Below are 72089 nucleotides of genomic sequence, written 5' to 3' on the forward strand. Positions count from 1 at the left end.
TTAGCTGGTCAATTTAATTAATATAATTGATCCCATTATCTTAGAAACAAATCCAAGGATTGCTTTCTGCATCTGATAATTTTGCATGACTTATAATGGCATGAGGCAATTAATGAACTAGTAAGTGTTGGGAAAGTGTTAGTACTACTAGTATGGTTTGACTCTGTCACAACCCAAATCTCACCTTGAATTATAATAATCCCCACATGTCATGGGAGGCACCTGGTAGGAGGTAATTGAATCATGGGGGCACGTTTTCTCATGCTGTTCTTGTGATAGTGAACAAGTCTCACAAGATCTGATAGTTTTATAAAGGGGAGTTCCCCCACACAAGCTCTCTTGCCTGTCACCACATAAGATGTGACTTTGCTCCTCATTCACCTTCTGCCATGATTGTGAGGCTTCCCTAACCATGTGGAACTGTGAGTAAATTAAACCTCTTTCCTTTATAAACTACCCAGTCTCAGCTATGTCTTTGTAAGCAGCGTGAGAACAGACTAATACAACTACCTCCCTTTTATAGGCAGTAGTGTTGTTTGCTATTTCCTTAGTGCAAATAGAGCTTCTCAAAAAACATTTGCCTTCTTATCAGATGGAATTTGACTAAATTTTTTTAAAGAATTAACAGGGACAAAGGACTTTATGAATGTGACCTGTCTTGTTCTTTAATATCTTTCAAAAGATCTCAAAAGATGCCCCTTGCCATTGTCATTGTTCTGGAAGTAAAAGTGGCAACTGGCTGGCACCAAGCACAGAGTAAGTCATTAGTTCTAAATGCTGAGTAATGGAGCATGACATTTTTCATCAAGAACATCAAAGAGAAATGGTCTTTAAAATATCCACAGCATCAAGTACTGTACATGGACAATTACCACGTGATAGTTAAGTAAAGTGGGTACGCATAGGTTGTTATCACTGCAGTTCTCTCAGAATCCAGAGAGAATGACACTCCCTTTTTACTTAGGAGCAGTTTTATATGTGAAGCTTAACTCATCAAACAACAGTGCAACATAGTCTTAGTGAACTGCTTCAGTTAAATGCACTGTTAAAAACCACAGTCGTGAAATTAGAGAAGTGATAAGAACTTTAGAAATCAACCTTTTTATCTCATATTTCATGTGAGAAACCTGAAGCCCAGATTGATTGTCTTGTACAAGATCATGTAGAAAGTTATTAGTAAGTCTGTTTGCCTTTGTCTTAGGCCCATACACTTAATGATTACATTGCCAATTCATTGAAAGATTAATATGGTTAATTAAACAGTCTAAATTAACTAAATGACATATGTCAATATTACAGGGCTAGTTGAACTTGCACATTTAACCTCTTTCCTCACCACCTTTCCAACTCCCTGAAATCCATAGCAAAATATTTATACCACATTGGAAACTGAGGAGGAGTGCTGGTTACATGCCAGAAATTTTATGGAATCTTTGCAAGATATAGGATAAGTGAGATCAGAATGAGAGGTAGGCTAGGACATCAAGGGCAAAGTTAAAATCTGATAAATATCTGGCAGAATCTAGCACCAATGTCAAGTTCAGAAGGAAGGTGTCGGGCACAAGGGCAGTAGATGAGAAGTAAACATTAGTCTTTTCAGTTCTTCTTAGAGTAGTATTTATGTGCTAGTACACATAATGTCATCCAGGGTACTCATTTTTAGCTTGTGCTTACTGTGGAATAAAGGATTCTATGTGTGTATATTTGGTGGGCAGCAGAGGGTCAGCCACTGCCATCCGAAGTCTTACAGAAATAAAGCAGCACTCCAGCTAGCCTAGTTTGTAACAACCAGCATGAATATAACTTCAGCACAGCGCAAATACTTTCCCTGACCAAGTCTTATCTTTTCTGGATCGCAAAAACAATGGACTTGTATTATGTGTATTATGTATTATGTACTTGTATTATGTGTAGCTAGAATCTGTTTTAGAATAATTATAAAATAATAATTATTATTAGGTTGGTGCAAAAGTAATTGTAGTTTTGCCATTACTTTCAGTGGCAAAACCACAATTACTTTTTCACAAACCTAATAAAATAAATCTCAAGAAAAGTCTGTATTCCAAGAAAAAGAACATAAATTACACAGGTTGGAGCAAGTGTTAAAGCAGCCATGGTTAATGGAAATAGAAGATTTGCAGTTCAGACCATCAGTTTTCATAAAGAATAAGGTTTGCAGCCCATCTCAAGTGTCTATTTTGTTTTGGGGTCAGAAACTTACAGCATGTTATTGATATGACTCAAATCTTTAACACAAAAGAGAAAATTAAATGCAAAGTATTAAAAAAGAGAACTTCAGACTATAAAGCCTAGAACATTAAGTATTCTTTCTTTTTTACTCATTTGATATAAAACTTATGTTGCCTCTCTTAACAAAATATTGTTAAGTGTCTTCTCATCCAATTACCTCCTTTTACTTGATTCTTTATTCATAATCAAACGTCTCATTATTATAGTAAAGCTCTGCCTGTAGTGAGGAAAATATCCTATGGACATCCATGCAAGTGTTTCATTTTACATATTATTTAAAGCAGTTAATTGATCGATCCTCTGATTTTATGGGCTGGTGTGGAGGAGGAGGAGGCATGGGCATTAATAGAGCGAAGGAACGATGATATTAATGTTTGATGAAGAGAACTTAAGGCCAAACAATAAAGTTGATATGAGGTGTTCCATGGATAATTGTATTGTTTGTAAACACTTAACCATATAATAACATAACATTGCAATATGTAAAATAAAATGAAATTTTTAGGAAATTATTTTAACATACATTCTTAAGTCATTTGCAAACAATTTAAACCAAAGGAAATCATGGATATAGCATATTTAAATAATATAATCAGTAACATACATCTTACGTGAAATCTTATAAAAGATGTACAAATATTCTTTTGTAATGGAGCTTTTCTACAAATTGACATACTAAAACATACAGAAAAAAATCAGTCATGAAATTTTAGTGCCAATGTTGCCAGGCCACATTGGAATAAATTGAGAGATAACCAAAAATAGAAAAATAAAAATAAAAAATATTTTAGCTCCAAAATATTTGAGTAAAATATTTTGTAAAATTTCAACACATCAAGTAAGAAATAAGAGCTGCAATGGCATATTACTCTAAAAATAAAAACAGTCAAAGAATTATTTTTTCCAAAACTTGTAAATAGCCAAATTTTATTCAGAACAATATAACTTTAAATGTCTCTATTATTTGATGAAATACATAAAAATTTATTTCTCTTAGCTGCACAAGACCCAGAATGCTCTACCAAGAGTACATTTAAATATTGAAACAACAGATTCTAGGCTATTTAAACTCCACCAGGATATAAAAACAAGTAAATAAATAAAAATATTAAAAATAGCTTAAAATTCCTTTTGAGAAGTTCATGTTAACAAAAAGAAACATTAAAAATAAATTATTGAAAAACAAAATGAAAAACTGTAACTATTAAAAATTCAATTTACTAAATTTAAAAAGGAGTATAAAATAGGGTCAGGCAGAGATTACTCAAGAACTTAAAGAATAATTCAATATTAAGTCACTATATTTTTCATCATATCAGTAAATCAGATGAAAAACGTTGACGTTATGAATAGAGGCCAAAATGGTGTTTGATTAAATATTAAATTCATTCTTGATGTAAAACAATATAAAAATAAACATTTAAAATGTGAACGTAAAAATAACAAAGAACATATAACTTGACCCAGCCAATATTATGCAATATTGGAAGAAAACAAAAGCTTTTCATAAACGTGCTGTTACTTCTCTAAGAAAAAAAAATGGAAGGAGGAGCATAAAAGAAGGAAGAGTGGTAATTTGATGGTGTCTTAGATTTGATGAAGTACTCTTCACAGCTGTTAAAATCTTGTCCATAAATAGATCATTTTCTCAGCTAATCACATGAAAATCAAATTTATAACCAATTACAAAAGGAGTACATGCAATCAGGGCCTATGCATACATCGTCTCTGAACTTTCGTCAGTGTTTAATACAAGACTAGATGAAAGAGGTAGAAATTACTGAAAGTAGAATTTCCCTCCGTACATTTTCTTCTTAACAAGAAAGAAGATCCCTTACCAAATTGTTTAGCTGAGAAAACAATCAGTATTTCCAAGAAATGTATATGTTTGTGTTAATTAAACTGATTTTTTCTTAATACATATTATGAAATGTAATAATCACTGATCTACCTATAAGAGTAAATTACAACATTCTATAGCCCCTGTCTAATTACAAATTGTCTTAAAACTTCGGAAGCCTTTGGAAATTAAAACCTTTGGAAATTCTCTTAAAACCTTTGGATTCAGAGAAATCTGACGAATTTTGACTCCAGCATAAAATATATTGTTTAACATGTGTGACAGCAACAAATTAAAATCAGATTATAAAAATAGGAAACTTAAAGGGGTCAAATCTCAATATGTTTCCTAAAACCAAATGTTTCTGCTTAAAGAAGAAAACTTTTACTTCTGAATTTAAAAAGAAAACATAAATCTTAAAATAGTTACAGTAGTCTCCCGAAATTTTATTGTATGATTATAGGCGTTCATTTTTGACTGCGCCTTTGAAAGTTTATTTTGATAATATATTTCAAACAGAAATGCTTTGTACTAGTGCTTTGTTGCAAGTACTAGTGACTATTTCAGACTCAAAGTTGTGTTGAAGTAATGAAAAAGATAATTATATTTTTGAACCCTTGATATTCTTGTTTACAGAATTGGCATCGCTATTGCCTTAGTCCGTTTAATACTGATACAAAAGAATACCTGAGGCTGGGTAATTTATAAGGAAAAAAGACCTATTTGGTTCACTCTTCTTATGGTGGGAAAGTTCAAGATCGGGCATCTGCATCTGGTGAGGGCCTTAGGCTGCTTCCACTCATGGCGAAAGGCATCAGCCAGTACAGAGATTACCTGACGAGAGAGGAGGCAAGAGGGCGAGGGGGAGGTGCCCTGTTCTTTCAACAACCAGCTCTTGCAGAAATTAAGAGTGGGAACTCATTCACACTGAGGGAGGGCATTGGTCTATTCACGAGAGATCTGCTCCTATAACCCAAACACTTCTCAATAGACCCCACCTCCAACACTGGGGATCCAAATGAAATATGAGGCAAAGGACAGATATCCAAACCATAGCAGCTAGTTATATCATCTAGAACATCCAGAAGATATCTGATAACTTATGAGTACCCTGGTTTCTAGTCTTTGAAGCCATGTATTGGGACATATTGTAATATGTGGTATCTTCTAGTTGCTGGGTTTTTTGTGATATGCAGAGCTTTTCAACTTTTTTCAGGATTAGAATAAATAATTGTGCATCAACTTTGTAACTTAACGTGGTGCCCTCCTGCTCTGACTGAAAGTCTCTCTTCCCGATTACATCATTGACAAAACTGAAAAAAGCCACAGAACACATTTGCTTTGGCATTTGTCGAGATTTCCTAATTTTTTTTTAAGAAAAGAAACCTTAAAGCAGAATAAAAAAGTCTTTGACTCATGGACTCTTGATAAATCAAGTATATGATCCAGTGTCTTTGCAGTGTGACTATAAAATAATATCAATTAAACTTAAGAAGAATTAACAATATCTGTAGTTAATTTAAAAATGTAATGTGGAGTAAAAGAAGCAAGTGACAAAATATTTTATTTAAATATGAAGCACAATATATTTTTATTAATATCTTTACTATGAAAATGTGCAGATTGAAAGAACAAGCACCAAGTTTGTAATATTAGGACAAAAGGGGGTCTAGATGTGGACAGAAATCTAGAAAAGGTTTTACATTTTGGAATACTCTAAAAAGGAATATACATCTATTTATGTATTTGTGTGAGTATGTATATGTTTGCATGTGTTCAGAGACAGTATATATAGTTATGTATAGTAATTACACAGTATGTTTCAGATAGATTGATAGGATTAAGAGTATAGGCTTTCAGCTTGATTTATTGAATTTGAAGCCTTTTCTTCTAGTTTTGGGGAAAATATTTGGGAGCAATATTCATTATCTCTTTAGGAAAGGATTAGAATTCTCTACCTCATGCATATCTATCTTCTCCTTTCAACTTGCTTTGATCAATGAACTGTGAGGGAAATTGACATGTGTCTCCTGAGCAAAATCTTGTGAAACCAGCATGTCCTTCACATTTCCCTCCCTTTCCACCTGTGTTTGTGGTCATAGAAACGGGTAGAGATGGACCCTCAGTCAGCCTGGATCCCTGAGTCATTATGATGCACAAAACTCCATTGCAATGCACATGTAGCATGCATGAGAAATGAGGCTTTTGTGTTTTAAGTCACTGAGGCTATTGTTTTATATACAATTGTAGCATAAGCTAGCTTATTCTGACAGATACAGATGCATTGCTGTTGTACTTTTATACATGTCTAAATTAGAAGAAGTTTAGAAGACTGGTGTGTTGTTCCTAAATGAATATAAACTCTCAAGAATTGTTTTCGAGCAATCAGTCCATATCAGATACTAAGCATGTAGGATACAAATACATGCATCTCAGTCTGTTCTCCATGTGTGAATAAAGTAGGGGGTGGAGAGAAAAGTAGTCATGTGAAAAAATAATTAAAAATACGTTTTTTGTTTTATAACAGGATGTTAAGTGCATTTTCTCCAGTGATGTCCGTTATTCTTTTGATACTCCACAGTAACGACAATGGGCATTAGTTGAAGAGGACAGACCATCTCATCTGACTTCCCAGTCAGGGTGGTCTCGGAGCTGATTCTGCAAACCTTAGCCTATAGCCACCTCCAAACAAGAGCATCTGCAAAGAGGAGGCCAGGATATTGAGAAAATGAAATTGGTGGGGTTTTCCTTGAAGAGAATTGTGGGCAAATTGTGCTCTTCCCCTTTCCTTGGACCTTGCTCCCTCATCACCTCAAGAAGAGTGAAAGTGCATCCAAAGAATGGCTTAATGAACAGAAGCGGAGGCCGCGGGGTGGCTCATGCCTGTAATCCCAGCACTGGGAGGCCGAGGTGGGTGGATCACAAGGTCAGGAGATCGAGACCATCCTGGCTAACACGGTGAAAACCCGGCTCTACTAAAAATACAAAAAGTAAAAAAATAAGCTGGGCGTGGTGGTGGGCGCCTGTATTCCCAGCTACTTGGGAGGCTGAGGCAGGAGAATGGCGTGAACCCGGGAGCCGGAGCTTGCAGTGAGCTGAGCTCCAGCCACTGCACTCCAGCCTGGGCGACAGAGCAAGACTTTGTCTCAAAAACAAAACAAAACAAAACCAGAAGCCCTGGAGTTGAGGAGTCAGGAACAGGGCGTGACTCTTGTTGACAGGAGTCCTCTCTGTGAAAGAAGCTGAAGTGTTTTGTGTGATGGAGCGCAGGCAGAACGACATGATAAGAAGAGTTCGTAATTCTATAGAGACAGAGGTAGCGGGATTTTTGTGTAGGAAGAGTTTAGTGCATGGGAGGTAGCAGAACTGTAGTCATCTTAAGAGACTTGGCCCCAGAGAGCTGGCTCAGGGTAAGGTGACTGAGAGACGCCTGGAAGGGGCACCACACCGCCGGGAAGAGTCCGCCCTGGAGAGCTCTGCTCCTGCAAAGGCTCAGTGCCCTGGGAGGCTGTCCAGTACACAGTCACCACTCAAGGATTAAAGGGGCAGAATTTCGGAATTTGTCACACAAGCTCCAGTCCAGAAACATCTGGCCTTTTCTTCAAATCCTCTTTCACTGCTGTGCCTGACCTGAAGGTCAGCTAGAAAGCAGGTAAGGCTGGAATAAAGGAAGAAAGAAGAAAAGTGCACGTGCTCCTCCCTACCCCTCTGCAAGCCTGGAGAACCTCACATCAAGCCTGGGAGTGGGACGGGGAGCTGGAAATGAAGTTTTAGACTAGGCTGCACTTTTTTCTTTTTTGCAAACATGCAATGCATAAGTCAATAATTCTAAATGTACAGCTGGATGACTTTTTTCTTATCTCTACCCATGTAAACCCTAGCCAGAACTTCTCAGGAAACAAACAATATCCTGACTTCTATCACTTTAGATGGCTAACTCTTCTTGAACGCTCCATAAACGGAATTATCCATTACGAAACCTTTTGTGTCTGGCTTCTTTCCCCTACATTATGTCTGTAGGTGTCACACTGAGGGTTGGGTGGTCAGTAGTGTGTTTTTACTTCTGTATAGATTCCCGTGGTGGGAATGTATCACCACTGGTTTATCCATTCCACTAGTGATGGAAGGGTTGTTTTCAGGCTTTGACTATTAGGGGTTAAACTACTATGAACATATTTGTACATGTGTTTCTCACAGGTAAAGTGCATAAGAGTGGACTTGCTGGGTCACAGAAGACCACATTAAACACTAGTAATATAGGGAAAGGCAGTCTCAAACTCACCCCCACTCAGCTACATAAGATTGGGCTTGGGCCTGAAACACTTCCTTATCAAGAGATAGAGTCCTCGCACCTTGAACTGGGCTTGTCACCTTGTGTGGGTCTATCTTTCCCTGCCTCCAACTCAATGTGTGCACTCCTTTGTTCTGATTAAGTGAGTATATCATTGGTTCTCCCCGGCTTTTTGTATTTCAGATCCCACAGTTGGGGGAGGGAATGGGAAGGGTGGGTGTTGGTGGGAGGTCTTCTACTGCAGCATAAAGTGGGATGCCTGCAGCCATACTGCCCTCCTTGGCTTTGGAGTGGATCTGCTGTCTATGGGGGACTGGCACATTTCAAGGGACTGGATCTCGTACACACTCTCTCTCTCATTTTGGTGTAAGTAAACACTGTATCATTTGAGCCTGCTAAGCAGCTTGTCTGCTCTCAGTGACCTCAAATCATGCACTGGTCTCTCCGCTGGGTGGCACTTCTTTGCCTGTTAACCTTGACCACATTTGATCACATTCATGTGACAGTCTATCCTGCAGCACAACCTGACCACCAGTGAACACTGAAACAAGTAGATCCTGCTAAACAAGTTTCCTAAGTGTATGTAAAATTTTATACTGTAGTCAGCAGTGTACGAGAGTTCTAGTTTCTCCATTTCCTCACTTATTAAATTTTACATTGAATAGTCTTTTAAGTTTGAGTCATTGTGTAGTGGTGTCTCATTGCATTTCCCCAATAAGTAATGATGTCGTATTGACTCTGTGTGTGTGTGTGTGTGTGTGTTTACCTGTGTGTGTGAAGTTCCTGTTCTAGTCTTTTGACCACTTTGACCATTTTTATTGAGTAGCTTCTTTTTATATATTCAGGATACAAATCCTTAGTTTTATATATAAATTTTCCCCAGTGTGTGGCTGAGCTTTTCACTCTCTAAATGCTGTGTTTTGATAAGCAGAAATTAATTTTATGAAAATTTAATTTATCAATCACAGTTAGTTATAGTTGTGTGCAGTTTGGAAAATCATTGCCTATCCCAACGTTACAAAAATAATGTCCTATGTTCTCTTTTAAGAGGCTACATTATTTTACATTTCTCACCAAGGTCTCAGATATAGTTGATGTGATTTTTGCAAATCACAAACTTGCTTTTTTATGGGGTAGGAGGAGGGGTAAAAATAAATTTTTCCTCATAGATATCCAGTTGATGAAGCAACTTTTATTGAAAAGGCCATTCTACACATTAAATTGTAGTAGGACTTTTGTCAAAAATCAGGAGACTATACATAGAAATGTCTATTTTCTGTTTTATTATTCTATGTGTCCATGCTTGTTCTAATACTTTACTGTTTGATTTACTTTAGCTTTTTAGTAAGTTTTGATATTTAATCATGTAAATCCTCAAACTTTGTTCTTTTTCAAAGTTATCTTGGTTATTAAATTCTTGGTATTTCCAAATATAGTTTTAAAACAGTGTCAGATAATCCTTTTTTTTACTTGAAGGTGAGATCCTCAGTACCTGAACACAATGGCAAATTCTATGATCTTCTGAAACTAACCTCTGGGTGTGGGAATTTGAAAGTTAGTGGATAAAGTGAGTAGCTATGTTTTCTGCTTTCATCTCACGAAATCTAGTTTATTTAATAATCAGATTGCAATAACATAATAAATTCTATAGTAAGATTGTATATAATTAGCTATATATTGGAAGAGGAAGAAAAAGTTGTAACAGTGATTGTTGATGAAGCTAACATCTTCCCTGCATTTTTTTTTTTTTTTTTTTTTTTTTGAGACGGAGTCTTGCGCTGTGGCCCAGGCTGGAGTGCAGTGACCGGATCTCGGCTCACTGCAAGCTCCGCCTCCCGGGTTCACGCCATTCTCCTGCCTCAGCCTCCCGAGTAGCTGGGACTACAGGCGCCTGCCACCTCGCCCGGCTAGGTTTTTTTTTGTATTTTTCAGTAGAGACGGGGTTTCACCGTGTTAGCCAGGATGGTCTCGATCTCCTGACCTCGTGATCCGCCCGTCTCGGCCTCCCAAAGTGCTGGGATTACAGGCTTGAGCCACCGCGCCCGGCCCTTCCCTGCATTTTGAAGTGTGAATAAACATTCAGCAGGAAGAAAAGGCAGAAAAAAATGTACTTATTTCATGGAATAAGATGTAAGAGATATGAAAGAAAAATACGCGTAATGTAATCAGTAATACTTTTAAAAATAAAAAGTAGGGAAGCCATTAATCTACCGTGGCTGTTACACTGATGTTCAAAATGAGAACTAAAGCCATATTCAACTGTAGCCTCCCATACTTTTATCGTACCATTCTTATATCTGTTCTTTCTTTCTCTTTCCTTTCTTTCTTTCTTTCTTCTTCTTTCTCTTTCTTTCTTTCTTTCTTTCTTTCTTTCTTTCTTTCTTTCTTTCTTTCTTTCTTTCTTTCTTTCTTTCTTTCTTTCTTTCTTTCCTTCCTTCCTTCCTTCTTTCTTTCTTTTCCTTTCTTCCCTCTTTCTTTCTTTCTTTCTTTCCTTCTTTCTTTTTTTTTTTTTTTTGACAGAGTCTCGCTCTGTCACCCAGGCTGGAGTGCAGTGGCACGATCTTGGCTCACTACAACCTCCACCTCCTGGGGCTAAGCAATTCTCCTGCCTCAGCCTCCTGAGTAGCTGGGATTACAGGCATGTGCCACCGTATCCAGCTGATTTTTGTATTTTTAGTAGAGGTGGGGTTTCACCATGCTGCCCAGGCTGGTCTCAAATTCCTGACCTCATGATCCCGCCGACTCGATCTTCCAAAGTTCTGGGATTACAGGCGTGGGCCACCGTGCCCAGCCTTAGAGCTGTACTTTCTAACAGAGCACCACAAGTAGCATTTCTAACAAATGCTGCAAATCTTAAAGACAATTGTGTTCAGCATAATCTAAGAATACAGAGCATAAAAGCCTATTTTAGAAAAAATAATAAAGGCATAATGTTAAAATTCAACACTTATTTTTAGAACCTACTGTGTGCCAGGCACTTTAAAAAATGTTTTTAATACAAGGATGAGCAAAATTGGCAAAATCTCTGCTCCTGTGGAGTGTCCATTCTAATGAAGAAAACAATAAGCAAGTTAAGAAGCAAATGCATAACATAGTGTTAGGTTGTGATAAGGGCTATGTGGAAAAAATAAAGTGTGATTGAATATGGAATGACACAATGTGTGTGTAGAGAGAGTATTGTTGGAGAGAAGGTTCAGAAGTGAAAGAAATGATGAAAGAACCACAGCAATATCTGGGGCAAGAGGGAATAGCCAAGCAGAAGCCTTAAGGCCGCAAGAGCTGGGAGGTTTAATAAACGGCAAGAAAAATAGTGCAAAAGTGATATAGAGTGGCAGAGGGAAAAGTAGTAAGTAACAGACACAAAAGATAAGCAGGGCCTAGATTCCCTGTGGCCTGGGAGATAATGGTAAAAACTTACGGATTTATTTCATGTGATGAAAATCTGTTATAGAATTTGAGCAGGAAATGATGTGATCTGATCTATGTTTTTGAAAGAATCATTCTGGCTCTTGTTTGGAAAATAGCCAGGGATTGAGGTGGTGAAAAAAATAGTAATGGAAGTAGAGGGAACAGTCAGAAGTGACTGCAGTAATTTAGAAGAGAGATAATGGAAGCATGGCCTGGGGTAGTAGCTACAAAAAAGGTGAGGACTCGATTTAGGATGTGTTGTGAAGAAAAAGTTGACAGGCTTTGCCAATGGAATGGACGTGGAGTGTGTTAGAAATAGGGAATCCAGGCTGATTTTTAAATTGAGGGCCTGCGTCACTGCATAGTTAGAGATGATATTTCCACTAAGATTGGAAGTGAGAGGAAGTATCATATTTGGGGCAGGGAGGAATCAAAGTTTCTGTTTGGAGTGGTTGAATTCAGAATGCTTCTCAGATATCCCAGGAGAGGTATTAATTTGGCAGTCAGGTATCTGAATCTGCACACAGAGGGGAGGTCAAAGCTGGATGTGTTAGTTTAGAAATAACCAGCATTTGGGTAAGATTTAAACCTATGACATAGGATAAAATTATCTAGAGATAGCATTTACTCAAAGAACTCTTAGTATTCAGGAACACAAGCCTATCCAGACTGGCTCGGGATAAATACAGTTTTATGTAGAAGACCAATAGGTGTCCATGTAGAACCAAAGAAAAGGCACAAATAAATAGAAGTCTATCATCTCTCTTGGTTATACAGAATACATGAGGCAGTAAAGGATAAAGGATTAAGCTTTCAACATGTGAATGTCTTGAATTCAGACGTCAAACAGAACTCAATTTGAATCTGTTTCCTACCAGCCAAATGAGTGTTTGGTGAAGATGACCGTGATGATGACGATGACTTACATTTCTTAATGTTTCCCCTATGTGTGTTGGACTTTTAAACTTGTTCCAGTACAGGTAGGGAAAGGAAATTCACATTAGTTTTTATGTTTTTTTAATATATATGTGACACACACACATATATACACTACACACACACACACACACACACGCACACACACATAGAGATGGGGTCTCTGTGTGCTGCCCAGGCTGGTCTCAAACTCCTGGGCTCAAGTAATCCTCCTGCCTAGGCCTCCCAAAGTGCTGGGATTACAGGCATGATCCACTGTGCCCTGCCCTAAATATATTTTTTATATAGCAGGAAATCAAAAAAGAACATGAAGATGACAAGTTTTAATCACAGAGGAAAGATTTTGTGAGATAGCATAATTTCATATTCAGGCAGCAAGTCTTTAGCTAATTCTTTAATTAAAGCCGTGACAAAACCATTTTGAAAAAAATGTTTTTGTGATACTTTACCTGTGAAGTGTTGAAAGATCTGCACTTGGTAAATTTAGCATTATTTAATTTTTCTTTTCCCTACAGTAATTACAAAATTCTGGAGGGAGGAAAAAATGTAATATTCTCCAGGAATGAGAAGGGAAGATAATACTCTGAGCTATACTAAACATGATCATTTTTGTACATGCACTTTCAGAAGAGGTCCCATGCTGTGGACTGAAGTTGAAATGAAATACAGTAATTGTCTCCAGCACTAAATACCCATAGGCATATTTCTACAAGAACATACATTAGTATATGCCTGCTACATACATAACAATATGTGTGTATATTTTAAGAGAATCTTAATGTGACCAACAAATAGCAATCAAATTGTTCAAAATTTCAAGCTCAAAATTGAAGAGAAAATTTTTTTACTAAAAAATTATATACACAGAGACAGTGATGCAATGTTGAGCACTAATGTAAATTAGGATGAAATATGAGAAGTAATCAGTGCCAACCATCTGCCTAGCTTCTTCTCACTTCTGCCCTTCCTTAGCAGGGGTGAGCTAAAGTTTTTACCTCCTGGGGAGATGGGAAATGACAGTGAGTGAGAGGCTAGTGGGAAAGTTGCAGGCACCCTCTTCTCTAAAAGCAGGAGGCTGTGGGTGAGTACTGCAATTTTTTTTTTTTTTTTTTTTTTTTTTTTTGAGACGGAGTCTCGCTCTGTCGCCCAAGCTGGAGTGCAATGGCGCTATCCTGGCTCACTGCAAGCTCCGCCTCCCGGGTTCACGCCATTCTCCTGCCTCAGCCTCCCGAGTAGCTGGAACTGGAGTAGCTGGAACTGCAGGCGCCTGCCACCGCGCCCGGCTCATTTTTTGTATTTTTAGTAGAGACAGGGTTTCACCATGGTCTCGATCTCCTGACCTTGTGATCCGCCCGCCTCGGCCTCCCAAAGTGCTGGGATTACAGGCGTGAGCCACCGCGCCCGGCCAAGTACTGCAATTTTTAAAAAAAAATTTTTTTTGAGGTTTCTCTCTGGAAAATGGCTATAAATTCTAACCCTACATTGACAGGGCTCCAGTGATTTGGTCATGGATGTCTACAGTGACTTCTTTATCCTAGTGGATGGCCTAATGCCTAAGTGTTGCCTAATGCCTAAGAGTTCAACCCATGACCAGGTGTCCCACTCACAGGAAATATGCTTATACCAGCAGCCCCCCTTGTGGCTCTTGTCTGACCTATGTCCAGTTTATTTCTACCAAGATATCCATTGTCTAGGAGAGCTTTACCTTGGAAAGAAGTTAGGTTCAGGTGTGTCAGTCAAGTGAGATGCAGAGGAGGCAATGCAACTAAAACCATATAATAGTAGAAGGAGTGTATTACTTACAGATTAAGAGAAAAGGGCAGCACTCCTTGTAGGGCCAATGGGTAGGGGGAGCCATTCTAGACGTACATGCTCAACCAGAACCGGAAAGTGGAGAGCAAAAGAGAGAGTGAGGGGCCTGTGTGCTAAAGCTTTTATTGAACTCCAAGGTATTACCTAAGTGGGTTTCCATGGGAGTTCTAATTTTAGAGTTCAAAGCAGCAAGCTGTTGCAAGTTCTATGTGGCCACACTGTTACCGAGAGGTTGTCGCTGCAGCATATTGGTGCAGTCTGTGGGGGATGGAGGAGTCAGTGGGGTAAGCCAATAGGTGATATCTAGCTATCCCATAGGGAAGGTGGTCAACAGGGGGCAATTGTATAAGGCAGATATCTGGATTGACCACATTAAGGAACTCGGATGAAATAGAGAACTGGAAACTGTGCCAAGGGTGACTAAGCCCTGTTTCTTGTATGAGAAAGTCCAACTTATATTCAAAATGAATGCCAAGGCAATATAACATTATAGGAATTCACCACCATGCATCCCCATGCTACTGAATTTTCAAGTCCAAACTCCCTATATCTAGTTGATAATATGGGTGCCAAGTAATCTGGAAATTCCTGGAATTTCTGCTGCTAATTGGAAGTCCCAGCCCATCTCATTCAAGGTAATTTGTCTTCGGGTCCAAAGTCAGCATTTTATGACACTTAGGTGCTCTCATCAAAGATGTGTGTATGAAAAGGCTTAGGGAGAAAATAGACACAGAACAGCCTGCCTTCGCCCTGTAGGGCTCTCAGGTGGGTCCAACCCACCCTAGGGCTTGGAGTGATTTCAGATACTCTGAATGCCTCTGGTTCCCAAACTGCCATGGCTTGCTGGTGGAGTAAAACAGACCTTGATACCCTTACTATGAATTATATATATGATTGGCTAACTGAAAGCAAAACCATAATGGAACATGACTGCAGACAGGTATACATTCTCCAGGGGGTCCGTGTTTCATTAGGGCAAACACATCTCACCAGGTGAATGGTCTCAATGGCTGGAGGCAGCATGAACCCTAGACTCTTGGATACTTGGATAATTCATTAGGAACAACAGCAGACAGAGTTGAAGCTAGTCTTTGAGAATATTCCTTACAAACCAGTACAGACCAAAATCTTTCAGGTATAAAATTCTCTTCTTTCTTACTGTAGTGTATCTTTGGCAACAGGGGTATACAGATTATGGAAAACTGAAGAATGTAAGTTACATTTTAGTAGCTCCATTCGCTTCCAGGAGTAAGGTGGAATATATATGCGTCCAGAGAGCTTTCTTAATTGGATATGAGCTTACTCTGATCTACTTTAGTACAGATTCCTTGTTTTAATAACAATAAATCTTGTTATTGTTATTGTTATTTAATAACAATATGCTGCAGCATATTCTCTAAATATAATTTACTCATAATAATTAATCAACATTACAGAAGAAAACTATAAATGTAAGGTGATAATATAACATAAAATAAATATTTATATGTCATGTATTACATAGTAAATAAAATAGATACTAAATCAGAAGTAATATAATACAATAAAAATAGGTATTATAGGCTAAAATATATATGTACACATAAACATTTAGTGTAAATGTGCATATAAAATGAGAAAAAGAAAATACATTAAAATGATAGTACTGTAGGTAGGTAGGGGGATTGTGGTGGTTTAATTTTTCACATATTCCAAAATCTTTAATTACTATTTTATAAGATACATAAATTGTAGAATAACTTTTCTTGTTTAGTAACAGCATAGAGGAGAGTAAAACTGGCAGAAATGGGTATGTTTGATCAATGTTGATCCTTCAAACTATAGTGATCCACCTCTGAGAACGAGGAGCTCACGTTTGAGCAAGCCAGGTTCCTACAGAGCGTGAGATTCAGCTTCTTCTGTCATGAAGCGGGGTCAGGTTCTGGGCCAGGAGAGCATTGGCCAGCTTTGGAAGCCATATCTCAGGTCACCTTCAAAAGCACACGTTTCCAAGTCTTTTCCAAACACTGCTTTTCTCACATTAGAATGAAATTTGCCCTCTGAGTTGAAATATTCTATAAAAAACACAAACCTCCTTAAGTTAAAATTTAAAGTTAGCTTCTCTGACAGCCAGGATGTGAAGAGACAGTGAAGAGATTCTGACTTTTGGCATTGTCAGCAGTTTTCCCTGACAGTGGAGCTCTGTCTTACTGCAACCTGCAACTCTCGCTTTCCTGCTGTGACTGAGCCAGTGGGATCGTTGGCCAGGAGAGGGCGGCCTCACCCAGTGAGACATAAATCCAGAAGCGCCCTATGAAAGCACTAGGAAGGTGAAATGCAATCATCACCTACACTTGCTCTGCTTTCTGCGGTTTCAGCATTCCACCTTAGAACGTCAGGCTTAACTTTGGAGGTGTTAAATTTCCATGTGTCAGTGAAACACGGCAAGTACTATTTCAGCAGCTTGGAGAGATCCCAAACACAAGTCAGAAAGTTACCTCCGTCAGAGGCTTGCCGCCTTACCCCTGCATGGGTATCAGAAAAAGCTTCCTTTCTGCAACACACATTCCAATCATCACACCGTGGCTAAAAGGCCAAATAGAGGAGAGACATTTGCCCAGATATAGCAAAGCTGATGTTGGTTTGCCTAGGCAATTTTATAAATGATGATTGTGTGCAGGTGTTGGCTAAATAGCCGTAGACTACATATTAAGATAACTTCTGAGGTCTGTTGGAGAGAACGGAAAAGTGGGTGTGTGTGGATGTCTGGCACAGCTTGGGGCTATGGCTATAAGAACCTGAGTCTAGAATTTGCCACAGAATATTCTGTGAGCAAAAAAGACACCTACTTCTCAGTTATAATTCTCATTAGGATTTTTGTAACTTTTTTTTAAGCTGTGAAATCCACAGCTGTGTAACTCTGAGAAAAATCAGTTAACCTGTCTGAACCTAGGTTTCCTCAAATATATTCAGTCTGCACTCCCAGGACCTCACTTTAAGAGAAACCTGAATCTCTTGAGCACAAGCATTTGGATGGGTGTTATTCCCTTCCTGCACACCTGCTGTGCTTCAAGTAGAGAACTGATGTAACCTTTTCCCTCATGTATCCCTGCTTTGAAATCTGTAAATTTCTATCTTGCTCTACCCCTTTCTGATTTATTTTTATTATTATTTTCAACTTCATCGATTCCTTCGAACTACTTTCCATCCACTAAATATTTCTAATGAGCCCTGTAAATTTTTCTTTACCACTTGGAAAAATGTAAAATATTTTTTTGTTCTCAACAAAGGATTGCCAACCCCATCTAGCATTAAAAGGAATAAGAAAAAGCATGACACATTAAAAACAATAAGCATTGATTTCTCTGGCTCTACCTACAGATCTATTTTTGTGAGGCCTTTTGTCCATCTTCACCGCCGCTTCTCTTGCATTTGTCCTTTAAAGTTTCAGCGGACTCTCACAAATAGGGTCTTACTCAGAGCCTCCTGCTGCTGCTGTTTGGCATTGCTGAGCCCGTGGGGCTGGTTCCTGTGGCTCCTCCTGGCCAGTTGTCCACTGCAGGTGCCACGGATCCAAGAATTACCTCTGCCGGGCACCTCCGTCCCACACAATGGCACCCTGCTTCCAGGACATGCTGAGTCCTATCTCAAGGCATTCTTGGTCTTCCCTCAGTATTCGAGAGTAATATTGTTTTATCTAAAACATTCCTGTGTTGATGCTCGTAACTGTCAGCACAAGTGGGCAGAAGTGTATTGCTTTGGGTAGTGAACTCTCTCCATGCTCTCCCCGGGCCCCTTCTTATCAACTTTACCAGCCATGGGCATGCATCCTGTAGCTTCTCTGTGCTTTGTTCCAAATGGCTTGCTCCTGTGACCTTCTTCAGAGGCTGACCTTGGGCCAGTCCAACCCTCCCAAAGAGAGAGCCTGGAATGCCTGGTACTGTAGATCTGTCTAGGGAAGCATATAGCCAATGACTACGCAAGATTCTGAAAGTCTGATTCCCTTTCCTCAAAATGGGGCAAATTCTGACATAATTTGTGGTCTAGAGCTCCCCAAAAGATCTGGCTAAGGCCAGGGAGTTGGCTAAAATTGTGCCTTTCTCTGTTCTTCATATTCTTTTCTCTTGCATTCTTCTCTTGGCCCTTAATAAATACCTTGTTCATGATCTGTGTCTCAGAGTGGGCTTCTGGAAGTCCAGCCTGAGGTATTTGGTCAGGAGGGCAGGGATGATTTTTGAAGGCAGATTCTGAGGATGGGATTCTAGAGTTAAGTCACCAGCTAAGTGGCAATAGATACCCCATCAGAGTGGTATCTGGAGCCCAGAGGGTCCCTGACACACTAGAGCATTGCAGTTGTTAAAACTTTCACCTGGAGCGAATTAAGATGATGTTACGGGTTGAATTAAGTAACCTCAAAAGATGTTGAATTTCACCCCCAGTACCTGGGAATGTGATATTACTGGGAAATAATATATTTGCAGATAATCAAGTTAAAATGATATCATTAGGGTGTGCCATAATTCAATATCACTATTGCCCTCACAAAAAAAGTGAAATTTGAACACGGAGACATACATGCTTAGAGGAAAGATGGTGTGAAGACACAGGGCATCCACAAGAACAATTTGAGGCCAACGGGGAGGTCATGGAACAGTTTCTTCCCTACAGTTCTCAGAACCAACCTTGCCGACACTTTGATTTTGGACTTCTAGTCTCCAAAACAGCAATGCAATAAATTCCTCATGTTCTATGCCACCCAGTTTACTGTATTTTGTTATAGAAGCTCTAGGAAACTAATACAGATGGGATTCTGACAGAAGGGGTATGCTAGATTGTGCAATTTTCTTTGGCTTTTGAAGGTACAAGGTAAACGGTCATTACAAAGGCTGTGGATGGGTTCCATGATAAATGGAAAGGAGAAAAGGGCAGACTCCAGTTGGTCAGCATAAGGCAAAGTGAGAAAGTCAGAAAGTCCCTTGGCAGCTCTCAAACAAACCACCCTTTCCTACAGCCAAGGAAGACCATGCTGAAGACCAGGCCAGGACCAACTATAAGAACAGTGAACCTTTGGTGTCTCATGCCTGTAATCCCGGCACTTTGGGAGGCCGAGGCGGACGGGTCACCTGAGGACAGGAGTTCAAGACCAGCCTGACCAACATGGAGAAACCCCATCTCTACTAAAAATACAAAATTAGCCAGGCGTGGTGGCACATGCCTGTAATCCCAGTTACTCAAGAGGCTGAGGTAGGAGAATCCCTTGAACCTGGGAGGCAGAGTTTGCAGTGAGCTGCGATCATGCCATTGCACTCCAGCCTGGACAACAAGAGTGAGACTCCATCTCAAAAACAAAAACAAAACAGTGGACCTTAAAGGAAGCCTAATTTACATCCTCAGCAATCCCATGCAACAGCCAGGACCTTGGTAAGGAAGAAATGGCATCTTGAGACTTGGAATCAGAAAATGTGAATAGATGCCATTGAGAAATGTGAACCCGCAGCAGTCCCTGCATTCTCTGGGCCTGCAGAATGGGCCCACACCTTCTTTCTAGAGGCAGAGCTCTCTTGCTTGAAGATGGTAAGCAAGTGTACAAATGTAAGCATAGAAGCCTAACAAGAGATTAATTTTATGTTTTATATCCTTTATTATGCCTTAAGTCCAATATGTTTATTCGACCTTGCAAGTCTGTCTTTGAGAGAAAAGAGGGATATGTTTAAGTCCTCACTCCGCAAGATTTGTAACCATAGGCAATCTACTTAATGGATTTGAGTCTCAATTTTCTTATCTGACAAAAAGTGGTTAATGACATCATAATGTAAGCAGTGTAAAACGACTTCTCAAAGATGGTGCTTGGTAATTCTAATCTATTAAATTTTTCCTAACTTCAAATGTCCCTGATTCTAATAATGGATAAGATGTCTACCACCTAGCAAAGACCCCTGCTGAAAGGTAGCCAGGCAGGGGATATGGAAGGAAGCTTTTCTTTTTATCTTTTTCTTTTTTATCCATTGAGAGGGAGATGAAGTCAACAGCTGTTGAAACAAACAAGCTCATTTAGTGAGTTGAATAATATCAAACTATCGCTCAAATGAAAAGAGCAGCTGGCTTTTTACCAAGGCATCATTGTCAAACACACCCTCACGTTTGGGATCATTAGAAATTTACATGGGGTGAATAGCCTTGGAAAACTATATTTACTTTTTTATAAATCATCAGAAAAATGCTAGCATACTCTCAGTGAGATAAGAGATGAAAAAAGAAACACACACACAGTAGCAGCAGTGGCAGCAGATGTGTATTTTTCATGTGAATGTGAAGAAAAGTGCTGGAAATAAATTTAAGCTTTCTTGAGACAAAGAAGTGGCAGGCATTCAAAGGAAGATAGATGCTTGAAGGAAAATGGAGAAGTGAAGCAGAGAAAAATGAGATCTATTTAAAAGCATAAATTAGTTCCAATGTTTTAGATAGAACTAATTATTCCTAGGCCTGCTAAGAAGTACGACCTCGGGATTTCAGACCTAAGGGTATCTAAGTATTTGCTTTCAAATTGTATTAAGTTTACCTTTGCCTGATTGTAAAAATTCAGTACAGAATGTACATAAGATGTAAATAACAAGAAAAATTCATAGTCTCACAGTCTAGTGAAAATTAAGTAACAGTTATAGCAGTGTAATAATTCCTTTTTGTATTTTCTGTACATTTTGATATAGTGGATATCAAATAGGAAATAAAGTTTTGAATCCTGCCTTTGTTATTTGATATATTTTTCAATGTCATACAAAACACTTCATAGACATTATTTCTTTTCTTTTTTTTTTTTTTTTTTTTGAGACAGAGTCTCGCTCTGTTGCCCAGGCTGCAGTGCAGTGGCTCGATCTTGGCTTACTGCAAGCTCCGCCTCCTGGGTTCACGCCATTCTCCTGCCTCAGCCTCCCAAGTAGCTGGGACTACAGGCGCCTGCCACCACGCCCGGCTAATTTTTTGTATTTTCAGTAGAGACAAGGTTTCACTGTGTTAGCCAGGATGGTCTTGATCTCCTGACCTCGTGATCCGCCTGCCTTGGCCTCCCAAAGTGCTGGGATTATAGGCCTGAGCCACTGCGCCCGGCTCATAGACATTATTTCTAATGACTGCACAATATTGCCTGGCATGATTGTTCATAGTCTCTAAATTCCCTAAAAGTGGAAATTTTATTTTAAGTGTACAGTATTATAACTATAAAGTTTTGCAGTAACAAAAATTTAGTTTACTTTTTTAGATTATAAAACTAATACGTGTTATGGAAAATATGGAGAAGAAAGAAAATTACAGTAAATCAAAAACAAATTTATCTCCATTTCTTTCCTACCTAGGTTAATCACTTGTAACACTTTATTTTATTTTTTCCAGGTTCCAGAAGTCTTTCTGCCATCTTTGGCTCTTTGCAGATCTCTTTCCTATGCTTCATTGCCTCAGTTCTCCTAGACAAAACTGCATCTGAAATTCAATAAATTTCTATAATTATATTTCAGGCTTTGCATAAAACCTGTAAAGGATATACTTCATGGCACTGCGTTCCAAATTTATACATAAAACAGATTTCTGCTATTGCATTCCAAATTCAGACATAAAACAGACTTCCAACTTCTTTCACCTGTTGGGCTGGTCCCATGTCACATACTCAATGTGCAGTACTCACTTCTTTGGGCCTCAGTAACCCGTGAGTAGAAATGGGATCATTGTAATAAATCTACTTGCATCAATTTATGTTCCTTGTTTTATAACAGCCATTTCTCCCCAACCTTACTTAAATATTTCTGAGAGTAACTAAAGAATATTGGATTGCTTTTGGTTTGAGATGAAATCTGTGCAGAGTCTGTGCCATGAAGGGCTCTGCCTATATTTTGGTTACAGAAGTTATCTTATTTTGGCAGGGTGCAGTGGCTTATGCTTGTGATTCCAGCACTTTGGGAGGTGGAGGTAGGAGAACTGCTTGAGCCTAAGAGTTTGAGACCAGCCTGGGTAACATAGCGAGATCCCATCTCTACTAAAAAAAATTTAATTTTAAAAATGTTAGTGTAAAGCTCTTTGTGCGTATATTGTCTTATGTCATGTTCTCCTCAAGCAGCCCCTGAGATGAGGAGTCATGTGGGAGTAATTTATTAAGAAGGTGATCTCAAAGGAAGATAGGGAAGGAGAAGGGAAAGAAGGATATGTAAGAGAGAGAAACCAATAAAGTGTGTGATTTTTTCAAAGTCCAGTTTCAGCCTCATTCAACTTGAGGCCAGGGAATCAGACTTTCAGACACTTGCACTAGTCAGTCACTGCCTAAGAACTGCACAGAGGGTTAAAACGCCCCATTCTTCCAGTTCTGTGCAGATATACTTAAAGACAGTCCCAGTTGTGGCCAGGTGTGGTGGCTCACTCCTGTAATCCCAGAACTTTGGGAGGCCGAGGCAGGTAGATCAAGAAGTCAGAAGTTCGAGACCAACCTGGCCAATATAGTGAAACCCCGTCTCTACTAAAAATACAAACATTAGCCAAGTTTGGTGGCAGTTGCCTGTAATCCCAGCTACTCAGGAGGATCGTTTGAACCCAGGAGGCGGAGGTTGCAGGGAGCTGAGATCTCACCACTGCACTCCAGCATGGGTGATGGAGCAAGACTCGGACTCAAAAAAAAAAAAAAGACAGTCTCAGTTGCAGGCCTTCAGAAGCAAAGCAGAAAGCAGCTGGAAGAGGCTTACAGAAAGAGCAAAAGGAATGCAGGGTATCTGTGTGGTGTCAACAGTGCTCACTATTACTGTGAATGAATATCTGAGTCCCCCCAAAATTCATATATTGAAGCCTAAGTCCCAAGTCGTTGATATTTGGAGGTGGGGCCTTGGGGAGGTGACTAGGTCATGAAAATGGAGCCCTCATAGTTGTGATTTCTGCCTTCATAAGAAAAGATGATCTCCCTCTCTCCACCATCTAAAGAAGAAGACAGCTGTCTGCAAATCAGGAGGTGGGTCTTCGCCAGTCACGAAGTCTGCTGACACCTGATCCTGGACTTCCTAGGCTCCAGAACTCCAGAAATCAATCTCTGTTGTTTAAATCACTCAGTCTATGGTATCTCATTATAGCAGCCCAAACTGACTAAGACAATTATACGTGTCAAAATCCTTTCTAATCTGTGGATCTCGGCTTTGTGACTTTGCATGTCTCACAGCCAGCAGAGGATTGTATTATTAATGGTAATCCATGATGAATTTAATACTAATACTACAAGAATTTTTCATAAAATCAATTTGTTTTTAATCATTTGACTATTGAACTAGTTGTGATTTGAAATCCAAGACAATTAAATCTTTGTAAAATTTGGGTCTTTTTGTAAGATGATTTTAACGACAGAGAAAATGTAAAATTTTAGAAAGTGTAAGACTGTAGTTAGCACTGAGATTAGTATGTAAGGTCTAATGTCATCTATGTGTAGGGCAATCATCAGTGTTACACTTCATTAGAAAGATTGCTTTTAAAAAACAACCAGCGCCTAGGCAGATGGATCACGTGAGGTCAGGAGTTCGAGATCAGCCTAACCAACATGGGGAAACCCTGTCTCTACTAAAAATACAAAAAACTAGCTGGGTGTGGTGGCAGACACCTGCAATCCCAGCTACATGGGAGGCTGAGGCAGGAAAATCCCTTGAACCTGGGAGGGTCAGAGGTTGCAGTGAGCTGAGATCACACAACTGCACTCCAGCCTGGGCGACAAGAGTAAAACTCTGTCAAAAACAAACAAACAAACAAACAAACAAACAAAAAATAAGCCAGCTTCACAATGGAAGCAGTTCTATAATTTGTTGGGATTTTGGAATGGCAGTGAGCTACATATCTTTTCTTTCATGTTCTAACATATAGAAGACAAACTAAGTCTTTGTATGTTGGCTAACTCAGCAGGACAGTCTGTGGGAGATTATATCGATCTTTAATACACAATGTACCCATATTGGATATTGATGCATAATTTGGGTCTAATTTCTTCTCTTATCTAAATACCTGTAAACATTTAGAATGAGTTAAATGTATAGGCTCAGAATGACTTTAATAGGCCCTTTTAAATTTATATTTATATACTTAAGTAAGTGCTGATGGCATTGTTGTTTATAATATTAGGTTTCTTTCTGACATCTCAGAATTTTCCTTAGGGCCTGAGACAGGCAGACTGGTTGGTTCCCTATCTTAAGAATGTCTGAAGGAAAAGGATAAAAACACTTCAACTCAAGCTCTAACTTATCTAACTCTCAGCCAATCAGCAATAAAAGACCCAGGAAGCTATTAACTACAAATTTCTATTTCAGGGGGCTGGAGACTTTCCCAGAGTCCCACATGCAGAGTCAGACTCAAACTCCAATCTGAAGTCACCTTTTCCTCCTTTTAACACTAAAGTTCATGCCCAGGGGTGGAGATTTAAAATGCTAATGCTACATGCAATGTATGAAGAAACATGTTGAGCCATTATGCAGGTGCTAGCAAAACTCCCCCTATACATTCCCTGATGTAACCCTTCCCTATGGAAAGATCCTATACCTAACTGAACCACACAGTAGCTTCGGGGAGCAGTCCATTCCTTTTTCCTCTCTCATGGCTGGCTCCCTGAGAGGTAATAAACTCTCCTTCATTACTGCATCTGGTGATCTCTCTTGATTTCTGTCCTGGGAGATCACAAGATCCCAGGGCACTGGTAACAAGCTTATCACAGATTCTTTGACTTTCTTCAGTGGTTCTGAAATGGGAGAGTTCCCTTGACTCCTTTGCTGGACTTGTGACATGGGTGGCTTGTTTACTTGATTACCATGCTGAATCCCTTATGGAAGGAAGCACATGAGTGGGTGGGTGTGGGAACCAGAGCAAATGAATGCTGGAACTGGCCTGTTGCTCCTCTCCAGCGGGAGCAAGCTTTGTGTGCGTTCTGCAGCAGTGTCAAAGTGTGTTACAATGGTCTTTTACCTCTGCTGTCTGGGAGGGGCTGTCTGCAAACCCCAGAGCCCCAGAGGGTATGTGTTACAATCAGCGCTCCTTGAACATTTGCTGTCTGTGGATGGCTAAGTGTTAACCAGCTCAGTGGAGGGTCAGGGTGACAGCCTTTTACACTTTGCTCTCTTGGTACCTGAGTCCAGGTACCAGGAAGCATCAGGTCACATGAACAAATTGAAGGTGGTGAATGTGGAGGATTTTACTGAGTGGTAAAAGTGGCCCTCAGTAGGAAGGGGAGCTGAAATAGGGGTGGAGCAGGAAGATAATCTTCCCTTGGAGCCTGCTGTGTCCAGCTGAACTCTTCTCTGACCATAGTAGTCCCTGACCTCCAGCTGCTTCTTCTCATTTCAACATCTAGACACTTCTCTCTTCTGTGTGTGTGTCCACTGAGTCTGGTGCTTGGGGTTCTTATGGGCACAGGATAGAGGGTGGGGTGGGGTGGGCCAAAAGGCAATATTCAGGCGGGAAAACAGGGATAGTTCTCACTTTGGGCTGTAGGTCCAGGCTTGTGAGTGGAGCCCTTGCCAAAGACCCTGCCATCTTCTACTAGTATTTGCCTGCCTTCTGTCCATATCAGTCCAAGACAGTCTGTGCAATTTGGAAGCAGCCAAATCTAAACAGTGTAAAATCTGGATAGTCAGGCAGAATAAGGTTGGAAAAAAAATACATAGTTACATAGAATAAAGCTGAAAAAATTAGCTGAGTAATACTCTGTGTGCGCACCTATGTGCACATATAACAAAGTAATAAGTTCTATTTCCTTAGATGTCTCAAAATGTATCTTGAACATATGACAAATAGTTAATGTTCTCTGGGTGACTGCACTGAAGCCCACCACTCACATGGCACACAAATGTCATTTTTTGGTGTGTGATTAAACTTGCCATATTATAATCACAACTTTTAAATACTATATAGAACCATTAATGTTTTTATTTTTCCTTTTAGATCCTTCACTGAAATCAACCCAATCTGCGCAACAATTCACCAAGGGTGTTGCTATCTCCAATTTCAGGATACATTTTTCATCACCAATATTCAGGTTAACGGGCACTCCTCAACCCTTTGTCAGTCCCTGCCCAGCGTCGCTTTTGAGACTGAACTCTGGACTGCCCTTCCATGTTCTCTTTTCTGTAAAAAGGAGATTTTTCATTTCTGGCAGCACCTAGGAGACAGCAAAGTTAAACGTTGTGTTTCATCACAATCAGTCTTAACTAGCTAAAACTAATTAAACACTAGGAATTTTGAGTAACCCACCTACCCTCACTAGACCCTTTCTGCATCTAACTGAAGATGTTCATGATCAAGAAGCAAGAGGCTGTTTCAGCTCTCATGTACAGATCTCAGCCTTGTATGAAAGCTAGTCCTCAGTGCTTAATTAGCACCAGCAGCATGGCCCTACACTTCGTAGCATTTAAAACCTTGAGTTTTGTCCTTCGGTCCACATATGCAGTTGTTCTGTAATAAGCTCATCTCACCTCCAGGCCCCCCCCTGACTCTGTGGCCCATCGTTTTTGTATTTGTCTTTGTCATCTCTAATTACCCTCTTCTGCCTCACCACTACTTAATTATTTATCCTTCTCAGAACCTCTGGAGTGTATTGTACTATATTTTCCTTTTAAAATATGTTGCCAGTGTTCTTAGTTTATCATTTATATGACATTTTCTATGGCAAAGTACATCCCTAATACAAAACCTTAAGCAATCTCATTAAGGGCAGATTGCTGATATGTAATTTATTTTCCCATTCCTAGAGGTGGTGGTCTTCAAAGTGTGGCCTCCAGACAGCAATATCAATATCATCGGGGAATTTGCTAGAAATGTAAATTCTCAAGCCCCAGCTCAAACTCAATGGATCAGAAACTCGGGGTGTGGGGCTCAGCAGTCCTTCAGGTGTTTCTAACCACATATTCAAATTTGGCAATCATTTACTCAGGATATTACTCCTGGTAGTGTCTTAATAAATGCCTATTGGGTTGACTCTGATAATCCTTTCTCTCAGGCTGTCTTAAAAAGAGGGGAATCCAAAAATTCCAGAAAGAAATGAGGAAAAAAGTTACAAAGAATGAAGTAGGGATTTTAGGTTTATGAGCCATTAGAGGGAACTGAGTCTTCACAAAGAAACACAGTACCCTGATTTCCTATCTCATGCTTAATTTTCCTACATTGTCTCACCTCAGCTGCGTGATTCCATGTATCTTGCTAACCCTTCTGTTTGCCTTCTGTAAGGTTACATGTGAATTCTGAGAAAATTCTTTTTCAACTTTCTATCCCTTATTCCCATTTCAGTCTATGTCTTCACAGAAAATTATCACCACAAAGCTGAGCAGTTTCTGTAGAATCTTGGTTCATTCACCAAATTTTTCAGCAAGGGCTTGTTCCCTTTGCACATCTTCACTAAACTTGGAGCTTTTTGATGACTCTCATTTTCTATCACCACCATAGTCTTTAGATGTTCAGTGGAACAGGGAACCATTAGGTTCCCTGCACAGGTTGCTTGGGGCAAAGATGGAAGTTGGAAGTAGGAAAAGCGTGGAGTTAGAATTGGATGATGAATGCTGAAGCAAAAGAGGACTCAACGTCTCTATGGTTTTGCTTTGTGCTGGGCCTTCCTAAGTCTATGTGAGCACCTGATAATTGTTCATTTGATTATATCAAGCTCTTTGGAGCAGTGGCTCTCAACCCTGATTAGGATGTTGGAATCCTTTGGAAGAATTTTTTTTTTTAAATCTATGGGCATGGAACCCAGTCATCAGTATTTTAAAAAAATTCCCAGATGGTTTCCATGAGTAGCCAAGTTTGAGAACCATGGTTTTGGATTTCCCAATTGAAGATTGTAAACCATGACATCACTTTGCCTATTTTTCTAAATATTCCTCTTTCTATAGTTAGCTTTCAAAAGTGAGACTACAACTGGATCAAAGAATTACACAAGAAAAGGGAAACTGAGCCATCCTTCAGCAATTCCAGGAGCAAAATCAAGGTCCATACAATGATGGGGTAGTAAATGCTAATACCGTCTATCTCCTTCCCTTGTATTTATCCTTTGTATTTATTCCCTTGTGTTCCCTGGTTTCCCCGCCCCCCCCCCCTTTCCTCTCTGGCTTCCTATTCTCCCTTTGTGGCAAAATATCCACTATTCTTGAAGAAAGCTAACCAGCAAACCTGCTAATATTTAAGCTTCAGGGACCCAAAAGGTAACTAAACTTTGATGAACATTTGCATTTCTAAAGAAATTATCTGAAGACAAAAATGTCTAATTCAAAGGACTGAAATGCAAATTGTTATATTTCAGGCTAGAAAGGTATCTAATCCAAGGAACTTCCTTATCACACTCTGGAAGACAGTATGCTGCCTCATGGAAGGCCGTTGTAGATGTCCAACTCAACATTGCAAACACACACACACACACACACACACACACACACACACACAAACGGTATAGAAGCATTGGCTTGGGACTGAGAAATGATATTAGTATGGTGCAAAAGTAATTGCAGTTTTTGCCCTTGAAAGTGATTATTAAAACCGCAATGACTTTTGCACCAACCTATGGATTAGTAATTGATTCACAAAGACATGACACATAAGAAAACCAAGCGCACTGCTTGGCACATAGTAGACATTCAACAAATGCTTTCACTGACAACTTTTGCTTTCCTCCTCAATCATTCACTTTTTAGAATCCTTGAAAAATATTTTACAAATTTTTCAAATATTCAGGAAACATAAAATAACACCAGATTTAGAGAAGAATTATTGACTGTAGCCAATTTTTGGACCTATAAATTTTTTTAAACTATGTGATGGGAATCTCTTCATTTTTTAGAGCAATATGGATGCATATCAATTACAAACCTTGCTAAATATCCTTTCCATCTCTGAGGCAATAAAAATTCATTATCCTGGTTAGTTTGAGGATATACTTAACACATAAACACCAAAAGCAAGTATAGATTCAGACATTAGTATCTATAACTTAGACAATTTAAAATGCAATATTAAATAATCCAAAAAATTGTTCAAAGCTCAGTACCTTTTCACACATTAGTACTTTAATTATCAACTTTCTTTTAAAGAGTAAGTGAGTAGAAAAGAGTAAGTAGAAAAGAGTAAAAGAGGTCTTTCTTTCACAATTTGCTAAGACATGCATCACTTATTTAAAATCAAACAAAATGCTGTTTGAAAAACAAGAAGGATGGCAAGAATGAAGCTCCTTCATGCAAGGTACCTCTGACTACTCTCTAAAGACAGATACTATGGCATGGTCATAGAATTATTGCAGAAAAAAATGTGTCCACTGAGGCCACTTCCTCCAGAGGTAAGGTTTAACTTATGGTAACGTGCTATGGGTCAACAGCTCAAGATGAGGTGTGTGGCTGGCAATTTAAGTGTAAAATTAGATTTAGGCATAATCAATCATCTGATAGCACATCCAAATGTATTCTGCATTTGCACATTTAATTAATTACGTCTTAATTGAAAACATTTTGCTCATAATGATCAGTTCTAATTTTATTCCAAATTAAATTAGTAGGGGAAAAATTTAGTTTGAGAATTTATTTATTTATATATATAAAGAAAAAGTAAAAATAATGGATTTTCTCTTTTCTTCTTAAAAGGAAGTGTCTTTCTGCTCATTTAGAGGTACAAAGGAAAACATTTAAAACATTCCAGATAAATAAATTGCATTTCATCTGAATGAACATCTAACTTTGGAGACGGAGAAAACCTTCTTTTGTATTGTTGCAGATATGCCTATTATAATATTGGTATAATTACTTTTTCAGCTACAACTCAGATTTCCTGGGTCAGTGCAAAAGACCTTGTTTATTTAGAAGAAGAGATTCTCTGAGAAAGTGGCTCATTAGTCTTAGATTCCTGGACTACACGGTCTGATCTACAAATTAAAATAGCTACTTAAATTCCCTTTATGAAAATTGTGCCTGATAGGGCACTTCCATATGCAATTAGGTTTGTATTTGCACATCTAGAGCATCCAGGAAATCAGAGAAGGTGGGTTTTGTGTCTTTAGATATGCTACAGTTGATAAACCCTAAGATTCAGACATTAACTATTGGATAAGCTCTTGCATTTCCCATAACTGTAGCTTTGAAGTCATTCATTACCTTAATACTAAGGAAAGAAAGTCAGAAAATCCAAAGAGAGAGAATTCTTAGTTATGATTTTTGGACATATAATTAGAAAGAAGTCAGATTTGGCTTTTACAATTAATGCCATATAATGTCACACAAAGTGTTTCCTGCAGTGTGCTCAAAGAGGTCAATTTGTGATTTATTTGTGAGTCATAGATCTGAAATTACTGACTTGTGTGTGTAACAATTTAGCTCTAACTTGGGCATTTAATTTAGCATTACACATAGCTCCTCTTCAATACTGATCCTTGCCCTGAACAAGATGTCATTTCATAAACCCAATTAAACATGGTACTTACTGTGGTTTAAATACTAAGACAGATTAAATGTATTGTCCAGTTTCACAGATCAGCAATGCTTCTCTTCCTGTATCACTAGCTCATGATGGTAACATAAGGGACCAGTCTGTGCCAGTGGATGGGCCAGAATTAAAGAAGATAAATGTTGCTGTCCTGCCTGAAATAAAACTGGGCACCCAAGGTGTCAGAGAGTTGTCTGATATGCTGTGAACTGAATGTCCCATATATATACATTTCAGCCTTTGTTAAATAAGGTAGAATTTTTTCTGGAAGATTAAAAACCCTCTTTCCAAATCTTTGAATTAAAATATTTAGTCAATAAGTAAATCACTGCTATTTTCATCAATATTGGAGTTGTTTCTTCAAGTTTGTGCATTTTCTCAATTAGAAAAAAAAGTCTAATTTGTTTAAATAATGAGAAGTCAACATTGAACTGTTGTCTACTCAATAGCCACAATTCCTTATTTCTTGTTTACAGTGATCATAGATTGTTTATGTTTGTATTGTTGCAACAATTTCACAGAATATGGATTCCTCTCCCAATCTGAGAGGATGAGCCATGACTGGTCTAGGCCGTGAATATTGTGGTAGATTGTATTGTGTGTTCACAATTCTTTGTTCCCTGGCCAGGTGCAGTGTCTCACACCTGTACTCCTAGCGCTTCGGGAAACTGAGGCAGACAGATTGCCAGAGCTCAGGAGTTCAAGAATGGCCTGGGCAACGTGACAAAACCCCTCTCTACTAAAAATACAAAGAATTAGCTGGGTATACTGGTGTGCACCTGTAATCCCAGCTACTTGGGAGGCTGAGGTGTGAGAATCGCTTGAATCCGGGAGGTGAATGATGCAGTGAGCCAAGATTGTGCCACTGCACTCCAGCCTGGATGACAGAGCAAGACTCTGTCTCGGGAAAAAAAAAAATTTAAAAAGAGGATTCTTGTTCCCTCCCTGTCCTTACCATGCTTTAATGAGGAAAGATAATATTTCCCTGTATCATTGACTTTAGGCTTGACTATGGGATTGCTCTACCCAGTAGAATTTGGGTAGGTTAATAGTAATAGAAGTAACTGAGCAGAACTTTAAAGAAGCTTCTCCTCTTCAACTCTTGCTCAGCATAAAAATCAAATGCCCTAAGTAGTCGGTGTCTTTCAACATGGGTCCAGGAATGAGAGTCTCCTGGAGCACACCTGAATCTCATCTGTAGTCTAAGGTAGAACTGCTGCAACCAATTCACAAAACTAATGAGCAAGGAGTAAACGCTTGCTGTTATAGGTCATTAGCTTCTTGTCATGTTTCTTAAGCATCATGGGAGCAAAAGCGAACTAATAGAAATGTTAATTTAATTCCCTTTGCTTGTGATTGATTTAGAGATGAACATTTGTCCTGTTTCCAGCTAATAGAATGTATTTAGGAAGAATGCCAAAGGAGGGAGCTAATTAGTAGGATTTTGACCTCTAATGAAAATGATGGCCAAATATATGAAATTTTTTCTTTCTTTGGTTTTATTGTTTAAAGACATAATTATTTAAGTTGTGTTAGTTGTGTGTGATCTTATAACTGTAAGGAATTACATAGAATGAAAATGGAATGTGCTGTGGTGGCAGAACAGAAAGAAGTTGGGTGATTAACATTGTTGAGCTGCTGCAGGAAATCTGGTAGTCTCCATTTCCAGTGGTAGTGTAATGTAGAAAAATTGAATAACTTTATTGCTTAAGTCACTATAAGAATGTCTTCTGTTACTTGCAACCCAATGCACTCAACTAATAAAATATGTTTCTAGAAATACACTTGCCTGCACTCTTTTTAAGACACACAGACCACATACACACAGATATTTTTAAAGGTCTCGTACTACATAAATTATACTATTTTTTAATTTAAAAAGATAATATGGGCCAGGCACAGTGGCTCACACCTGTAATCCCAGCACTTTGGGAGGCCAAGGCAGGTGGATAATGAGGTCAGGACATCAACACCATCCTGGCTAACATGGTGAAACCCCATCTCTACTAAAATACAAAAAACTAGCTGGACATGGTGGCACACACCTGTAGTCCCAGCTACTTGAGAAGCTGAGGCAGGGGAATTGCTTGAACCCAGGAGGCAGAGGTTGCAGTGAGCCGAGATCACACCACTAAACTCCAGCCTGGTGACAGAGCAAGACTCCGTTTCAAAATAATAAAATAAAATAAAAAATAAATAAATAAATAGAATATAATATGATATTTTTTACATTATAGCACCTGTACATTATAAGACTAAAATCTGTCTCATTTTTTAAAGTAACTGCCTAGTACTTTGTGCATGAACACCCTATGCCTTCAAATTGAATTTGAGGATCAACCTCAGTTAGCTATTTTCATAAAATAAATTTAAAAATACATAAAAAGATGAAAAATGTGAGAGAAACATTAAGTGAAATGGAATTTGAATTCATAAGTTGTAATATCCACCTAAATGAGTCACCAAGAGAGAAAACATGAAAAATGAAAAACAAATACAGAAATAATAGAAGAAAACTTTAAAAGGTGAAGAATAAAGAAACACATAGTATAATGTCACTACCCACTCAGTGCTAAGTTAAATGGATTTCTTGAGAAGACTCCAAAAGCAGGTACAAATTTTGAGTATGTGTGTGCACGTGTGTATGTATGCATGCACACACATGTTAAATGTGTACAAAATGTTTTAAAAATCACTTTTATTGAAATATTGCATAAGCACATCTAAGAACAAATTTTAAGCTTGATGAATTTTTACATTTTTAACACAGCCATTTAACTATCAGCTAAGACAGGAAATAAAACATAACCAGCAACTGTCACCTTGTTTTATATTCACTATCAATCCTTACTCTTTTTTTAATTTGAGATAGAGTCTCATTCTGTTGCTCAGGCTGGAGTGCAGTGGCATGATCTTGGCTCATTGCAACATCCACCCCCTGGGTTCAAGCAATTCTCATGCCTCAGCCTCCCAAGTAGCTAGGATTACAGGCACCCACCACAATGCCCAGCTAATTTTTTAAAATTCAGTAGAGACAGGGTTTTGCCATATGGGCCAGGCTGACCTCTAACTCCTGGCCTCAAGCAATTTGCCCACCTCAGCCTCCTAAAGTGCTGGGATTACAGGCATGAGTTAACCATGCCTGGCCCATTACTCTCTTTTTAATACCCCAAAGGCGACTAATATCCTAATTTCTCACACAAGAGATTGGTTTTGCCTGGGTGTTGAACTTTCTGTAAAGGGAATATCAGTACATTGTTTGCCATATTGATCTATGTTGTTTTATGTAACAATAATGCATATTTATTCATTGTTCTGCAGTATTCAATGTAGAAATAGATCACAATTTATTTCCTATTTCTTCTCCTAATGGATATATTTGGGTTGGTTTCAGTTATTGTTATTATGAACATGATGCTTTAAATATTCTTGTTTTTTTAAGTAAAAATATGTGCAGATTTATAGCTCAACAGAAAAAGCTGTTTTTACCTGGATATCTGGATTTTTTACTCTTGGTGAAGATAACTGCAATGAGGTTTATCATGTATGATTTAAAATCAGGAAATGCCTCCTGGTAACCTGCAGGGTCAGTTTTTCACTGATGGTTTACAACTGGCCTAATTGGTTTGACAAACCTAGCTTGATTACATGGACAAGGAGACACAGAAGGCTTGTTGAGAATTTCTCTTCCAAGCCCTCCTGAAAGCAAGATTGCTAGCACACTCTGTGTCTGTGAATACTTGTAGCCCTGGGTAGCTTTCAACATGGGATGTCTTTCAGACTCCCAGTCCATGCCTGCACTCTCTTTCACTTGCTGCACCATATCTTTGCCTTTAAATAAAAGCCCCATGTAAATATGTTCTGTGGAATGTGGTGGTTCCTTTCAAATATCCAAACAAGAAGCTTTTCAATATGTGTACATTTCTATTGAGAATATACCTAAGAATGAATTTGCTATTTGCTGGTTCATAAAAATATATATATATAGATATATTGATATTTAAACAAAATTTAGAAGTAAAATACACACAAAAATTTCTTGAACCGTTAGAGAATAAGTTACTGACCTGATTCCCAATTATCACCAAATATTTTGGTATTTATTCCTTACAAACAGGATTTCTCCTACATATTCACAACACAGCTATCAGCATTGGTTGTATTCCCGCTAATACCCTGTTACTGTCTAATCCCAAGACCCCATTCAAGACCCTGGCACTCTACATTAAGCTAACCCCTGTGTGTAGTTACCCTCTTCACTCTACTCTGGCTCCAACACCTCATACTTGGCCACCCTCATTCTTGGATGCCATCCTTGGACTCCAACCTACCCCTAGATTATTATCCATTTCACATAGATACTCTTCTCATCCTTCCTCAGCTAAACTCATGTGGGTGCTCACCCGAACCTGCTCAGTTAGGCTCTGACACACCAAACATGCTACATCACTGTGATGATGCCCTTTTCATCTTGCCTGGATTCTGCCGCCACTTCTGCACGGACTCTTTCTCTTGTTCTTTGGCTTTGATACCTGGCAACTTGGAGCCCTCTTATACAGATGCCCCTTTCATTCTATTTAGACCACAAAAATCCCACAATGATCTACCTCTTCTACATGCAAATCCTTTTTATCCCATTCTGTGCCATTGCCTTACATAGGTACTAACAGCCTGTTGGGTTTAGACACCAGGTGATGGATAATACATCTATCTGGATGCTCCCTCACTTTGTTTTGATTCTGACACCCCACGTGGGTCACCTACATGCATTGAAGCCCTTACTCAGTTGTGGCTTCAATCCATGTGAGGCAGCCTTCTTCTGTAGACAGAGGAATTAACCATTTTTCCCTATTCCAAAAATTAACCATTTCCCCAAAGAGCATGGGTTTCTGTCATGGAGAAATAGTGTTTGGATACAAAGGTCTAGAGGCTAGGTGTTCTAGGTTTTCTCACTTCACAAAGCTAAGAAATACATATGCATATGCCAACCAAAGCATACCATAAGGGTAAAATGATGACCTTTTTGAGGTTGGAGGTCACTATCTTTCCATCCTCTCTTCCTTAGAGTATTTCCTTGAAATCTTAATAGGTCCAAATAATAAGTTTACCCTTTTGATTTTGCAATGGAAGAATGCGAACTTTCTGATCCTTGGAATTGTAAACAAATGCCTTCAAAACTTACTTGGGAGTTTTCCCCAAGAGGACTATCTTAGGAAGTAGCCCTTAGTCTCTTGAGGAGATGAGAAGTTATTCTCACTTCTGCTTTGCTAAATAAATTATGTGAAAGTCTCTCTAGACGTTTTAGTCACTTTTGTAGTACCTACGAGCATAGAAATCTGACCATGTTCATGTAGTAATAAACTGTGTTCTCTTTTCTATGTTGGTTCAGAGAGGTCTTTGTTAGTATTATTTTATTTCCAACAAACACACACCCTATATTTCTGTATTGTTACTTTCTAGAGATGGATGACTTTGGATGGTCAAATATTGATAGAAAGGCACTAATGAAAAGTAATTCAGAAAAAAACGCATTTACAGATTTGGTGACAGGAAATAAAGAAATTTTTCCTGTTGAGCTCCAATTATCTCTGAAAGGTAGAAGGGAAGTCATTAGTTGAGAGTATACATGGAATTGGAGGTGGAAGTTTTGAGAAAAATGGAGGCTTATAAAATTAAAATAAGTGTTTCCAATAATGTGAAACAGAACTGATTAAAGAACAAAGCAGACATGATTGCCGAGGAGTCTCTCAGATGAGTTCACGTTGATCACTGTAGTCTATTGTTTCACAATAACTCATTCCAAAGCAAGTTGCATATTGGATTCACCTGGGATCTTTTAAGTTATACTGATTCCTGGGTCCCACCTGCAGAGATTCTGTTGTAATCACTCAGGAGTCTGACATCAGCATGCAGATTTCAAAAGTTCCCCCCAAGTGATTTTAAAGAGTCTTGAAGATGAAGAACCATTGACCCAGACAGAATGTTCATCACCTTTATTGTTTTCCACAAAAACCTACCATGTAAAGAATTTGTGAAGATAGAAAAGTGTATTGCAAATTAGAAATTGAGAGTTGAATTGGCAAACAAATTGAGTCAAATTAAATTCTGAGTTTTAAAACTTTCCTATGGCCACCCCAAGAGTGTGGAACCTTCCCTGGGCCTTCACCCCATTGTCTCCAAAGTTAAATCATTTCACTAACTCTTCTCTACTTCCCCAGTCTCTGCTTTCTGCCTGCCTTTTCCTAGTCTACCTGACTCTGTGAACTATAGGTTGGTGCAAAGGTAATTGCAGTTTTTGCCATTAAAATTGATGTAAAAAACCGCAAATTACTTTTGCACCAACCTAATAAAACTTCTCACTCCATCACTCAGAGTGATTCAGCTCTCACTAACAACTTGGTGTTCTCCATTTTCCTTTAGCATGGACTACAGCTATTCATCACTTTTGAGAATTTTTAAGAAGCAACATTCTTGCATGTGATCTGGTTTATAGAACCAGGATAAAAGGTCAGTGCTGACTCCAAAGTTTCCCAGACCCAGGAGCTCCTCTGAAATATGTGGCAGAGACAGACCTGCAGGATAAAGACAAGATATGCATTATTTTCTCATTCATTCCATAGATAGCTAGTCCCAGCCTACCGTATCTCAGTATAGAGAGCTGGTCCCAGCCTACCGTTATCTATCTCAGTATAGAGAGCTGGTCCCAGCCTACTGTATCTATCTCAGTATAGAGAGCTCGTCTCAGCCCACTGTATATATCTCAGTATAGAGAGCTCATCCCAGCCTACCATATCTCAGTTCAATGAAAGAAAAAAGATAGACAAATAGATACAGTAGACTGTAGTCCATATAATGGTTTAGTGTACATAGGAAGTACACAAGTACAGTAACATATGGACAAACCAGAGGATGGGAGAAGAAGGGAATTGAGAGAGCATTGCAAGAAGTGAAGAACCCAGGGTCTGAGCTAGCCTCCTGAATCCACATGTATAGAGTTGTAGAATTGGAGTACTACAAAGGATGTTAGAAATCGTCTAATGTAATCACCCTTTGTTATAGATTAGAAAATAGAAGTTTCATAACCTAGGAGTTGAACTGCATTGCAGAAAGTCCCATAACAAGTCAGGGGCAATGCCAGGATTAAATTAGAATCTGGGTTCATTGACAACTGGCCCAGTGATACTCCCTCAACAGGTGAATTTCTAAGGTTCTATGAGCTCTGCTACAGGAGGGAATAGGCCATCAATAGGGTCGCTGGTGGCAGTAGAGGCCTAAACTTGCATGGCTTACATCTGTGTCTGCAAAGTGACTGACTCATTCCAGTCCCATCTGTCCACTCTGCAGTACTTCTTCTCAGAAGTTACCAATGGGGGACATGCTGGATAGATAATTTGGCTTGAGCATAGGGTGTGAGGGAAGGGCACATACTGAAAATAGGATACCTTTGAATGGTAAAGCAGGCATATGGTATGGCTTTAGAAAATGACAAGATAACAAAGAAGAGCAAGTAAGACTAGAAAATTGTGACTTTGGGATCTTGTGTCTGAAATAAATGGAGAGACACTTTGGGGAGTGGCAGGCAATGACGACACATCTACCGTCTGAGGAGGTGACTCAGAGAAATTCAAAACAGGTTTTTGTTTTGTTTTGTTTTGTTTTGTTTTGTTTTAAAGTCCAATTCAAATATAGTGAAGTGAAGAAGGGTAGATCATTCATTCTCAACTCACTGTGCTTAGTTTCTTAAACGCTGGCCGAATTGTAAAAAACATTTTTGAATGGGACAGTTCTGGTGTCAGCTGTTCTTTCTTTTCTTTTTATTTACCCACTGCTAAAGACTACCATAGAGACATTCTCTACATTCAGTTAGTTAGTTTGACATTTCCCAATTTCCACATTTTAAATTATAGCCTAGGAAATTTCTTTACTTGGAAAAAGATATTCTTATATTAAAACATAAAACTTTTCCCAAGCATCCACTAGTTCATCCAGTAAGCAATTTCTTCATTACACACCAGGGGTCAGTATTGGATTATTAATTTACATGAGCTATTAATTTTTACTTTCCCAGTAATAAAAATGAGAAACAAAATACCAAAAATTGTTATTGTATTAGAGCTTTGGTGTTAGTTCCTTAAGCAAGTATCATCTGTGCAGACATGCATAGATCATGAATGGCTTAAGAAAAATACAAAAGAAAAAGAAAAAAAGCCATCACAACGAAGGTGGTCTTTGTTCTTGAGAAAGGTGGCCTTTGTTCTTTAGGAAGACATCCATGACTCATTCCAGGCACATTAATTATGCCGCTTTTACACAAAAGTTAGTTACTTTTATGTGTGAGAATTGTTCACAACTAGTAGTATTAACAGACATGCTGGCAGTGAATTGGAAAGATAATGATAGTTTTTAGAGTCTCATTCAAATCTGCATATCTAAAATAGTGTATCAATTTGGGATGGCCAAAGTTACAGATAATTTGGAGAAATAAAATAGGGGCCCAGCAGTAAAATAATGACTGTATCTCCAGAAGCTTTAAAATTAAATGGAAAGAAGAAAAGACTAAAGGCAGATCAAGCTATTATACTGACTACAGACATATTAAAGGCTTTCCACAGAAAGAGAAAATAGATTAGTCTTGTTTTACTCTAGTCAACAGAGGGTAGAATTATAGAACTGGAGATTGCAGCTGCATATAAGATAGAATTTTTTTTTTTTTTTTCTGAGACAGTCTCGCTCTGTCACGAGGCTGGAGTGCAGTGGTGCGATCTTGGCTCACTGCAAGCTCCGCCTCCCAGGTTCATACCATTCTCCTGCCTCAGCCTCCCGAGTAGCTGGGACTACAGGCACCCGTCACCATGCCTGGCTAATTTTTTTAAAATTTATTTTTAGTAGAGATGGGGTTTCATAAGATAGAATTTGTAAGACTCATAGCAATTCCAACATTTTTGCTTAAGGTGCTATAGGGAGTGCTAACATCTAGTATCAGAACAAACTAGATGAATGCCAAAATCTCTTCTATTTTAAGGTTATATGAGAAGGTGATTATGATGCCAAATCCAAATTCCAAACCTCCTTCCAGGTATATATATTTGGGTGGCACCTGCTTTAAGAAGTTTCCCTTAACCTGCCAGAATACAGTTTGCTCATGCTTCTAATACTATGACCATAAATTGTCTTTTGTCACCTTTTGAACCATATTGTACATTTAGTATTATTTAACTTTGTGTTGTTATGTCTTATCTAAAACCAAGATTCTTCTTTTAGGAATACATGTTATTTTATCCTCTGTGACACCTTGCACAATATGATGGAGTTAGTAGATACTCGGATAATATTTGTAGTCTGAACCTATTTCCTTATCTAAAAAGAAATGAATAAAAACACCTACTTTACCTGCCTCACTGAGCTGTTTTGAAGATCAAATGAAATAATGTGCCTGAAAGCACTTTGAAAAGTATAAAATATTATACAAACGTAAGGCATTATTATTTCAGAGGGGGGTTCTCTCAGTTATAACCTCCATGTCAGCTTGAACATAACAGCAATAAAGGAACATTTTTTAAAACTTAATCTGAAAAGAAATTTGTCCCTTCTGGGCACAAATTATAAAACTCCCCCCAAAAAATGTTTGTATGCATTTTTGTTTGTTTGTTTCTAAATAGCTTAATGAGCTATGATCTTTCACGGAAAATGTTGCTCTGATAGAAGTAATTCACAATGTAGAAAATTGCCCTTGTGTACTTTCAGGAAAGAATTGCAAACAAATGAGCTATTTTGTCTTCTCAAGCAAAGGGACTTCCCAAGCATGGGTGGCAGCTGTTCAAGTCCATCTGGTCAAGAATTCACTAAGATCATAATGTGAAAGTTGCTCAAATGCAGATTTGCACGACAGCCTGCAAATGTTCCTTTGGAGATGAAATGGTTTCTCAGGCCAATAATCTGCATATTTAAAAGTCTCTAAATACAGGTTTATGGAATAATTCATAACAGCTTAAAGGAACTATCATGGTACACTGGGAAAGTCATCTATATTGCAGGATAGATTTCTTCTGTTGGTTGGTGAGCATTTGTTTATAGTCTGTCTTGACTGTACCATGATTTTATAAGCAGTTCTTTTATTTTTTTTAAAGCATCATTTTGGGGCAAAATATTGTGAACAAATAGGGAATATGACTATATTTGTGAAACCCCTTGTTAATTTCAAAGTGATATTTTAAACCTTGAATAAGACATGTGTGCTCATAAATAAGGAGGGAAAAGAAATAATTAACTCAATGTTCATAAGAGCTTCTCTTATGAATAAGAAAGAGATAAGTGATAGAACTATAATCTACAATCTACTCTGATAGTATATTTGCATCACGTCTTAAGCTTTGTTTAGTATTTTAACCTGCTGTTTCTTATTATATGTGAAGAATGCTGTGAAGTAGCATGTCAATGTTTTGCAGATGAATAAACTGATGTTAAAAGAGGTTAAGTGACGGATTTTGTACTTCCATTATCTCAAAAGTGCAACTAAAACTGCATTTAGGATTGCCACTCCTGTCTGGGGCCATGGCTTTGGTCCTATTTTCTCTAAGTCTCTGGATGACCTCTGTCCACCCGCTGCCTCTGAGTGCTCTCCTCTCCTTGGCCTTCCTCCCTGGTTTTAGTCCAACACAAGTTACCGCTCTTCAAAATCCTCATGAAACTTCAGGAAAATTGACTGGGTAGGGCTTGTTTCAGAATTATCCTCCAGCGATCTAGGGCTGATTTAGAATTCAGAGAAAGAAGCAAAAGTGCTTATCAAAATGTCTGTTCTAGAGGTAAGCTCAGAGGCACCATGGCAATCCCCACATTTCCCTAGGATGTCTTCAGAAATACCTGATATTGCCATCTCAGGCCCAGATATCATCCATCAGCTGAAGGTCATGGGCAACATTCACATTTTCAGAGTAAAGACGGTTTTAGAAGTCCGTGGGCAATCACCAGTCATGCAGGGAGTTCCAGGGACCAGCCAGTTGTTCCTTTCATGAGTTAGGAGGCAGTAAGGACATCACTGTGATCATTTCCACTGAAAACACAAATTTAAGTCCACTCTGCTACTCAGCAGTTAATGCTGACTTTTGAAAATTATGAAGCAATTATTACCATGGTCTCCTTCTAGGTTTATCAGTGCAGTCAACTCAGAAAATTTTCATTCCTTCAGTATATCCAGCTCCAGCTGATCAGAAAGGGAACAATGAAAACAGGCTGACATTTGATTCAGAGGTTCTGGAAAGAAAGTGGACGTGGCAACAAAGTGACTGCACTTACAATCGTCCAACCTAACGTCATCGGGGTCCAGGGTAGACCATCTGGGGCTACAGGGGAGAGAAGCCAGTTTCAGAAGCTGTCTATTATAAGCAGCTCTGATTAACGTCTTAGGACCACAAGACAAATTATCATTGGTATTTGGAGGCGAAAGGTCTTGGATGCTCTGGGCCTGGGCGAATATATGGGTCTAACTCACAATTCTCAGAAAGGCCTTCTGGGTCCATTCCCGATGTATTAACAAAATGCCTGAAACACAGTGGGGTTTGAGCAAATGATAGAATGAATGTTTATGGAAGGACAATTCTCTGACCTCTTCTACTACGTCCTTTAAAGAAAGGTTCTCAGAATTTATGGTTAAAGTATTGTGTAGGTTGAGCATTCCTAATCCAAAAATCTGAAATTCACATTTTTTGAATGCTGACACAATGCTCAAAAGGAAATGCTCATTAAAGCTTTTCAGATTTTTGAATTTGAGATGTCAACCAGTAAGTTTAATGAAAATATTGAAAATTTTTTAAAAATTCCAAAACATATCTTATCCCAAGAGTTTTGGATAAGGAATACTCAACCTGTATTTCAATTGTTTGCTTGTTTGCCCAGTCATCAAAAATGAGCCAGGTACAGTGGCCCATACCTGTAATCCCAGCACTTTGGGAGGCTGAGGCGGGCAGATCACTTGAGGTCAGGAGTTAGAGACCCACCCGGACAATATGGCAAAACTCTGTCTCTACTAAATATTAAAAAAAAAATTAGTCTGGCATGATGGCAGACTGATTTTGTAATCCCAGCTCCTCAGGGGGCTGAAGTAGGAGAATCGCTTGAGCTCAGGAGGCGGAGGTTGCAGTGAGCCAAGATTATGCACTGCACTCCAGCCTGGGTGGGAGAGTGAGACTCTGTCAAAAAAAAAGACAGAAGGAAGGAAAGAAAGAAAGAAAGAAAGAAAGAAAGAAAGAAAGAAAGAAAGAAAGAAAGAAAGAAAGAAAGAAAGAAAGAAAGAAAGAAAGAAAGAAAGAGAAAGAGAGAGAGAGAGAAGGAAGGAAGGAAGGAAGGAAGGAAGGAAGGAAGGAAGGAAGGAAGGAAGGAAGGAAGGAAGGAAGGAAGGAAGGAAGGAAAGAGAAAGAAAGGAAGAAAGGAAGAAAGGAAGGAAGGAAGGAAGGAAGAAAGAAAGAAAGAAAGAAAGAAAGAAAGAAAGAAAGAAAGAAAGAAAGAAAGAAAGAAAGAAAGAAAGAAAGAAAGAAAGAAAGAAAAAATTTCTTCAAGAGAGAAATTGTACCTCGTTCATGTCCATCACTCCCATGTATAATATGGCTCCATAAGAACTCAGTCCTTATGAAACTCCAATTAGTAAGGGCTCAGTTTTTTCAGAATGAACAGACCAAGTAAGACCAATTAATTACTTATTGTCATGTAGCTCAGATGAGGAAGGGCTGGGATTTGAGAAAAGGCTCTATTACTGAATAGGATCTGGGTGGATAGATTCCATCACAGATGTAAAGCGAGACTACACTAGCCTGTCCGACAAGATGAAGCGATAGCAGGTTGTAGTTCAGTTAAGTAGATACCCATGAAGGGTTACAAATTAAGTGTTGGCCTGTCCAAACAGATGGATGCAGTATGAGACAATTCATCCTTAAAAGAAGGATAGCAAATTGAAATTAGAAATATTTGGCATTTCAGACGAGGGTCCAAGACAGTGGTCCAGGATCCAGGACTGGGGTACTCCTTCCTGAGGGCAATGACACGTAACAAAAAAGAATCAAGCTGAGGAATCAGACTTGGGTGCTCAGGAATCAGACTTGGGTGACTGGAGAGCAGGAGACTAAGTAACAGACTGAGATCCACTTAGCAGAACCAGGGTGTTTTCTCGGCATTAGCTCAGAGACAAAGAAAAAAATGATGAAACCACAGCTTGTAGACATGTAGTCATGTACATCTCCTTAGCATCATTTCAGGATTCGTGCTGAAAGTTAAGGCAATGGTGAAGCTGCAGCAGGACTTTAGGTGGTCATAGCTCAGGAAGGAAGGGTCTTTCAGAGACTTGAAATTAGGCCTGAGCTAAATTTGCAATCTTGGATTTGCTTGCGGATGTTCATTCTACTAACAAACAAACACCAATTTAATTTCCTGATGTTTATTTCAGGAGATTTACAAGAACTAATTGCCTTGGAAGTGATTTTTTTTAAACATCCATTATAGAAAATTCTTTTTCTCACTTGTGAACCCCTCTGAGAAAGAAGTATTATTTATGCAAGTTGATACCTGTTGAACTATTAGAGAGTTGCGGGGAAAAGCCTTCACAGTGTTCACAAGAAAAAGCCTTCTCCAACTATGTCTTACAGATGTATTCTTAAAATAATAACTTAACATATTTATATGTACATCTTTAGTTTAATATCTTACCTAATTGTCCAACAAACTAATTCAGTGTTGTTTGCGATGCATTAAATGAACAAAAGATAAACTGGGTAATAGAGAATCCAGAGAGCCTAGTGGCCCATGAAATCACTGGATTTGCAAAGTGATTTTCTCTTCAGTGCTGTGCACTATCTGAGAACAAAATCTGTTGGCAAAGCACTTTAGTGGCAACCAATGGATTAGAATACAGAGATATTAGGAATGCCACATGGGGTCCAACCAATGGTCCATCCAGGCCAGCCTAGTGCAAAGGCAACATGAGAGGATTTTGGAGAGTGAGGTTGCCCGATGTGGTATCAGTTTATAATGTTGGGATTATTTAATGTATCTTCCAGAAATCATTTTGTGAACTAACACGTAACTGTAATCTATCATTTTATATAACTCCCTTGACTTTGTCCCACAGCGCTCCCTCTTCGTGTTCTATAAATGTAATGCCCAACATGTGAAGAGAAAATTAACATTCTCCTTTTTCTACTTGCAGACTTCCAAGCATTTCCTGAAACCTTAAACTCTTACTGATTCTTTAAACTATCCCTGTTCCACTTTTCTCTGTAGCAAGTAGCTCTCAATGTGTAGTCCTCAGATGGGCAGCATCCACTGGAAAAGTGCTAGAAATGCACATTCTCGGGCCTCACCCCAGATCTGCTGAAACAGCTCTGGGGTGGGACCCGACAACCTGCATTTTAACAAGCCCTCCAGATGACTCTGAAGCATGCTCAAGACTGAGAAGACTGCATTATGCTAAATTTACCCACCCACCCTTGGGCAAAAATAACGTGGAATTGCATTTACTTTTTAGTTTGATGAGTACTTATCTTGGTGTCTTTTAATTCACCTGATGTTTCTGTTGGTAACAAAACCAACAAAAACATTGTAAATTTGGTATACTGAAATACAAAATAAGAGTGAAGGAGAGAACACAGGTGGTAAAATCAACTACTATAAAGTAGTTTGGGGGCAATTCAGTTTAGAGACAAGCATTATACCTCAAAAACCCAATGAGCATCACGTTATAAAAGCAAAGCTCCAAGGCTGATAATTTTGAGTGAGAACCCTTAAGTCACAAAGAGATTAGTTCACATTCATTATTTCTAAATTTCCCTCACCAAAGCGCAAATTACTAAGGCATTTTTGAGACATTTTTATCAAAATGAAAATAAATGTGTTTGACAAATAATGGAGCAAACTGAGATATATGAGATATTTACTTGTTGGAATATCTGAACATACTAGAAATGTGTCCTTAATTTACTCTATTTGTCTTATATGAAATGTAAAACAATGTTATCCATTAGATTTTAAACATGTTCCAACTGACGCATGTTCCAACTGCTCCAGCCCTGTTGCATAGGACAAGACTCAGTTTTTTCAGAATGAGCAGACCAAATAAAAACAATTACTTATTGTCATTAAAGTTTGTGGGTTTTGATCACATTTTATAAGGGCACAATATAATGTGTTTAATCATCATGGCGGCCTCTCTTTATACATGACTTTCTAAAAACTTAAATGCAAACTTCAAAACCTTTGCCTCATCCTGAATGAGGCCTCATAACAAGCTCTCCAGATGACTCTGTACCAGTGGAAGTACCGGTACCTGAAATCTGATTTCATATTCGATGAGTATTTGTTGAAGGAGAATATTTGTGCCTGTGTTCTGCTGGGCATTTCTGAAGGATATTGACCAGCACAGCATATAAATACTACGCTAGCTGTGTCATAGATTGGCACAATGGCAGAAAGAGTATCTCTGAGAATTTACATCCTGGCAGAGGCAAATTATTCAATCAGTCAACTAAGGAGCAAAACATTGTTAAATTCAATTGGAAAAAAAGTTGAAATTTTCTCATATTCTCTGTCATCTAATATTTGATATGTTTTTAATCCATTCAGTTACTCTTCTCTGGATTTCAAATAGAATTTCTAATAAAATGTGTACCAATTCTATCATCAAGCTATTTATGTTCTTTACATTTCTGTTCTTGATAATTATATGCTAGTCTTTGAATATGAAGATAATGCTTCTGACCCAATATTCACAATGCATGTGCCTCAAGTTGCTATGCTTTGCAGGAGAAATAAGTTTATATTGATCTGATGCACTCTCTTTCCCAGTCTTCATGTGACCAATAGCAGCAACTGCAAGACTGTCTGTCACCTGAGTGTGGCTTGCAACCAAGCACACGTGGGAATTCAGTGAAGGCCCTGATCTTGGCCTCACCTCATTATCAACAAAAACCAGCCAAAGACAGTGGTCACTCTTTATCCATGTAAATAGACACTGTAATTTATTTTCAAAAAATCCAAAGGACAAAATTTAAAACCATTGTAATACCAGAAATCTGCACTGTGGGTACTTGGATGATGACAATTAATAAACCTGGGAGGTTTACAATGGTTAGATTGTCAGAAGGCATTAAATGTATGTTCTAATAATAAGAGAACAAGAAAAAAGAATGCCCTGGTGATGTGTAAATTTAAAATACAGTGGTACATGTTAGGAAAACCAAAAATCATTCCATGAACTTTGAAATGAAGGGAGATAGTTCTGAGAGAACTAAAGAAACTGGACTTGAGATCCAAGTTCACAATTTACTCAATTTTTTTTTGATACTTTAAGTATGGAAAATTTAATTTTATTATTATAGATAGTAAGGTATAATAGAGAATATAAAGTCCCTTAAATTAAAGTGGTTATAGATCCTGGTTTTTTTGACACTCCTATATCATGCTGATGGTTCCTATGTCAATATTAACATTACCCCCTTCAATTTACAAATGTCTTGCAGTGAGTATGCATGCATGTGTGTAGCTTTCATTTTTATTCTTGTTTGTTTGTTTTGCAAAAATGAAATGAGAGCACACTTGTGATTCTTTCTTCACTGAATATGTACCTTAGAATCTTTATTTTTCTTATTATTCAAAATACTTCCTTTTTTAACCTACTACTTACTCATCATTAAAAATAGTTACTTAATCTTCTTTTAAAACCATTTGCATTGTTTTACATTTTGCCCTACTGCAGATATTTTCACCACATTCTTTTAAGCTATAACTGCACATGTTTTGGTATTTCTGCAGTTTAAGTTTTTGGAAATGGTATTGGCTCAAAAAAAATTAACATTAAAATAACAATGAATATTCCCAAATATAGACACATTTTTGAATCTTCAATTTAATCACTATCAGAAAATTTCAACTTTCCTTAATAATACTTCGAGTTTAAACTAAGGAGTTTTAATTGTTTAAGACCACAAAGATTTGTATCAGAGGGAGGACAAAATGTGAAATATTTTGTCTTGTAATTCATCTGTTGCAGAAAACATCGCTGCTGTTTGGAAATTGAGAAATTGTCCAAACAAGTACACTATGGACAACAAATATCATGAATTGCCTTTCCACACTGAAGTTTCAGAGCCATGGGAGACTTGAGACATCTTCTAAGACAGTTTAAAGAAGTCTCATTTATTTGTCTTTTTATACAATGTAGCAAATCAATATATTAAATAATATAAGAACACCAAGTTTTCTTACATATAAAACTAGAATAACCTATCAAACAAAGCTGTTCCATGTAACTAAGAACTCATTAACCCTGAGGTTCTAGGACTTAATGAAGTCAGTGAAATAGCAGATGATAGTCTCTCATGTGCAACTAGGGCTGCTGATGGGAAAAATATACAATATCACAGATTCGTCAGCGATGTGGCTGGATCGTTGGGTGTGTGAAATGCATCAGCCCTGACTCAGAGATGCCCTCTCTTGCTCATCTTCCTGTCGTTCTGGTGCTGAACACCTGTGCCCACCCATAGCGATCGGTGACTGAGGGCATGGGCACAAACACCTTCCCTTCTCCCTTTTTTCTTTCCCTCTTTTCCTTTTATTCATTTCTCTATCCTTCTTCCTCCCCTTCACAACCCCAACTCTTTTCATATCATCAACAAATGGTAAGTACAGGCCCTGAGGAAGACACAGATGACTAAGAAGAAACTTCTGCCCTTAAGAAGCCCATGATCTAGTCTGGGAGACTGACATATAATCTGAGGATCAGACAGCCTGATGAACACCATGATCATGTGCCTGACACCTTAGAATAAAGAAAATGTGGCAACTCATGTTGCTAGGAGGACTCAGGAGAGCTTTGCAGAGCATCTGGCATTTGTGATGTGTCTGGAAGTTCATTGTCTTTGAGTGTAGGAGACCACCATTGGGGCACGTAGGCTGGACCCAGGAACCTTGGACCCTGCATCAAACACAGGCTGCTGAATGGAAGACAGGTGACATTGTCTCTGCCCTCAGTCACTGCCCTGGCTTGCCCAGAAGGCAAGAAATTAAATTGTTATAGGTGGTGTGTACTTGTACCTAAAGATGTCACAGCTAGCTGAAGGGAAATAAGGCCCAGAAGACTGTTAGGGCAGTGAAACTATTCTTTATGATACTGTAATGGGAAATATATGATATATTACATTTAGCAAATCCCATAGAACTGTACAACACAGAGACTAAACCCTAAAATAAACTATGTTTGCTAGTTAATTATAATGCATGAATATTGGTTCATCAGTTGTACCAAATGTGCCACACCAACACAAAATGTTAATAGTAGGAAAAACCAGAGGCCAGTGGGGGGACAGAGTGTACAGGAACCCAATATATTTGGCTCACATTTTCTGTAAACCTAAAACTGGTCTAAAAGTCAAAGTCTATTAATTTTTTAAACACTCTGATGTCTACGTTCTCTTAGCTCTTTGTCTTTGTGAAAATAAGAGCAAAATTTTGGTTTTCCTTCTTTAGGACAAGAATTACATTTTAAAAAGCTCCTCCATTACTTTTGATATATCTATTTTTTTTAATAACTGGATCAAACACTTTAATATTAATGAATGTAGAGCCAATAGGATATCCTGGTAGATTGGAAATGGGAGAAACAGAGGCATAAAGGATGATGCTGAACTTTTTGGCTTGAGCAAGAAGAAGCAGGGATGGTTCTAGCGTGAGCCAAGTGAGATGTTGAGGGCATAAAATTTAAGGAGGACCTTGTGTAGCCATACAAAAGTAAGGTCAGCACTTTCCTGATGCTCTGAATGCCTTAAATGTTGTGCCCAACTGGCTGGCTTGCTTCACCCTTTTCCTAGTCCTGACTGGAACAATGGTGTCACCATCCACTGAGTTGGGGCAGGCTGAGCAGAAGCATGTTTGGGGAGGTTGGATTGAATATAGAAGCCTTGTTCTGGATATGTTGACTCTGAGATGGCCATTGAACATTTAAGTGGAGACATCAGGTAGTCAGTTGGATCTCTGAGTCTATACCTCAGGAAAGAGGCTGAGACTAAAATTATGTATTTAGAAGTTATCACAAAGCTAGATGAACTCATGAAGAAAGTGAATATGGATAGATAGATAGATAGATAGATAGATAGATAGATAGATAGATAGATAGATAAGGGAAGAGTTTCAAGGCCTGAGCCATGAAATACTTCTATTTATCAGAAAGAAAAAGAGGAACCAGCAAGGAACCTTGAAAAAAAGCAAGCAATAAGAGAAGGAACACTGGCAGTGTATATTCCTGGAAGATAAGACAATGCTTCAAGGAGCAGAGTAATAAATTCCGTTTCATGCTGCTACAGTTGAATTACACAAAGCTTGAAACTAGAACTTTGGTGTTAGTAGCATTGAGATCATCAACAATGTTGACTAAAACAGTTTTAATGGAGAGATAACAACAAAAGGCTGAACAGTGTGCCCTGAAGAGAGGAGAGAGGAGAGAGGAGAGAAATTTGATTCTGCAAATACATAAAACTCTTTCAAAGGCTTCTTTTAGAAAGAAGAAGGAAGAGAGAGAGAATGAGAGGTGAGAGAGAAGCCAGGGGGGAAGAGAGGTCCAGAATTTAGTACTTTCCCACTTTTTCCAACTTGCATCCCAACCCCTTATCTCTGGGTTTAGCAATGAATACTTCGAGATTCTAATATTTCTCTCCTCAGAAGGTGAGATGCAGAAGAGGAGATAGGAAATTGAAATAACAACCACTTTATCCTGATGGGTGGGACAAATTCTTTATGAGAGTTTTTCTACCAAGACACTTGTGAAAGGAAGTGGCAACATGTGGCAATTCATCTGAGATCAGCAACTTTTTTTCTCTGTTTGAATTTGTTGATTTGGAAATTATTTGTCTGGCTCTGCAACTGAATCATCATTTGCTCTACCAGTTTTTCTAAAGTTTCACATGCTGATGCTAGTTAAGAAAGAATACATTTTAGTCTGTCAACTTCTGCTTACCAATGAGGATCTAAAAGTGTGTTCAAAGGTAATTTGAACAGAGTCTTTCAAGATAGTGCATCTTTTACTAGATCCGCAGAACAGTAAATATAACTTGATAATCACGCCAAACATTTCTTTGCATTGTAAAATTGAATTGGCAGCTTTGCATAATAAAGGGCTAAAATTACGAACCACACAAGATTTGCCTGAAACTTGATTGTTCAGGCTCAAAATTCTCTACTGAATACTCTTGTGCTTGCTTTTGTATTTATCCATTTTCATGTAACTGCTTACAGCAGACATTTCTTTTTTTAATATTTTTTCATAAAAATAAATTTTAATAAATATGCCAAACCCACTCCAATAGCATCCATCATATTATATGTATTATATAAATACATATTTTACCATTATAATTGACAAACCAACATTTATGAACTAGGTTCTTTGTGGCTGCATTAGGAGCAGTGTTTCTTCATAATATATAATATTTTATAATTTCTTATTCTTTACTGCTTGCTCTGCTGTACAAACATTTATAAAATGAGTTGCTTTTGGGGTATGAAATGAGTAATCATCAGAGGAAAAGCATTAGGGACAAGAAAGTGGAGTGAGGATCATGAAGCATTTGCATGTCTTTCTCAAGGTCATGGATAAATTTCAGCCCCATGGAAAATCTTGAGAAACAATCCAGCAAGAATGAAATCATGAAATGTTAGCTTCCCCCAAGTAGAAATTCCATAATAGAACTATAAAATTGCTGCTTACAAATTTTATCTTCCAACTTGTACATGAAATTAGGAAATTGAAAGGGCCAGGAGGGACCTTGGAACTCATCTAGTCTGAACTTATTGTGCATAGGGAAAGCAAAGCTGAGCCATTCTGCAAGTCACACTAATGTGACATAGAAAATACTAGAACCTAAGGTTCAGCATTACTGTTTCAGGTGTTCATCTGCTACAACAAACATTTATCAAACAACTAGTAGGTATAAGAGATCATTTAAACCCACCCCAAAGGAAACAAAGTTGAGGAAAGTACTCTTTGCCTTCGCAGAAATCACCATCTATTATCAAAGCATATGATAGAAATTTCAATATCTAAAACACAAGATCTAATTTGTTAAGTGCCATGAAAATGATATAAGAATTTAAGAAGGGAGAGATACAATGAAGTTTGGGCAAGCCAGTATGTTTCTTGAAGGAATAATTGCGAAGGTAAAATCTCAGTAAAGAAAAATGGGGAAGAAGACGTTAAGCCTGGCAGAAGGAATATTATTAGCAAGTGCAGAAAAATATGCTGTAATAAAAAAGAGCAAGTAGTCTAATGTGACTGGATTTCAATTTACCTTTACATTTTTCTGTCATGTTATTCCATGCTCATAAATTATGGCAATAGTCTAAAGGAACTTGAATATCAGATCAAATTGCCTTGTCTTATATTGTAACCCACTCAAGTCTCTAAGGAGGAAATAACCTGACCCCTGTTCTCTGAGATTTGACAAAAAAAAAAAAAAAAAAAAAAATTGTGTAGCCTTCCTAAAGTTTGTAATGCATTTCGGAAGGAAAGAGGAAAAAAGAACGAGTGTGTCCTATGTCCTGACCACATGTTTTACTTGTTTGCTCTGAAAGCCATATCCTGCCCCATTTCCTCCTCAGCTCTGAACGTTGGTCTCACAGTTAGGTTTAGCTAAGTGAAGGCGGAGAAGCGGGCATCCAAAGGGTGGAAGGCAAGGAGAAGCCAGACTATTTCTTCTCACTCTCTGTACTTGAGGTCGTATTTCTTCTCTGGTTTCGGTTCCTGTTGTGCAATCTTTGCCATGGCTCCAGCCTGGCAGCTTCAGCATTTCCTAAGCAGTTCCTTCTCCATGATTTCAGGTCCTGCTGAGGCCCCAACTCAGAGAATTCCGTAGTGCCATAGCCTCTCTTTGACCTCCATTTCTGGTATGATAGAGACTTTCTGCTGTTGCTGAGTACTTCATATTTCCTTATTAACCTTTGCGACTCTTCCAATATAGGATATTAAAGAATCATATTACTGAAATGTTAAAAAGCATAACTGCCTTTAGATATAATTAAACAAACGGCTTCAAACAAAGTCACCATGGGCCTCCCTCTTTCTCCCTATTCCCGGACTCTTCTTTGCTCTTTTTGCATTGTCTTTGCTGTCAGGTCAGTTCTTTCTACATAGTTGGAAAGGTGACTTGTTTGGCCCAAGTCTACATCCTTATGGCTCATAATCCAAATGAAAAAGAGATTATCTATTTTCCAGAGACCCTGTATTAAATCTCAAAGTTGAATTTGATTGATTGGCTAGAGGGTAGGGAGATGAAATTCTCTGGTCTTGGTCATTGGAGGAGGGTAACATGTTATTTCAGCCTCATTCAAGTTTTATACTCAAAAGAAGAGATACTGGGCAAACAACAGCCATCTAAGACAGAGAGATGCTGAAAATTTTCCATTTCCTCCTCCATATCCACTCTTGATCCTTTTCTAACCTGATTTTGTGCAAAGGAAGCTCACTTCCTTAGCCACTCTCTTCCTTTGTCTTCTGACTTTATGTCAAGGGCAGCCAATGAAGCACACTGCTGTGGGATTGGAAAGCAAGAGGAAAGAGCCTTAGTGGGGTTTATTCCACCCCCATCTGGCCAGACAGTGATGTGGCAGTGGTGGTGGCAGTATCCCTCACTGAAGCAACTCTTGCTGGGTGGTCTCTCCCATGTGCAAGTTCCCCAATGCTCTGATAAGAGCTCTCACCTCCCCCATCCCCACAGGCCTGATGGTGGGAATAGCCTTCACTACCACTAGTCCCTGGGCGCCTCCCTACTCCTAGTGGGTTCCTTAACTTTGTCCACACCCTGAATGAACTCTTGATAAAACCCCCTTCAGGTATCCTTTTTTTAGCATGCCAATTGACCCAGCCAGGATTTGGTACTTATGGCTTCAATGATTATTACCGCTTTCTAGCTGACAAAGCCAAAGCTTAAACACTTTCAGAAACTTGCTAAAGACCACACAATGAGGAGGATGTGGGGTTAGGACTGAAATTTTGGTTTATTTACCTTCAAAGTCTGGATCCTAAAAGAACAATTTCTCCCCTTTTGACAGGCATAAACCCAAGAGGATCTATGCTATTGTCATGTGCCTTGTCTGTCTATATTCTACTGAGTGTGATGGGCCAAGCAGATGGGGATTTTTGCTTCCTTAGTAAAATTGTCTCTTAAGTTAAAAAGAAAATCAAAATAAGATGGAGAATCCCCTCTCTTGCATTCACAACTTCATGGCTGACTCCAGTTTGCTTTTTGATAATGTACATATTTCATTTCTTTTTTTTTTTTTTGAGACGGAGTCTCGCTTTGTCACCCAGGCTGGAGTGCAGTGGCCGGATCTCAGTTCACTGTAAGCTCTGCCACCCGGGTTTATGCCATTCTCCTGCCTCAGCCTCCGGAATACCTGGGACTACAGGCGCCCGCCACCTCGCCCGGCTAGTTTTTTGTATATTTTTTTTTTTTAGTAGAGACAGGGTTTCACGGTGTTAGCCAGGATGGTCTCGATCTCCTGACCTCGTGATCCGCCCGTCTCGGCCTCCCAAAGTGCTGGGATTACAGGCTTGAGCCACCGCGCCCGGCCCATATTCCATTTCTTATACTCTGTGAGTAAATGGGCCCTTCATAAGCCCATCCAAAGGGGAACTTATAATTTTCATTCTATCCCCTCTCCTTGTACTTTTCTTAAAGTGAATTGCTAGTTAATGCCTGAGAGAGTAAAATTCCTGATCCAATTTTTTAACAAAACGTATAGTTTTATGTGGAGGAAAATAGGAGTCTAGAGGATACTGGGTCTCAATGAACTTTACTCTTCTGAGGAAGGTTAGCAACGGGGATAGGAGTCAGTAGAGGCACTCTCATTAGTCACCAGCTCTGACTGTAAACAGTGGAATAATTGGTTATCATTCTTTACCATAGAACTTTCTCTGGTACCAGATTCATGTAAGTATAATTCAGAAATATAAAGTGGATAACAGCTTATTGTCCAAGGCTCCCAGGGACCAAAAAAGAAGATGCAAAAACAAATGCTTAAAAGTAGCCCAGTAACTCTGACCTGGAGTGCTGAAGTTCATTCCAACATCATTTCCATAATATCTCCATACCCAAATGGTATCCCAAAATACATTAAGGAATTAACCAAGAAGTTAAATGGAAAATAATAGCAGGAGTAAAGTGCAATTAATGCCATAGGAAGGAAAGGCAAATACACTGATTTAGCTGAGATTTGACACAACTTTGGAATTCAACTTGGCAAAGTAAGAGGGGACATTGGAAAAGCCACACCTTGCTAAGAGAGAAAGTAGCTTTCTATTCTGAAGTCATAGAAGGCCCAATCTGTGAGAGAAATGAGCAGTGCAGTTTATGGGAAGAATCCAATGCAAGAAGGCATTTACATGAAGCTAAAGCACGGACCTTGAGGGGTCAAGGAAGACAGAAACCTTATTTAATGACAAGGTAACAGAAGCAGAACTAGCACTTTTAAAATTATTTTTAGAATCTTACTTGTGATGCATGCTAATGTCCCAGAGTTGTGTGGGCTTTCCTCCAGAAGTACAGATTCACAAAGGGTTATTTATTTTATTATGCTTTAAATTCTGGGACGCATGTGCAGAATGTGCAAGTTTGTTACATAGGTATACATGTGCCATGGTGGTTTTCTGCACCCATCAACCTGTCATCTACATTAGGTATTTCTCCTAATGCTATCCCTCCCCTTGCCCCCCATCCCGACAGGCCCTGATGTGTGATGTTTCTCTCCCTGTGTCCATGTGTTCTCACTGTTCAACTCCCACTTATGAGTGAGTTTGGTTTTCTGTTCCTGTGTTAGTTAGCTAAGAATGATGGTTTCCAGCTTCATCCATGGTTATTTTGAGAAAAGTTTAGAGTAAAACAAAAGACAAAAGCCCTCTGTGGTCAGAGTTTGTGCTCTGAGAGGGGGTCCCTTTCTCCATGGTGCTAGACAGTCATGGTGATGCACAGACAAAACAGAAATGACCTCCTTGTTTTCTTCAACAAAGTTCCAATTATTCCCAGCATCCTCACCACGGGTGAGAATGGACCTCTGTTGAGTGCAGCATGCTCTATGGTTTGTGTTTATTTACTTTATTTTTGCTGCAAGGTCACAGGCTCCTTTGTAGTCTACAAACACCTTGAGAACAGGGATGGTCTTTACTCATCATTGTTCTTATTCCTCAGCTCAAGGCCTGGACACATAGCAGGCATTTAATAAAGTGAGTTCTGTTAACCTACTCTTTAAATGTTGATGTTGCTTTCTTTTCAAGACATAAACTTATTTAGGTCACACACATACACACACGCCACACACATTCACACTCCAGAAAACTAAATCCGACACATACATACACACAAAGAACAATTGATGTAAAAAATAATAATGGTAAATTGAAGGCAATAAAACATTCATTTTTATACTAAAATAAGATATGAAGAAAGCTGAGCATAAAAGATGGACATGTTCAGAAGCTACAGGAAAACAGACCCACAAAGCATTATTTCATATCTCCATGTATTGATTTTTTTTCTCTAACTTGGGGAATGAGGTAGGATTTCTATTGCCCACCCCCCCCCCCACTTTCTGCTGGCTGCTGATGGCTACATTTTCTTTTGAGAATCTCACATATTGACCATAGATGTTGTCACTAAACAAACTGTAGGAATCATTAATCAAATAGGAATCAGTAAAAAAGGAAAGAGGTATAGTGCATTGAAAAATTTTTCCCTAAATTTCTGCACATCTGTGTCTTAGTTCATTTGAGGGGCTATAACAAAAATACCATAGACTAAGTAATTTATAAACAAAAGAAACTTTGTTGCTCATAGTTTCTGGAGGCTGCAAGATCAAGATGACTTCCTATTGAGTGTTTGGCAAGGGTCTACTCACTGCTTCATAGATGGTACTTTCTTGCTGTGCCCTCACATGGAAGAAAGGTTGACCAAGGTCCCTGAAGCCTCTTTATAGGGCATTAATCCAATTCATGAGGAATCTGTCCTCATGGCTTAATTACCCCCTCTGCCCAAAAAGCCACATCTCTTAATACTCTCATATTGGGAATCAAGTTTGATTATATGGGCTGGGCGTGGTGGCTTATGCCTGTAATCCCAGCACTCTGGTTGTGCTGAGGTGGGAGGATCACCTGAGGTCAAGATTTTCAGACCAGCCTGGCCAACATGGTGAAACCCCTCTCTACTAAAAACACAAAAATTAGCTGGGCGTGGTGGCACGTGCCTGTAATCTCAGCTACCAAGGAGGCTGAGACAGGAGAACCACTTGAACCTGGGAGGCAGAGGTTGCAGTGAGCCAAGATGGTGCCACTGCACTCCATTCTGGGTAATGGAGCAAGACTCTGCCAAAAAAAAAAAAAAAAAAGTTTGAACATATGAATTTTGGGGGTATACAAACATTCCAACCTGGAACATCAGAATGTGACCTTATTTGAAAATAGAATCTTTGTAGATATATTTGGGATACAAAAAGGATTCTGGGATAAAACCACCCTGGATTTATGGTGCATACAAAAATCTAATGACTGGTGTCTGTATGAGAAGAGGGGAAAATACAGAGACACTGGGGATAAGACCGTTTGTAAACCCTAGCAGAGATTGTAGTCATGCTGCCACAGACCAAGAAATGTAAAGACTCACCAGAAGCTGAAAGAGGCAAGGAAAGATTGCAGCTTTCCAAGGAAGGGTGTCCCTGCTAACACACCTCAATTTTGGACTTCTGACCTTCACAACAGTGAGAGAATACATTCCTGTTGTTTAAGCCACCCAGTTTGTGGTACTTTGTTACAGTGGCCTCAGGAAACTAATATAGGAGGGTTTTTGTGTTACAGGATATTGACTTGAGTAGGAGCTCAGATTCCACAGAGAGATAGTTGGATGAGGTCTATGTATTAACACCATATTGAATATAAACTCTGTAAATGGGAAGCATTGTTTCCAGGAAGAGAAAATACCACATTCTAACCATATTTATGGTTGCTGAGTCAGGGAGATTCCTGTCAAAACTACCTTATCAGCAACTGTCTGGCTGAGAGGAAGAACAACCTTTTGCCTCTTTTATCTACAGATTTTATGTAGTTAATTAAATAAGTGTTAACTTAATAAAAACCATACTAAAGCAATTTCTAAAAATATCTTTATTAGCCACTTTTTTTAAGGTCTTCAATAGAATAATCAAATCCATGAAAAATCCTAGGCCTTCAGGGTTTCATCTTGATATCATTTTGTCAAACTATACGCTGAGGGAGAAACATTTTCCCTTAGAAGACCTGCTTTCGATCCATCTTTCCACAGAGGCATTTTTCAGGATTCCTGTGTCTAGATTTCACCCTGGGAAACCAGGGATAAAACCATCAGTCACATTAATTGCAGCCCAGGGAATGTTTAGCTGGCACACATGACTAGACCAGTGGTAGAAGCCAAGCAGGACTTAGGATTTTACATTTCTTTACATTTGACCTTTACATTTCTTGTTACAGACATTGTTTATTAATGTCATCATTTTACACTGGAAAAAAATGAAGATCAGGATATTTAAGTGAATTGCTCAAGATTACACAGCTAGTAAATGGCAGACTCAAGTCCTGAGCCCAACATAGTCTTGCCCCAGGGCTGTGCGCCATGTTGCTTTTCTCAAAATGTGCTTAAGCCTATTTGCTGGATCACTCTCCTTCTTGAGCTGTAGAAGGGCAAATACCATCTGTCTACTGAAAACAAAATGAGAGCGCCTATTTTTTGCCGGACACTGTGAGAGTAAACAGTGGTTTATAATCCAAGCTCAAACAGTGTATTGGCTGAGTAAAATTTAATAATTACTTTACATCATTTAGATAGTCTGGTTGGATGACTGGCAGTAATTTTCCTACGTTTTTCACTCTTTTGAGGAACAGCCTGGCCCTGGGAGATGGGATGGAGTGAGAAGGAAGAAAAGGCCACATAGTTTTTATAAATCTCATCAAAGTCAAAGGTCTTATGGACATACTTTTGCAATACCTCCCCTGGAACTGACTTAAGTGTTATATGTTTTCACGTGCTCTTGTTTTAGTAATTTCTCCTTGGGAAAACAAACTCATGATTCAGTAAAATTTAAGAAAGTAAATCACCTAAAATTTCACAACAGAATTTCCCCCAAAATGGTGGTGGGAAGCCACCGTTAGAAATAAATTTTTGTCTACTATTTTTCAACTAATTTTTTAAATAGTTGTAAAATACACATAACATAAAATTTACCATCTTAACCATTTTTAAGTGTGCAGTTCAATCGTGTTAAGTGAATTTACATTGTGGTGTAATCAATATCCAGAACTTTTCCATCTGTCACAACTGAAACTCTATCTCTATTAAACAACTCCTCATTTTCCCCTCTCCTTAGCTCCTGGCAAACATAATTCTACTTTTCATTTCTATGAATTTTATTACTTATAGTATTTGTCTTTTTGTGGCTTGCTTATTTCACTTAGCATGTCTGCAAGATGTATCCACATTGTAGCATTGTGTCAGAGTCTCATTCCCATTTAAGGCTAAATAATATTCCACTGTATATATATACATATATTTATATATATATATAAAAATTATTTTTCCATTCACCTGTAGATGAACACTTGGGTAGTTTCTAATCTTGACTATTGACTATTGTAAGTAATGCTGCTATGCACTCTACCTACTACTTTTAATCACAATTTAAACCCTTACATTTTGAGAAAAGTTGTAAATTAACAAAATATGTTTTATTTAGAAATTTAATCATCATTTTTATCCTCAGATATAATGAGAACAACATAAAGAATTTTTTCTTTGAAGTTCATAAAGTGCCATTGCATAATTTATTTTTACATAAAAATACTTTCTGGGTTGAGCATGGTGGCTCATACCTACAATCTCAACACTTTGGGAGGCTAAGGTAGGAAGATCACTTGAGGCCAAGAGTTCAAGACCAACCTGGGCAAGAGAGTGAGACCCTGTCTCTACAAAAACTTTAAAAAATTAACCAGGCATGATGGTGGATGCCTGTGGACCCAACTACTCAGGAGGCAGAGGTGGGAGGATAGTTTGAGGCCAGGATTTCAAGGCTGTAGTAAGGTGTAATCATACCATTGCACTCCAGCCTGGGCAACAGAGTAAGACCCTGTCTCAGGAAGAAGAAAAATGAAGGAAGGAAGGAAGGAAGGAAGGAAGGAAGGAAGGAAGGAAGGAAGGAAGGAAGGAAGGAAGGAAGGAAAGAAAAAGAAGAAAGAAAGAAAGAGAGAGAAAGGAAGGAAGGAAAGACAGAAGGGAGGGAGGGAGGGAGGGAGGGAAGGAAGGAAGGAAGGAAGGAAGGAAGGAAGGAAGGAAGGAAGGAAGGAAGGAAGGAAGGAAGGAAGGAAGGAAGGAAAGAAGGAAGGAAGGAAGGAAGGAAGGAAGGAAGGAAGGAAGATGAAATTTCAGAGTACATTGTTGCTTTGAATTGAGTTGTGCATTGGGAAGCATCAGTCTCCCAGGGAGGAACAGCAAGCTGACAAGGTAGCATGCATTCTTCAAAATTTGTCCCACCCAGAGAATAATGTTCTAGATTTTTCTGACATGTTTCTGGAGGGTGATAATTCTGAAAGTCCCTCGCAGAATCATTTCCAATTACTAAATTCACCTGCTTTATTACATCTCAGGAATGAAATCAATTAGGTCTTGCCATTGTTTTTGTTGGGTTGTAACTACTTCAGGATGACTGCCCTACTTAGGGATGGTATCTTAGTCCATTTGCGCTGTTACAAAAATTTTTGTTACAAAAATACCATAAGCAGAGTAGTTTATAAAGAACATAAATTTATTTCTTACAGTACTAGAGGCTCAGAAAGTTGAGATTAAGTCACTATCAGCATCGTTATCTGGTGAGGCTCAGTTTTCTGGTTCACAGACAATGACTGTCTTCTCACTGTGTCTTCTCTTACAATGGATTTCTCTTGCAATGAATCTCTCTTGCATCTCTTTAATAAGAGCACTAATCTCATTCACCGATTCATGAATCACTAATCACTTATGAAAGACCCCATTTCCTAATACCATCATATTCGGAATTAGAATTTCAATACAGGAATTTGGGGGGAATATTAGTCTATTGTTGATGGTTTAATGACCTAATTCTCATGGTGGTTTTAACACCTGCTCTCTTTTAATAAAAATAAAATGTTGTAAAATTATATATTTTTTTCTGACCGACAACTCCCTCCCTTCCTCATACTTTATCCTCTAAAATCACTGATATATTTAGAAGATGGTTTATTTTCTAGGCATTTCTGCAAATTGATTAGGTCGAACTTTTATTTTTCTTTGGCCACTTTTTTTTTTTTTTTTTTTTTTTTTTTTTTTTTTTTTTTGAGAGGGAGTCTAGCTCTGTCGCCCAGGCTGGAGTGCACTGATGCGATCCGGACTCACTGCAAGCTCCACTTCCCGGGTTCACGCCATTCTCCTGCCTCAGCCTCCGGAGTAGCTGGGACTGCAGGCGCCTGCCACCGCGCCCAGCTAATTTTTTGTATTTTTTTAAATTAGAGATGGCGTTTCACCGTGTCAGCCAGGATGGTCTCGATCTCCTGACCTCGTGATCCACCGGCGTCGGCCTTCCAAAGTGCTGGGATTACAGGCATGAGCCACCATGCCTGGCCATCTTTGGCCAAATATTATATTTATTTTCAAATATATGCATTCTATATTATGCATGATTCAAATATATGAATTATATATTGATCCTCCTGATCCTACCTCCATTACCCCCAAAAAACCTTTTAAGGATCATACCATTTTAATTAGGAATTTCTTTGGCAACATTCAAAACATGATTTTTCTTTATAAAATTGGACTCCAGTTTGTGCAGACCACATCTGAAGAATGTTACAAATATGTGTGAACTCTGTAAGGCTCCCAGTCCAACTTTCTTTGTGTGTGTGTGTGTGTTTTGAGTCGGAGTTTCACTCTTGTCACCCAGGCTGGAGTGCAGTGGTGTGATCTTGGCTCATTGCAACCTCTGCCTCCTGGGTTCAAGTGATTCTCCTACCTCTGCCTCCCGAGTAGCTGGGATTACAGGCACACACCACCACGCTCAGCTCATTTTTGTATTTTTAGTAGAGACGGAGTTTCACCTTGTTGGCCAGGATGGTCTCAATCTCTTGACCTCATGATCTGCCCGCCTTGGCCTCCCAAAGTGCTGGGATTACTGGCGTGAGCCACTGCGCCTGGCCCCAGTCCAACTTTTATTTCTTCATTCTCATCTTTCCTAATTCAGCCTTGCATTGGAAGCTTCTTCGGATTAAGCCAAGTACACCTTACGTCTTCATGTTCATAGGGGGACCTTAATATTGATATGGTGCTTGTACACTTTAAAATATTTCCATATATGTTAACCTTGTGGTGATTCTCTGAGGCATGACAGATACTATTTTCCTTGTTTCATAAAAGAGAAAACTTGAATTACAGCGAGGTGAAGTGACTGCCCTGAGGGCTTCCTCAGCTGGCAAGTTCAGGATAGGCTGAACTGGATCCCAGATTCCCTGGCTTCCAGTCTGGTACTCTTCCTGCTATTCCATGCTGTGTTCTCTGATTGAAAAATAATAAGTCTTTGGTATTCCTCAGCTTGGTCATATCTGTTTAAAAATCACTTAGCCCACTTTTGTCTGAGTCCTTTAGAACCAAGTGATCCTTTAATCTGTCTTACTAAGTAAATGCTCCCTTCCTGAAGTAAGTGAGTGGCCTCCAGAGTTAGATGCCAAACTGAGTTGCAGTCATGGGTTATTTATTGCCAAATTGGCATCACCAACACTCCCTTCTAAGGGTTCCTCTGTCTTTCAGAAAAGTTGGGAGCTGTATTTGTAGAATTCCCTTCCCCGTATGCTTACAAGTTGATTGACCAAGAAGTCCCTTCCCTTGCTGAAGATTTGGAAGGCTGAAATGAACGACAGGCTAGAGGTGGTTATAGGCAGAAATGTGGACAGCTGTGAGATTCTAAGAGGCTCCACCAGAAAACAATGCCCTTCATCACTGCAGACTGATGGCTGAAGAGAAATGTCTAGAAGTTCATGGAAAATGGACAATGAACAGGGAACTGTTCAGCTGGGAGCCGAGGCTGAGGTTGTCTACCTTGGCTTCGTTGACCTCAGCTTCCTCCAGTTTTCCAATGATTGTGTAGGCTTCTCGATATCTGCATTAAATCTTTTTAATTTGGACTATTTAGAGCAACCAGTTTTTCTTGAGTAAACCCTGACTGATAGAATCATTCCCATGCTAAGTGCTAACATTTCGATTATGACTTTTATTCTTATTGCTAAAGTATAATTTCAAAAGATATAATTAGGACACCGATGTAAATATAATATGAATACATGGTAAGGATTTTGTTCAACTCATTATTAGGTGGAGAAACAATTAGATATTAAGAATAGTTCAAACAATACTTGAGGAGGTAGGTATTTATAGAACATTTAATTTTAAAATGTTAAGATATTTGGGTTATATATAAAACTTCTTAATATCTTACAGAGCAATACATAATAACCTTTGGGTTTATATTTTCCGCCAAATCATATGCCTTTCATGGGCCAAAAATCAACACGTTAAAGTAAAACTTCTGGGACCTTCAATAGATATATGTATTTTTATTATTATACTTTAAGTTCTAGCGTACATGTGCACAACGTGCAGGTTTGTTACATATGTATACATGTGCCACGTTGGTGTGCTGCACCCATTAACTCGTCATTTACATTAGGTATATCTCCTAATGCTATCCCTCCCCCAACCCCACAACAGGCCTGGTGTGTGATGTTCCCCACCCTGTGTCCAGGTGTTCTCATTGTTCAATTCCCACCTATGAGTGAGAACATGTGTTGTTTGGTTTTCTGTTCTCGCGATAGTTTGCTAAGAGTGATGGTTTCCAGCTGCATCCATGTCCCTACAAAGCACATGAACTCATCCTTTTTATGGGTGCATAGTATTCCATGGTGTATATGTGCCACATTTTCTTAATCCAGTCTGTCATTGATGGACATTTGGATTGGTTCCAAGTCTTTGCTATTGTGAATAGTGCTGCAATAAACATACGTGTGCATGTGTCTTTATAGCAGCATCATTTATAATCCTTTGGGCATATACTCAGTAATGGGATGGCTGGGTCAAATGGTATTTCTAGTTCTAGATCCTTGAGGAATCGCCACACTGTTTTCCACAATGGTTGAACTAGTTTACAATCCCACCAACAGTGTAAAAGTGTTCCTATTTCTCCACATCCTCTCCAGCACCTGTTGTTTCCTGACTTTTTAATGATCACCATTCTAACTGGTGTGAGATGGTATCTCATTGTGGTTTTGATTTGCATCCCTCGATGGCTAGTGATGATGAGCATTTTTTCATGCATCTGTTGGCTACATAAATGTCTTCTTATGAGAAGTGTCTGTTCATATCCTTTGCCCACTTTTTGATGGAGTTGTTTGTTTTTTTCTCATAAATTTGTTTGAGTTCTTTGTAGGTTCTGGATATTAGCCTTTTGTCAGATGAGTAGATTGCAAAAATTTTCTCCCATTCTGTAGGTTGCCTGTTCACTCTGATGGTAGTTTCTTTTTCCATGCAGAAGCTCTTTAGTTTAATTAGATCCCATTTGTCAATTTTGGCTTTCGTTGCCATTGCTTTTGGTGTTTTTCACATGAAGTCCTCGCCTATGCCTATGTCCTGAATTGTATTGCCTAGGTTTTCTTCTAGCGTTTTTATGATTTTAGGTCTAACATTTAAGTCTCTAATCCATCTTGAATTAATTTTTGTATAAGGTGTAATGAAGGGATTCACTTTCAGCTTTCTACTTATGGCTAGCCGGTTTCCCCAGCACCATTTATCAAATAGGGAATCCTCCTCCCATTTCTTGTTTTTGTCAGGTTTGTCAAAGATCAGATGGTTGTAGAGGTGTGGTATTATTTCTAAGGGCTCTGTTCTGTTCCATTGGTGGTATATATGCCTGTTTTGGTACCTGTACCATGCTGTTTTGGTTACTGTAGACTTGTAGTATAGTTTGAAGTCAGGTAGCGTGATGCCTCCCGCTTTGTTCTTTTGTCTTAAGACTGTCTTGGCAATGTGGGCTCTTTTTTGGTTTCATACAAACTTTAAAGTAGTTTTCTCCAGTTTTGTGAAGAAAGTCATTGGTAGCTTAATGGGGATGGCATTGAATCTATAAATTACCTTGGGCAGTATGGCCATTTTCATGATATTGATTCTTCTTATCCATGAGCATGGAATGTTCTTCCATTTGTTTGTGTCCTCTTTTATTTCATTGAGCAGCGGTTTGTAGTTCTCCTTGAAGAGGTCCTTCACATCGCTTGTAAGTTAGATTCCTAGGTATTTTATTCTCTTTGAAGCAATTGTGAATGGGAGTTCACTCATGATTTGGTTCTCTGTTTCTCTGCTATTGGTGTATAAGCATGCTAGTGACTTTTGCACATTGATTTTGTATCCTGAGACTTTGCTGAAGTTGCTTATCAGCTTGAGATTTTGGGCTGAGATGATGGGGTTTTCTAAATATACAATCATGTCATCTGCAAACGGGGACAATTTGACTTCCTCTTTTCCTAATTGAATACCCTTTATTTGTTTCTTTTGCCTGATTTCCCTGGCCAGAACTTCCAACACTATGTTGAATAGGAGTGGTGAGAGAGGGCATCCCTGTCTTGTGCCAGTTTTCAAGGGGAATGCTTCCAGTTTTTGCCCATTCTGTATAATATTGGCTGTGGGTTTATCATAAAGAACTCTTATTATTTTGAGATACGTTCCATCAATACCAAGTTATTGAGAGTTTTTATCATGAAGGGCTGTTGAATTTTATCTAAGGCTTTTTCTGCATCTATTGAGATAATCATGTGGTTTTTGTCTTTGGTTCTGTTTATATGCTGGATTACGTTTATTGATTTGCATATGTTGAACCAGCCTTGCATCCCAGGAATGAAGTCCGCTTGATCATGGTGGATAAGCTTTTTGATGTGCTGCTGGAGTCAGTTTGCCAGTATTTTATTGAGGATTTTTGCATCGATGTTCATCAGGTATATTGGTCTAAAATTCTCTTTTTTTGTTGTATATCTGTCAGGCTTTGGTATCAGGATGATATTGGCCTCATAAAATGAGTTAGGGGGGATTCTCTCTTTTTCTGTTGATTGGAATAATTTCAGAAGGAACGGTACCAGCTCCTCCTTGTACCTCTGGTAGAATTTGGCTGTCCTGGACTTTTTTTTGGTTGGTAGGGTATTAATTATTGCCGCAATTTCAAAGCCTGTTATTGGTCTATTCAGGGATTCAACTTCTTCCCGTTTTAGTCTTGGGAGAGTGTATGTGTCCAGGAATTTATCCATTTCTTCTAGGTTTTCTAGTTTATTTGTGTAGAGGTGTTTATAGCATTCTCTGGTGGTAGTTTGTATTTCTGTGGGGTCGGTGATGATATCCCCTTTATCATTTTTTATTGCATCTATTTGATTCTTCTCTCTTTTCTTCTCTATTAGTCTTGCTAATGGTCTATCAATTTTGTTGATCTTTTCAAAAAACCATCTCCTGGATTCATTGATTTTTTGAAGTGTTTTTTTGTGTCTCTATCTCCTTCCATTCTGCTCTGATCTTACTTATTTCTTGCTTTCTGCTAGTTTTTGAATTTGTTTGCTCTTACTTCTCTAGTTCTTTTAATTGTGATATTAAGGTGTCAATTTTAGAACTTTCCTCTTTCTCTTGTGGGCATTTAGTGCTATAAATTTCCCTCTACACACTGCTTTAAATGTGTCCCAGAGATTCTGGCATGTTGTATCTTTGTTCTCATTGGTTTCAAAGAACATCTTTATTTCTGCCTTCATTTCGTTATGTACCCAGTAGTCATTCAGGAGCAGATTGTTCAGTTTCCACATAGTTGAGCGGTTTTGAGTGAGTTTCTTAATCCTGAGTTCTAGTTTGATTGCACTGTGGTCTGAGAGACAGATTTTTATAATTTCTGTTCTTTTACATTTGCTGAGGAGTGCTTTACTTCCAACTATGTGGTCAGTTTTGGAAGAAGTGCGATGTGGTGCTGAGAAGAATGTATATTCTGTTGATTTGGGGTGGAGAGTTCTGTAGATGTCTATTAGGTCCGCTTGGTGCAGAGTTGAGTTCAATTCCTGGATATCCTTGTTAACTTTCTGTCTCATTGATCTGTCTAATGTTGACAGTGGAGTGTTAAACTCTGATTTTCTTTTAATTAGCACCATCATCATCATCATCATTTGCTATACGCTTGATAGGTTATAAACACTACAGTAACATGTTCTCAAACAAGTAATTGTCCTTTCAACAATTTTGTGAGGTACATTTGGTCACTTACATTTTAGAGATTTGGAAACTGAGCCCAGTGAACCTAACTGACCTCCTCAAGGTCATGGACTGCATTAGAGCTAGGATTTAAATCCAGATTTGTCTCACACTGAGGCCTGTGATTTCCTCCTGGTTCACTATCACCTAATTAATTCAGATACTCCTGGCCCTCTCTGCATTAATTAATAAAATCAGCTTGGAGAATAACAAAGCTGAAAACTAAGCAAAAGAATATAACTGGATACAAAATGTTATTACAAAAGATTAACTGCCTTGAAAAGTAAAAGCAGTATGAAGTAAGCCAGGTAAACCTTAGGGGGATAAAGGCCTTAGATTATTCAAAAGATAAATATATTTGGAAAAATTTTAACAACTGAGATTAAAAATCCAAAGTTGCCATTTTCACCAGATTATTTTTTCATGGTCTGTGATGTGCCAAGTATAAAGCATAGGAGTAACATAAATGCAGGCTCATGTCCTTGAGCAGGCCCCAACCAAGCAGAGTCTCTCAAACTTGAATAGAATGTGGAATCTTCTTAGCAGAGGGAGTGAGGAAGAGAGATTTCTCAGACTCTGAGCCCATGCCCTCTCATCCCAAGGTCTAGAGAGCACAGTTTGCGAGATTCATGGTGAAAACAGGCCTGATCATTTCTGGTTGTAGAATAAGTTAAATTTTGTCTTTCAATTAACATTTTTCTATTTGCAATATTCTTACGTCATCCTCCACCAGTGTAAAAATCAAAGTTTTATTGTAGGTTAAAGAAAATAATTGAAAGCATGGACCACAAAAACCATAAATGAATTAGTATGAGTAGTGGTTAAAGGGATAGACTCTAGAGTCAGAATATCTGTGTTCAAATCCTGACTCTGCTGTGTCCTGTGAAACTTTGGGTTGGTCACTCAGCCTCTCTGTGCCTCAGGGTTGTAACCATCCAGTGGGTTTACTTCGCCCACTGTCTAGACAGAGCCAAGTAATCAAGACAGGGGAATTGCAATAAAGAAAGAGAAAATTCACACACAGCCGGCTGTGCAGGAGACTGGAGTTTTATTATTTCTCAAATCTATCTCCCAGAGCATTCAGAGTTTTTAAGGATAATTTAGTGGGTGGAGGAAGGCCAGTGAGTCTAGAGTGCTGATTGGTTAGATTCGAGATAAAATCATAGGGAATTGAAGCTGTCCTCTCTCACTGAGTCTGTTCCTGGGTGGGGGCCACAAGATCTCACTGAGTCTGTTCCTGGGTGGGGGCCACAAGATCAGGTGAGTCAGTTTATTGATCTGAGTGTTTCAATAAACTGCGTGCCAGCTGATCCCTCAAGTGCAGGGTCTGCAAAATCTCAAGCACTGATCTTAGGAGCAGTTTAGGGAGGATCAGATGTTGTAGCTTCCAGCTGCATGACTCCTAAACCATGACTTCCAATCTTGTGGCTAATTTGTTAGTCTTACAAAAGCAGTCTAGTCCCCAGGCAAGAAGGACGTTTGTTTTGAGAAAGGGCTCTAACATCTTTGTTTTACACTATAAAGTAAGTTCCTCCCAAAGTTAGTTCTACACCCTACACCCCGGAATGAACCAGGACAGCTTGGAGGTTAGAAGCAAGATGGAACTGATTAGGTCAGATCTCTTTCTCAGTTATGATTTTGCAATAGCTATTTCAGTGTCTTAATCTAAAAAACAGTGATAATAAGAATTATACCTCATAGATTTCTATGAGAATGAAATGAGCTAAGAGTCATAAAATGTTTGAAAAATTAGCTGGCCTAAATAAGTACTCTTATTTTTAAATATCTGTTAATGAAGTATTAGTTAGCTTTTTTTTTTTTTTTTTTTTTTTTTTTTTTGTAATAATCTTGGGTGCTGACCCTAAGGAATTTTTTGCACTAAGGCAGAGCTTGCATATAAAAATCCAGCTTGGGCCAGGCGCAGTGGCTCATGCCTGTAATCCCAGCACTTTGGGAGGCCAAGGTGGGCAGATCACGAGGTCAGGAGATTGAGACCGTCCTGGCTAACAAAGTGAAACCCCATCTCTAATAAAAATACAAAAAATTAGCCTGGTGTGGTAGCGGGTGCCTGTAGTCCCAGCTACTCAGGAGGCTGAGGCAGGAGAATGACGTGAACCTGGGAGGTGGAGCTTGCAGTAAGCCCAGATAGCACCACTGCACTCCAGCCTGGGCAACAGAGCAAGACTCCATTTCAAAGAAAAAAAAATCCAGCCTGCACATTTTGAGAAAAGGGATATCACACACTTGATTAGCTCTGCACGGTCTTTGTATCAGAAATGTAAACACTAACTGTTGTAAGAGATAAAGCCTGACATCTCAGTGGCTTAACAAAATAAAGACATTTATTTTTCATCATGTAAAACAAGGATTGGGGCGAGAGTGGAATCTATGGTTGTATTAGTCTGCTCGGGCTGCCATCACAAAATAACCATAGACTGTTTGGCTTAAACAATACATTTTAAAATCACAGTTCTGGAGGCTAGAAAGCCAAGATTAAGATGCTGTCAGGGTTGTTGTCTAGCAAGGACTGGCCTCCTTCTCACCATGCTCTCACATCTTCTTTCCTCTGTGCTCTCAATGCTAGGCACGGGGAGAGACAGCATGCTCTGGTCTTTCTTCTACTAATAAGGAGAAGAGGAGAGAAGGGTTTAGAGAGTATTTCAGAGATCCAGGCTGAAAGAGGATCCGCCATTTTCAGCATGGAGCTTCTGGGATCTCCCTGAGTGTCAATAATCAGCAGCAAGTGAAGAGAAAGAATTGTACACAGGAGGGTAAGTGGCCAAGGTCAATAATCACTTCTGCCCACTTCCCACTGGCTGAATGCAGTTGTATGCCACCTAACTGCAAGGGAGATTGGGAAACGCTATCTACAGTGTGGAAGGAAATAAATTTTGTGAATAACTAGCTATTGAATAGTCCTATTGAATCTTCCTCACAGTCCTTGGACCTCCTAGACATAAGGGGGAAAAAAGTGCACCTTTTCTTAACTTTTCCAGAGTGTTCTCTAGTTCACGCTACTTTCAAGTTCTTTCCCCAAGCTTTTCTCACCTATGTTTGCCTATGGGGCTATGTGACTCAAAAGTTCATGGGCAATGTGTTCCTATGAAGGAGTGTAGGGCCACTTTTGGTTTATGTTTTAGCTCTAGGGGATGAGGGAAGAGCCAACATGTATCAGTTTGAGGATGGATGTACAGGAGTCATGAGGGGCTTTTTCCACCTTGAACTCATGAGCGCTCTTCAGGCCCTCTTGCTGCACATTCAGAGTTACCAGATTTGTGCATGATATCTCTGCACATACAAGAAAAGAGTTCCTTTGATTGCTCCATATTTTCTGTCATGGTAAAAATGAAGAGCAAGAGAGCTAACACCCTAGAAAAAGGCAATGGCAAAGCACAGATACGTGCCTTTCACCCCCGCCACTATCTTTCCAGAAAATCCCATGTAAACCTTGAGCACACTGCAAAGTCATGGTTTGGAAGGTTTCTTTCTCAACAAGAAATCCCCATGCCACCCTGCCAGTTCACTGGGGCCTCTCAGGCACCATTCTCAGCATGAGCTATTGGTTGGGTCAGGTATGTAGGGGAGCTGCCAGTGCCACTGATGTCACGGCATAATTGTGGGCTCCTGGCCAGGAAGCAGCTGATCTAGTTTGGGGACAGGGTGGGCAGGATGTGCCATTGATTCCCTTATGAGAAATTCCTAAGAATCTACTCTCCATCTGCAGTTAATTCTCCCAGGAGAATTAAGGGATTTTTTTCTCTCTCTCTTCTCTAAAGGGAACAAATAAAGGCCCAATTATTTTTCCAGCATTCTGAGTTTAAGAGTCTACAAACTCTAACTTTTTGTTTCCTGGAAACAGTAAAATTCAATTGCCATTTGTTTTCTTCTTTAAAATCCCCTTTACTGCACTTTCAAAGTAGGCTTTTCTCATGGCCCTGAAAAGCCTTTGTCTTTAGGTTGTTAGTAAAAACAAGTTGGCCCCTTTGACTCAGTTGGTTGAGATATGAGTGCACTGAAATGTGTCCAACAGGCCATTGCCAAAGTTGTGGTTTTTCAATTTATGTTCGAGACGAAAGAGTCCAAGGAGAATTCCACTTGTGTAGGTTGCATAAGAGCCGACAAACAAAGCTGAACTGGATAAGAGTATAAAGAAAATAAGAGAAGCAAAATGTGTGATAGAGGCCACAGATACTGCCGTAGAGAGCGAGATGGTGACAAGGTGAAAAGGGGCTGCAAATTTATTAACTGGCTCAGTCCTTCCTGAGAGCTCTGCACCGTATCTCCTCCACACAGGTACAGATTTTGCTTTTAGTCTGACAAAGATTAGAGCAAGAAAGAAGCTGCTTTGAAAACAAGAAGAAAAAAATCAGTTTCAGTGCACCGTCTTGTGTAATATTACATCCTATTGTACCCTGTTGTGGTTTAGGTATCACTGTATTCTCTCATTGTGTCATGTATATATTAAGAGCTAAATAAATGTCTGTTTCATTGAATAGTTCAGCTCTGCTCTCACCTCTCCTAATTAAACCAACACCACATGCCACTTGCTACCTCCTGAACAATCATTATTTTTGTGTTTCTTCATTTCTCCAACAAACAGCTCCAAAGTTGTAATGTTCAGCTCTAACATTAACCCTGTTGCTTCTAGAGGCTCTGCACCCATCTCTCTGTTATGCCACACTAACCTTTAGACCTACTAGGTAACAATCCTTTGTCCTTCCTTTTTGTCTCCTTATAGGTCCCAATAAGAGTCCCTGAAGAC

The 72089-nt window shown here is 38.8% G+C and overlaps 2 long non-coding RNA genes across 2 annotated transcripts; one reads left to right on the plus strand and one right to left on the minus strand.

Moving 5' to 3' along the window:
- Positions 1–5676: 5676 nt before the first annotated feature.
- On the minus strand, positions 5677–56908 carry LOC112422977 (uncharacterized). Its single transcript, XR_011609722.1, has 3 exons — positions 56880–56908; positions 55262–55416; positions 5677–6788 (listed from the first exon to the last, which is right to left on the minus strand). It is a non-coding gene; the product is annotated as an uncharacterized lncRNA (long non-coding RNA).
- On the plus strand, positions 6950–12762 carry LOC139357091 (uncharacterized). The gene is made up of 3 exons (XR_011609721.1): positions 6950–7000; positions 9858–9948; positions 12567–12762. It is a non-coding gene; the product is annotated as an uncharacterized lncRNA (long non-coding RNA).
- Positions 56909–72089: the final 15181 nt, after the last annotated feature.

Source organism: Macaca nemestrina, chromosome 11, assembly GCF_043159975.1.
Source record: "Macaca nemestrina isolate mMacNem1 chromosome 11, mMacNem.hap1, whole genome shotgun sequence".
NCBI lineage: Eukaryota > Metazoa > Chordata > Mammalia > Primates > Cercopithecidae > Macaca > Macaca nemestrina.